The sequence below is a fragment of the Bombina bombina genome, chromosome 4 (genome assembly GCF_027579735.1).
Source record: "Bombina bombina isolate aBomBom1 chromosome 4, aBomBom1.pri, whole genome shotgun sequence".
Classification (NCBI taxonomy): domain Eukaryota; kingdom Metazoa; phylum Chordata; class Amphibia; order Anura; family Bombinatoridae; genus Bombina; species Bombina bombina.
The window spans coordinates 721,435,406-721,507,494 of record NC_069502.1 but is presented as its reverse complement, the minus strand read 5'-3'; positions in this window follow the sequence as shown (position 1 = coordinate 721,507,494).

Below are 72,089 nucleotides of genomic sequence, written 5' to 3'. Positions count from 1 at the left end.
GGCTTCAATTTGTGGATTGCAATCCCTAATTATATGCCAATATTTTCTCACAATCTGATTAATTTTGGGACTAAGTCTATTATACTGAGTAATACAAAATTAGCCTCTCTTGTTCATCAACTTTATTTCTTTTGTTATTTTTTTTATCATGTGTTATAATTTCAGTTTGAATTGCATTTTGTAATTGTTACTCTAATTTGGATGGATATCCTCTTTTTTTTAAATTTATCAGACATTTCTTTTAATCTCAATTTGCATGTAGTCTTGTCAGTCACTATGCTCTTAACCCTCAGAAATTGGCTTTTAGGTATAGCTTTTAAGGTGTTAATGGGATGAAAGCTGCCAAACTCTAATAGGTTGTTTTTATCTGTGGGTTTAACATATAGGTCTAAATGTAAAAAAACATTCTCCATGTATACATGAGTATCTAAAAAAATAATTCCTGTTGCACTCATTTCCAGAGTGAATGTAAGGCCTTGTACTGTGTTATTCAGATCCTCAACAAACTCTACCAGGGTTCCAACGTCTCCCAAACATACACCAAAAATATAATCTATTTACCTCCACCAGGAGGCGCCATAGAGCAAGAACAACCTATTGGAGTAAACAAAGTGCTCCTCAAAGTTGCCCATGAAAATATTGGCGTATGTGGGGGCGACGTTGAAACCCATGGCAGTTCCCTGTTTCTGCAAATAAAAAGTATCCATAAAAAGAAAATAATTGCAGTGTAATATAATAGTTAACAAATCTACCAAAAGTTGGATCTCTCCCGATGTATACTCACCTTCTGATTTTAAAAGATTCTCTACTGAAGAGATACCACTTGTGTGTTTTATTGAGGTATAAAGGCTACATACATCAAGAGAGAATAATATGCATTTATTACTATTGACTGCAATCCACAAATAGAAGCCTTTAAAAATATGCCTATGACAGCATTTAAGAGAAACAAGAGTCTCAAAGACCAATTGGTCTATTCAGATATTGGAAGTAATAAAAAAATTACACAAAAAACAATAGGGAGTACCAAAACTGGTTGTTACCTATGCCTGAATTGTAGCCACTGTGGATCAATGATCAGAGGATAATTATTTTACCATCCAACCAATGGTAACAAATTCAAGATTAGAGAGTATCTCACTTGCAGATCAAAATTTGTTATCTATCTAATCAAATGTCCATGTGGTTTTATTTATATTGGCGGGACCTGTAGAGAGGCCAGAGATAGACTTACAGAACATAATTCAACATTAGACGGACGCAAAAATAAAGAAGCACCTGTTTCCTCTCACTTCATCTCCAGGGGACATAACATCAGCCAACTTTGGTTTCAGGTTATTGAACAAGAGGCTGTCCCCAGGAGAGGAGATGATAAGGAACACCTTCTTAAAATAAGGGAGATGTATTGGATAAATAAATTGAGCACTATGATACCTAAAGGTCTTAATAAAGACTTTGATTGGAATCTATCTTTGTAAAATTACATATATTTGTTATTTTCTGTTTTTTTATTTTTTTTTTGTATATAATGGTTTTACTTTACCTATGTTTTAACTTTTGGAGTTTGGTACATTAAGGGTTAAAATTTGAGTTGAAAGATGTAATATCAATATGTTACCAGTAGATTTCACTATAATGTTACCTATAACTTTGTATTATCCAGGTCAGGGTATAAAAGGAACAAACCTGTATGCAATCAGTGTACATGACTAAGAGCCTATTGTAGATTTGAAATGTTGTTCCTGTAAATTTTTGGACCTAACTAAATGAGAATAAAGGGCTTTTAGACAAAGATTTCTTCTGGTGGCTGAAGTGCTTGGATGTATGATCACTTGGATTGAAAAGATTTGGCCAATCTTATTTAATGCCCCACAAACAGGTGTGCTGTTCTCCTTCCTCCTTGATCCTCTGCATAAATGCAAAAGCAGATTTTGAGCAGTGTTTTGGGTCGTTGTCTTGTTGAAGTATCCAGCCCCGGCGTACCTTCAACTTTGTGACTGATTCCTCAACATTATTCTCAAGTGGAATCTATGCAACCCTCAACTTTAACATGATTTCCAGTATCGGGACAGACCACACAGCCCCACAGCATGATGGAACATCCACCAAATTTTACTGTGGGTAGCACGTGTTTGTCTTGGAACGCTGTGTTCTTTTGCTGCAATGCATAACGTCCATTGTTATGACCAAATAACTCAATCTTTGTTTCATTAGTCCACAGCACTTCTTCCAAAATGAAGCTGGCTTCTCCAAATGTGCGGTTGCATACCTCAAGTGACTCTGTTTGTGGCGTGTGTGCAGAAAAGGCTTCTTCTGCATCACTCTCCCATGCAGCTTCTTCTTGTGCAAAGTGCGCTGAATTGTTGAACGATGCACAGTGACACCATGTGCAGCAAGATGATGTTGTAGGTCTTTGGAGTTGGTCTGTGGGCTGTCTTTGACTGCTCTTACCATCCTTTGCCTTTGCCTCTCCAATATTTTACTTGGCCTGCCACTTCTGTCCTTAACAAGAACTGTGCCTGTGGTCTACCATTTCCTCACTATGTTCCTCACAGTGGACACTGACAGCTTAAATCTTTGTGATAGCTTTTTGTAGCCTTCCCCTAAACCATAATGTTGAACAATCTTTGTTTTCAAGTTATTTAAAAGTTGTTTTGAGGCCCCCATGTTGCCACTCTTCAGAGGAGAGTCAATGAGAACAACAACTTGCAGTTGGCCACCTTACATACCTTTTCTCATGATTGGATGCACCTATCTATTAAGTTCTGGGCTCACCAAACTAATTGTGTGTTCCAATTAATCAGTGCTGGGTAGTTACAGGTATTCAAATCAACAAAATGACAAGGGTGCCCAAATTTATGCACCTGTCTAATTTAGTTTTGATGCATATTGCAAATTTTCTGTTAATCCAATAAACCTCATTTCACTACTGAAATAATACTGTGTCCTTCAGTTATTTAAAAGATAAAAATGAAATTGCTGATCCAAACACCCAATAATCTATAAATGAAAATCATGGAAATTGTCAGTGGTGCCTAAACTTTAACATACAAATGTGTTTATATATATATACATATATATATAAACATACAAATGTGTGTATATATATATATACATATATATATATATATATATATATATATATATATATACATATATATATATATATATATATATACATATATATATATATATATATACATATATATATATATATATACATATATATATATATATATATATATATATATATATATATATATATATACACATACACAAACATATATTTAGGCACAATGGTTTTCATTCAGTCTCCAACCTAGTTACTGCTACCACAAAATAAATTAGGTAATACTGAGATGAATGAAAATCACAAAATATATCATATTAATGGAAAAATAAATAAATTACACGTTTACAACAACAGTGTAAACACATATGTAAAAAAATAATACCTCGCTTTAAAGCGCTTCACTAATACAGCGCTAATATGGAGCTGAAGTTCAACCTCCAACGATTTTGTACTGTACTCACGTGAGATTACAAGAAAAGCAACTGGCACCATTTTGTTATGCTCAGTTTGGTGCGTTTACAGCTTTGTAGTGCACTCTGTGGGGCCGAATTATAAGATTGGATTGGAGCTTGATGCCCCTGTTTCCGCGCGAGCCTTTAGGCTCTCCAGAAACAGCAGTTATGAAGTAGTGGTCTTAAAACCGCTGCTCCATAACTGGTCCACCTGCTCTGAGGCTGTGGTCATCAATCCGCCCGATCCTATATGATCGGGCTGATTGACACCCCCTGCTAGCGGGTGATTGGCCATGAATCTGCAGGGGGTGGAATTGCACAAGCAGTTCACAAGAACTTTGTATTATCCAGGTGAGGGTATAAAAGGCACAAACCTGTATGCAATCAGTGTACATGACTAAGAGCCTATTGTAGATTTGAAACGTTCCTGTAAATTTTTGGACCCAACTAAATGAGAATAAAGGTCTTTTAGACAAAGATTTCTTCTGGTGGCTGAAGTGCTTGGATGTATGATCACTTGGACTGAAAAGATTTGGCCAATCTTACTTAGTGCCCCACAAACAGGTGTGCTGTTCTCCTTCCTCCTTGATCATCTTCATAAATGCAAGAGCAGATTTTGAGCAGTTACTGCTACCACAAAACAAATTAGGTAATACTGAGATGAATGAAAATCACAAAATATATCATATTAATTGAAAAATAAATAAATTACAGTATGGCACTAGATTGAATTAAGGTATTAATTGTATGGGCGATACACTGTATGTTCACTACGATGCACCGGAAATGGTTGTCTAACTTCCGGAGTTTGATTTAACATTGTGAGGATGAATATTTATACGGGTGCATATGTTGGATTATAATTATAAGTGTGGAGGACACAATGTATTAACAGTCAGTATGTACACAATCTGATAATGTGTGGGTTTTCAAATAAAGAGTATTATTGGCACTGAAATGTAAACACATACCGGAAGTACTTGGTTTAAGCACTTCCTGGTCATGCACTTTGAACCAGAAGTAGTGAGAGGTTGGTGCTTTTTCTGAACAGGAAGTGGGAGGTGTTTGTGTATTTGTTTGCTTATTTAAGGTGCAGTGTGTTTGTACACTTTATGTTCTGAGGAAGGGGAGGTTTACTCCACGAAACGTCAATAAATTTTACCCCTGTTTTTGAAGAAATCCTGTCTGGTTCCTGTTTTTGCTGATATACACACACACAAACATATATTTAGGAACAATGGTTTTCATTCAGTCTCCAATCTAGTTACTGCTACCACAAAACAAATTAGGTAATACTGAGACGAATGAAAATCGCAAAATATATCATATTAATGGAAAAATAAATAAATTGCACGTTTACAACAACAGTGTAAACACATATGTAAAAAAATAATACCTTGCTTTAAAGCGCTAATATGGAGCTGAAGTTCAACCTCCAAGGATTTTGTACTGTACTCATCGTGAGATTACGAAAAAAGCAACTGGCACCATTTTGTTATGCTCAGTTTGGTGCGTTTACAGCGTTGTAGTGCACTCTGTGGGGCTGAATTATAAAGCTCTGAATGGAGCTTGATGCCCCTGTTTCCACACGAGCCTTTAGGCTCGCCAGAAACAGCAGTTATGAAGCAGTGGTCTTAAAACCGCTGCTCCATAACTGGTCTGCCTGCTCTGAGGCTGTGGTCATCAATCCGCCTGATCCTATGTGATCGGGCTGATTGACACCCCCTGCTAGCGGGCGATTGGACGCGAATCTTCAGGGGCGGAATTGCACAAGCAGTTCACAAGAACTGTTTGTGCAATGATAAATGCCGACAGCTTATGTTGTCTGCATTCATTGATGTCTGTCTGACATGATCCTCTGAACGGATCATGTCGGACAGACCGATGATTAATTGGCATTTGTGTCTCAGTGTTGCAGTAATTGTCACTATTTAACAGGTACTGTACAGTTTTTATTGAATACTTATTGAATACTGTCATGTGCGAGTATTAAACTAAACTTAGCACTAATGCACACCTAATATATGTTAGTTCAAACAAGTTTTCAAGTTTTTAAACATACTTGCAAGTAAAAATAAAGCTAAAACCGCCTTGTTTCACTTTCAGGCAGTTATCACTTTACAGCCGGGCACGGTCCCGAACCCACTGTATGAGCGAGTTATGTCTGTAACAGTAATTTTTCCATCCGGATGTATACATACACATATATATATATATATATATATATATATATATATATATGTATTTATATATGTATTTATATACATATATTTATATATATAGACCGAAGAAGACAATCTCCTTACAGGTAAATGTTTAAACCATTAAAGGTACTCCTTGGTAGTAGAGGAGGATACACTATGCACAAGCCTTGTATAAAACAAATGAACATTTTTATTCGGTATATATTAAAATGTTGAAGATTGAAACAAAAGACTCACAGACTCACAAAGTGCAGAGATACGTCATGCGACGCGTTTCATGCCCCACTGGTGCTATATATATTTTTTATTTTTTATATATATATATACAGGGAGTGCAGAATTATTAGGCAAATGAGTATTTTGACCATATCATCCTCTTTATGCATGTTGTCTTACTCCAAGCTGTATAGGCTCGAAAGCCTACTACCAATTAAGCATATTAGGTGATGTGCATCTCTGTAATGAGAAGGGGTGTGGTCTAATGACATCAACACCCTATATCAGGTGTGCATAATTATTAGGCAACTTCCTTTCCTTTGGCAAAATGGGTCAAAAGAAGGACTTGACAGGCTCAGAAAAGTAAAAAAATAGTGAGATATCTTGCAGAGGGATGCAACACTCTTAAAATTGCAAAGCTTCTGAAGCGTGATCATCGAACAATCAAGCGTTTCATTCAAAATAGTCAACAGGGTCGCAAGAAGCGTGTGGAAAAACCAAGGCGCAAAATAACTGCCCATGAACTGAGAAAAGTCAAGCGTGCAGCTGCCAAGTTGCCACTTGCCACCAGTTTGGCCATATTTCAGAGCTGCAACATCACTGGAGTGCCCAAAAGCACAAGGTGTGCAATACTCAGAGACATGGCCAAGGTAAGAAAGGCTGAAAGACGACCACCACTGAACAAGACACACAAGCTGAAACGTCAAGACTGGGCCAAGAAATATCTCAAGACTGATTTTTCTAAGGTTTTATCGACTGATGAAATGAGAGTGAGTCTTGATGGGCCAGATGGATGGGCCCGTGGCTGGATTGGTAAAGGGCAGAAAGCTCCAGTCCGACTCAGACGCCAGCAAGGTGGAGGTGGAGTACTGGTTTGGGCTGGTATCATCAAAGATGAGCTTGTGGGGCCTTTTCGGGTTGAGGATGGAGTCAAGCTCAACTACCAGTCCTACTGCCAGTTTCTGGAAGACACCTTCTTCAAGCAGTGGTACAGGAAGAAGTCTGCATCCTTCAAGAAAAACATGATTTTCATGCAGGACAATGCTCCATCACACGCGTCCAAGTACTCCACAGCGTGGCTGGCAAGAAAGGGTATAAAAGAAGAAAATCTAATGACATGGCCTCCTTGTTCACCTGATCTGAACCCCATTGAGAACCTGTGGTCCATCATCAAATGTGAGATTTACAAGGAGGGAAAACAGTACACCTCTCTGAACAGTGTCTGGGAGGCTGTGGTTGCTGCTGCACGCAATGTTGATGGTGAACAGATCAAAACACTGACAGAATCCATGGATGGCAGGCTTTTGAGTGTCCTTGCAAAGAAAGGTGGCTATATTGGTCACTGATTTGTTTTTGTTTTGTTTTTGAATGTCAGAAATGTATATTTGTGAATGTTGAGATGTTATATTGGTTTCACTGGTAAAAATAAATAATTGAAATGGGTATATATTTGTTTTTTTGTTAAGTTGCCTAATAATTATGCACAGTAATAGTCACCTGCACACACAGATATCGCCCTAAAATAGCTATAACTAAAAACAAACTAAAATCTACTTCCAAAACTATTCAGCTTTGATATTAATGAGTTTTTTGGGTTCATTGAGAACATGGTTGTTGTTCAATAATAAAATTAATCCTCAAAAATACAACTTGCCTAATAATTCTGCACTACCTGTATATATATATATATATATATATATATATATATATATATATATATATATATATATATTTACTAATTATTTTTGTTTATTCATTTATGTAGCAGCCGTCACATAGAAGTCAGTTTATTCCTATGTACTCATTACAGAGAACTAAAAATACCAAAAACATATAACATGCAAATTACTAATGCCTTATAGGCCCTCAAAATCACCTGATCAGTTGTCAGACTCTAAAGATTAAATAGGGCGGGTAAGAAAATAATAATCAACAAATGAAAAGAAAATTATATCTTTGGTAACCCATTTATGGCTTAGGAAAAATAATCTTAGAATATTTTCAGTAATCACTTTAATGCGAGAACCCTTAAGATATAGTTGGAACAAGTGTAAATTAAAGATACACAGCACTCGATGCGCGGTAATCTATATTTTCATTCTTGTTTTTGAGGTAAATATTTCAGAAGATCATTGGGCATTTGCAATTAGTGAAAAACTGGTCTTTAAAATAAGATAGTTACATTTAAAGTGCTTTATTATTGACAAATCAACCCCACCTATCTATCAAAACCATAATACTTTGGGTACTAATATATTTGACTACAACCTTTTATTTTTAGGCTGGATCTCACCTTGTAATACACGTCCCTGTTCTAATTTTTTTTTTATTAAATCTTCTTTTTTTTCTTTACTTCCCTCTTTGACTTTGGTAGAGTAAATATAAGAAAGTAACCGCTAAGCAAACTGAAGGCAGTAGAAACATTTGTGGTAGAAAAATTATTGAGGGTGTTTAGAATTTCCTTGGACCATTACTATTTTTATTCTATTTTTAAAATGAACAGAACCTGTTTAAACATGGTCGGGTCAGCCTGTGAGCGATGTTTCTTTTTAAATATATTTGTGTTCCCATTGAGGTCTATGGGGAGAAGAAGTTAGCGGGGTCGCATATCCAAAGTCCTCGTGGCTTTCACTTGCACACAATCATTTTACTTTCATCTTGTAATAGAAGCGCTAACCCACGCACGTTAAAAGTTAACTTCTGGCGATGTTTGCATGCAAGCAAAAGTGCCAAATAGCGCACCACTTGTGGCTCTGAGATTTCTTTCTGTCATTTCAATCTGATTTTAGAAGAAACAGAGTCAATGTTATGCTATAATGTAAATACCAGATAAACACAAATGGGTAATGCAAAGGGAAAGTCAAATTAAAGGGACAGTAAAGTAAAAAAAAAATCTTTCATTATTTAAATAGGGCATGTTATTTTAAACAACTTTCCAATTTACTTTTATTACCAATTTTCCTTTGTTCTCTTGGTATTCTTAGTTGAAAACTAAATCTAGGAGGTTAATGTGCTAATTTCTTAGACCTTGAAAACTGCCTCTAATCGGAAAGCATTTTGACAGTTTTTCACCACTAGAGGGCGTTAGTTCATGTGTTTCATATAAATAACATTATGTTCAGGCACGTGAAGCTCCTAGGAGTCAGCACTGATTGGCTAAAAATGCAAGTCTGTAAAAAGAAGTGAAATAATGGGGCAGTTTGCAGAGGCATAGATACAAGGTAATCACAGAGGTAAAAAGTGTATTTATATAACTGTGTTCATTATGCAAAATTGGGGAATGGGTAATAAAGGGATTATCTACCTTTTAAAACAACAACAATTCTGGTGTTTACTGTCCCTTTAAGTGTTTAAGGTTCATGCTGTAAAATGTGTAATCTTTCACAATGATTATTTCCACCAGACCTATATGTTTAATTTGATATAATTAATGGCATGAAGTATGTGTTTTATAATTGAATTAATTAACTTTTATGCATATTACAATTTGATTTCACATTTGTAATTTCTACATTAAAATATTTCCTAAGGTTTTAATACCTTAGTTCCCTTCACATACAATTTACAACTTTACCAGTCCTCATAAAAATGAAATATTGCAGCGGTGAGTTAAAGAAATACTGTCATTATTTTTGTTTTCAGGTTCACTGCAAGGACTGCAACGGATACAGACATAGGGCAATCAACCAATAAATGCAAACTATAACCTGCCAATGTTAAATTTCTACATCATATGGCATTAAATACAAAACACTGAGGAAACATAGATGGTTTTAACAATTTACATATTGAGTTCTCTGATCATTAAAAGTAAAAAAAAAAAAAAAAAAATTGAAGCAGTAATTAAAGGGATATGAAACCCAGATTATTTTTTTCTGTGATTTAGAGCATACACTTTTTAAAAAGTATATCTATTACAAAATTAGCTTTGTTCCCATGGTGTTCTTTGAGGAAGCGATACTTAAGTAGGTGTCTGGAGCAATACTTTTCAGGAAATAGAGCTACTACCTAGTGCTCTTGTAAATGGATAACTTTTTTGCGAAACTGCTGCCATAAAGTTTTCCAGATATGTGCACGCTCCTGAGCTTACGTCCTTGCTTTTTAACAAAAGATACCAAGAGGATTAAGAAAATTTGATAATTTTCAAAGCAAATTAGAAAGTTGTTTCAAATTGCATGATCTATTTAAATCCTGTTTACACTCCAGGGGGACATTTAAGTGTGGCAAACGGTCATGTAGATATTGTGACCATGCCAATGTGTCTGCCACCTTTGTTTCAGCTACCACTTCTGAGGTTTTGAGACTAAGGGGTGTGTGAAATGTGGTAATAAGTTTGTGGTCCATTTGATAGAATGCACAGCATGTTAAAAACAATATGTAGGGAGGACCACAAGAGATGTGGGGACCCGCACCAAAAAACAGCTGTCATATATCACTAATGACAGAGCAGTATCAGCCCTGTCTAAGCACTTTTTGGAAATTCATAATGGAAATGTTGGCTCCTTTAGGTGGCAGGCTATCGAGCAGATTGTGAGACCTCCAAGCGTAAGGGATAAACTACAGATACTCTCCAGACAGGAGTTCTACTGGATACATAAGCTCTGTTGCTTTATAGTAAGAGTGAGATTGTATGCCTAGGGTTATTAATCAATATCGGGTTCTAGATTGAGATGATTTATAAGGTATATGAAACTCCTGTTCTTAAAGGGACACTGAACCCAAATTTTTTTCTCTTGTGATTTAGATAGAGCATGAAATTTTAAGCAACTTTCTAATTTACTCCTATTATCAAATTTTCTTCATTATCTTGGTATATTTATTTGAAATGCAAGAATGTAAGTTTAGATGCCGGCCCATTTTTGGTGAACAACCTGGGTTGTTCTTGCTGATTGGTGGATAAATTCATCCACCAATAAAAAAGTGCTGTCCAGAGGTCTGAACTAAAAAAAAAAAGCTTAGATACCTTCTTTTTCAAATAAAGATAGCAAGAGAACAAAGAAAAGTTGATAATAGGAGTAAATTAGAAAGTTGCTTAAAATTGCATGCTCTATCTGAATCACGAGAGAAAAAATTTGGGTTCAGTGTTCCTTTAAGTTTATACCCGTGGTTCTAATGGGATTTTAACCCTCTACCTCTAATTATAATTTTAGGTTTCAGTATAGGAACTAGTTTAGTAACTGTATGTACTTTTTAATTCTGGATTCTGACTCAGTGTTAGTATTATTATCTTAGGTTGGGATAATTCCCCTCTGTAAAGGCGTATATGGTTAATAGTCAACTTCCCAGCGACTAATATTTATTTATTTATAAAATATTTTACCAGGAAGGATACATTGAGATTTCTCTCGTTTTCAAGTATGTCCTGGGACCACAAAACATTGCACTGATACAATAGTGTACAATAAAATACAAAAACAATAATAATACACAATATATGCAAACATTTAACATAGAACAGGAACGAAATATTTAATCAACCATGACAGGAGCATTCTGTTTTGAGATATGTATAGAGGGATCTCTTAAAGGATTTTAAGCTTTGGGAAGTTTTTAAAGTATAAGGGACGTCATTCCATAATTGTGGTGCTCTGTAGGAAAAGGAGGATCAAGCTGCTTTCTTTTTGTATTGAGGCAAGCTAAATAATGTGCTGTTATTGGATCGGAGGTTATAGGAGGTGGGAATAGCAGGGGAGAGCATTCTGCTCAGGTAGGGTGGGAGCTTCCCAGAAAGGCTCTTAAAGACAAGGCAGGAAAGATGGAGGGTGCGTCTGGATTCCAGCGATAGCCAGTTTAGTTCTTTTAGCATGCCACAATGGTGGGTCCTGTAGTTACATTGTAGCACAAAGTGGCAGAATGAGTTATACAATGTATTAAGTTTATTAAGGTGAGTTTGCGGTGCAGGTGCATATACCATGTCCCCATAATCCAAGATAGGCATCAGCATTTGCTGTACAATCTTTTCCTTTACTGTAGGGCTGAGGCAGGATTTGTTTCTGTACAGGGCACCTAGTTTTGGATAAAGTTTAGAGGCAAGTTTTTCTATGTGGCGGCCAAAAGATAGATTGGGGTCTAACAACATACCTAAGTATTTAAAAGAGTGGACTGCGGTCAGCGTGCAATTGGATTTTGTTTTGATGCGAAGATGGGAAATTTGTAATTTTTGTAATTTAGGTCCCGTTCCAAAGATCATTGTGACAGTTTTGTCAGTGTTGAGGAAGAGTTTGTTTTTCGAGATCTACTTTTCTACCTCTGTGAACTGGTCGTGGAGCACTGCTTCAAGCTGCGGCAGATCAGATTTGTTTGCATAGATTACCGTGTCGTCTGCGTACATGTGTACAGTTGAGGATTTGCAGAAATTAGGCAAATCATTTATAAATAATGTGAATAGCAGGGGGCCGAGAATGGAACCTTGGGGAACACCACACGTGACTGGGAGAGGGAGGGAGTCACTGTTAGAAACAGAGACATATTGTGATCGATCCGATACATATGATTTAAACCAGGTTAACGGGCGATCAGCAATACCAGAGTTTTTTAGTTTGAGAAGTAGTATGTCATGGTCCACTGTGTCAAAAGCCTTAGCAAAATCAAGGAAAATAGCTCCAGTTAGGTCTCCTTGTTCCATGACAGTTTGGATGTTGTTGCAAACTTTTAGGAGGGCAGTTGTAGTGGAGTGATTGGGTCAAAAACCTGATTGATCAGGGGTCAGATAGTTAGAAAGTTGATAATACTCGCATAATTGCGTATGGACGCATTTTTCTAAGATTTTTGACAATACTGGGAGCAATGATATAGGGGGATAGTTAGAAACCAAGGTTAACTCCCCACTTTTATGAATAGGCACTACTCTTGCAGTTTCCAGAGTTTGGGTATGTATCCAGTCACCAAGGATTCATTAATTAGGGTTGTGACAGGCTTGGCAATTGCCGGCGCACTGCATTGCTGGGATTTGATCAGGTCCAGACTGGTTTTTCATTTTTAGATTATTGAGGTGTTTCTTAATGACATTGAAGGGTACAGGTCTAAAATTTAACTTCTCTATATTGGGTCTTTGCTGTTTTAGTGGGGCCTGATCCACATTTGTAGCTTCAGGATGCGTGCCATTTATTAGTTTGTCAATCAGGGTGGTGGAGCATCCGACAAAATAATTGTTAAAGGCATTTGCTACTTCTAAGGGGAGTTGCAGGTTTTGGTTATCCACATTGACAGTGGAGGGTTGGGAGTGGATTGGTGGAGTTTGTAAGTTATTTATGAGTTTCCAAAACTTTCTAGGGTTAGATATATTATTGTTCAGATTTTCACAGAAATATTGTGCCTTAGCCGATTTTGTTTGTTTAGTACATATATTTCGCCATTGTCTATATACAAAGTGATCATTCATAGAGCCAGTATGCTTGAACTTTGACCACAATGAATCCTGAAATTGGTACATTTGAATGAGGTCAGCTGTGATCCAATTCAAGTGTGCTCCTTTTACTCTCACCTTACGCAGCGGTGCATGTAAATTCCAAACTTGTAGGAGTTCAGACTGAAAGAAGTCAACTGCAGAGTCTAGATCTGGGATTAGGTTTAATCTGTGCCAGGGGAGGTTCTTGATGTCATTTAGAAATGATTGAAGATTACATTTTTTGAAGGACCTGGTGATTTTAACCTTGGGAGAGGATTTAGTAGCCTTTATTTTGCGCACACAGTACACTAAGCAGTGGTCACTGAAATTGTTAGGGAGAACACCTGCCTCCTGGATTTGGTCGGGAGAAGTGGAGAGAATCCAGTCGAGCAGGGTATGATTAATATGCCTCCATTCATGTTAAAGATTCTGTTTTTCTAATTGTTAACGGTTAGTATATGTTGTTGTTAGTATATATTGTTGTTAGTATATATTGTTGAGACTAATATTTTTCTTTGACATGGGGGGTTCATGACATATTTGGATTTGTATAACTCCAGTTGTACCACTATGTCTATAGAACTAACTATAGTTAGATTGCTTTTGTTTCCTTTTGTTTTGTTTTCTTTTCTTTGCCTTTCTTGTATTGATACATACAATATAACATACAAAAGTTAACTAAAGGGTTAAATGGGAGTGTTTTAGGTACCTCCAATGGGAGGTGATTTGTATCTTTAAATTTCTCACACCTGTTACCTGTTTTTTTATGTCTATGACAACGGTCTGCTAGACCGAAACCAGTCAAATTTTATTTTTATTGCTCCTGTACCCTCGTATGGAGTCTGCCTATTTTTAATGAGTTATAATACAGTTTTGCTGCTTTTAACGTTTTGTATCCAACTTCATTCGTTTTCTAAACAAGAACTTTTGGATTATTTTTTCTACCTATTTAAATCATTTTTGGGTTTCATGTCCTTTTAAGCTATGATGATGAATGTATGCCATTTAATACTATTTTATAGTAAAAATAATATATCTAGTGCCTGTGCTCTATATATATATAAATATATATATATATATATATATATATATATATATATATTATATATATATATTTATATATACTTATGTTGCCCCTAAACAGAGATTACTCAGATACACTGCCTGTTTCCTTCTTGTGCCTAACTCCCAACAATATCAACTTTAAAGGGACATTCTAAAGCAAAAATTACATTAGAGCATGTCATTTTTGCATTAATGACCCTAGATAACTGTGGGCTATGGACTCCATTTAACAAGCTTCTTCAGAGCCCCACTGTTCCTCTTCATCCAATCGCATTGCACAATCAGTGGCCTTTGATAAATGGAGCTCTATATTATAAGTATAACAGAATTGCTTGAATAACTCCACTTCTTAAACCTCATTTGAATATAATGACCTCTTATCATCTGCTTGCTTGAGAACATTATGTCTTTAAATTATAAATTAAAAATGAGATTTGAGCAACATTTTAAAATTGGTATTAAGGCATGAAATGATTGTGTTTATTAATATGAAAACTGAACATTAACATTAATTTTTAACATTAAAGAAATATATACAAAGAGCCAAGATGTGATGTTCAAAACAGGCAAAATTAGTTTTCAAGAGGTCAAGAATAGGAAAGTAACAAAAAATTATGTGAAAAATTGTTTTCTGATATCTTGGAAATTACTGATGAATTCTCTCAAACACAAGAGTATAATCGATGCAAAGACACTTGCTAACAACATACAAAATGGGGTTTCTTTTGTTTTGGAATGTGAATAAAATTATTTACCTCAGTTATCAAAATAGATAAGGAAGGTGAGAAGTAAAATGCTGCCCACTGAACGTAATGCACCCATCAGAATGGCATCTGGACAGACAGCACTACCGATATCTCATTATTCAATTCTAAAATATGTTAGTTTAAGATTATGGATTAATATGAAAGTAAAAATAGAAGCACTATGGATTACACTCAACTGATGCTAGTGCCCCATAGCGCTACAATTTTTATGTTCCACTTGTAACCGAGACCTATGGGCATAATGCTAAAAATCTTCTATTCAAAATTTTAATTATTTATGTGCATTTCAAGTTGTATGTCCCTTTAAGGGATAAATTACAAGTGGAGTGCTATTTATCGCTCCCACTTATGTGCTAACTCCACTAGAAGTAAGCTTTTTGTGCTCGTTGGGTAGTGTGCGTATTACAACTTGAAAGTAAAAAGGTTTTGCTCACTTGCTAACCCAACACATGCAAAAAGACGAACTTTGAATATTGCAACCTTTTTCACATATTCCCCCATAGAAGTCAATGGAGCACAAAAAGTGGGAAAAAACCTAACACCCTACTCAGGCGCAAATACAATCACATTTTCTCAAGTGCGCTAACCAGACATAAAAATGTGAATATTTCACATTCAAATGTTCTTCACATAGAATATGTCATATTTATTCATAAATACATATTTCTACATATATATGATGTTTTTTTGCTACAATATATATCTATCTATATATATATATATATATATATATAAATATGTGAGTGTATGGATAATTATATAGGAATATATACTGTATATACGGTGTATATATACAGTATACTATATATATATATATATATATATATATATATATAAATTCACATATAAATAGGAATAGCTATTTAAAAATACATAGAACATATACCCCTATGTAAAGAACATTGGAATGTGAAATATTTACAGTAAATACACAGTATAATGTTTTAATAAATATGAATATTGCATAAATAGGTTTTTACATGTTTTTAGCTACTAAACTGTGAAGGACTCCAATGTATATATACATGTCTATATGTGTGTACATATGTATTTCTGTGTTTATATGTATATATATATATATATGTCTGTAAAAATAAATACACACAAAAATACATATGTATACATTTATACTGTATATATATATATATATATATATATATATATATACATATACATATTTAGATATGTATATGGATGTATCTATATGTTAAAGCCCTTTGCCTGTCTTTTTTTTTTTTTCCAAAACACCTAAGACCTCATACCTTTGAGCCCTTTTTTTGTTAAATTTTTTAACCCTTTCATGACTGGCCTAATTTGTGTACATTGGAAAAAAAATTAAACTATGCAATCATGGGGGGCGGAGCCAACTGCAGTGCTGGCCGGACGTGTCTTGGTGTAGCTCCCGGGCCCAGGATCCTAATCCAGGGGTCTATTCATGTATTACAACATCCCTTTATTACCTAAACCTATGTAGATAGCCCCAGGAACTGTTATATTGCTCCTATTTCCTTTTTAAGGGCCCGGTGAGACTGCACGGGGCACTATAGCTGGCCTATACCGAGGTGCTATGAGAGGGAGCCGCCATATTGAGAACACTATCCTTTGGCCTTCTGAACATTTATCTAACATGGCGATTGAATCTATATTTCCCACAGTTTCCACCCCAGCTCGCAACACGAGTATCTCGGCCTGCTTTTTAGAGGAGCTGCGGCTCTTACTTGAACACCACCACGCTTCCTTGGCTGACAAGCTATATGCTGCGCATAGTAAAGATGGCGGTTGCCAACTTCGACAGCCTGACTGCACTAAGCCCGTCCTGCCTGAATGCGGAGGGGGTGACGCTAAGGGGCCCCGGCGCTCACCCCCTGCCTGTAACACAGCTATAGTGGATCGAGATGGCGGCAAAGCAAAAGAGCCAGGTCATCTTGGTTTTCCAGAGGCTAGAAGGGAGGTAAATTTTGCTGCGGCTATGGACGCCCCTTCACCTGCTAGTACAATCCCGCCTGAAGCTCTTACACCGGTCTTGACGCCAGGCCATGGCAGCGGGTCCCTGAAGCTACACAGTGCAACTTTGGATATAGTTTTAGCTTCTCCGCATGCTCTCCTCCATGCCTTGGGACAACACTCACCGACTCCATTGCAGGATGGTGCAACACCCTACATAATCTACTCCCTGTTGAGTCATTGGGCTCCTGATGGCAGGCCACAAGCTGTGAGGGTTTACATATATGCCCTGCTGAGACATTGGGACCCTGGTGGTAAGCCACAAGCTGTGAGGGTGTACATATATACTAGCAGATGTCCTTCTGGAGCACTTCAAAGTGTGGCGCTACTGTATATGACTCGCTGCCTACTAACTGCTAATTAACATTCTGGACATACCGCCATATAGATAAGTTTGCCTTTAATCTGCACCTGTCTTCTTGTTAAATGGAGATTCTGTCTTTTACTGAGCAAAGTTTGGTTTTTCATATTGCTGCCCTATTATGTGAAGCATTACTATATATATTGTACACTCATGGTAGCAAATTAAGATGGAAATGCTTTTCTTTTATATTAATCATTTATTGCAATTGAAGTTTTTCTAGCTCATTTTATCTTATATTTTATGATGGCTGGTTGAAGGTGTTTGCTGTCAATTGTATATTTTCTATGTGCATACTACATATGTATTTTCGCTATGAAGACAAATGTAGGTTTAACTGTAGTGGCATTACACTATTCTGCTTAATTATTTGCTGGATATGAAGCTCGGAGACTGTCCACATTTATATATTGACTGACAGGTGAAAGGCTTAAGACTCTGGGTGGCACTCAGCTCTATATGTCTAGATGGACTATATTTGTGCGATGTCATATTATGGTCACTTAAGGCTGTTTAGTATATATGTTATTTGCTATGCGCTATTTACTGCCCTATGCGAAGTTATTATATAGATATAAGACAGCCCATATAGCTTAGCTGTGCACACATAGTCCATTAAATGTTGTTCTGTCCTCTATGGCTGGGGGCTGAACCCCCTTCGCCTACAGTTCGCCAACTCCACAACTCCGCCACACAGATAGGATCAAGGTTACCCCTTCTCACACCTCTGTTACTTTCTTATATTCAGTACACCATCCCCTCCCCCCCCACATAATGTACCTTCCTAATTGGAAGAGCTACTTAAGCGGTTTAGCTTATTTGTACCGCAACCTTCTATTTTGCAAGTATTATTGTGACATTTTTCTGTTTCATTTGCGCTGGCTTTCTTTTTTGCTCTAATAAGAGGTATGTATTGTACATCGCTAAATCTTTCTGAGATCAACTGGTTGAGATTATATTTCTAAGAGTATATCAGATGTGGGAAAAAATATTTGAAAATGTCCTAGTTTCTTAGCAACAAAAAATGGAAAACTTGAGGTTTATTCTCAATGTATGTTTACTACTTTTGATATGCAACAAACTGAACCCTATGTGAAGATATAGCGGTTATTGTAACTTCTTTACTTTTATGTCATTTTTTGTTGTAATGCATTTATACCTCAATAAAAATACTTTAAAAAAAAAAAAACTATGCAATCATGCCTGCGATCGCGAAATTTCAATGATGGGACGGTAGGCACACCCTCCAGCCTGCGATCCCATTCTGGAAGAGCCATTAGCTTCAGTACAGCCAAATGACTAGGGCGCTCCATGCTGTCCTAATGGTGCTAAAGCTTTGAAGTCGTGATTATCCCGATGTGTCAAATTCAATTGTGCTCAAGTGATCATGTTTACTTTCAACTTGTAATACGCGTGCTACTTCCGACATGTGCAAACAGCTGCAATAAACTAGATATATGGCTTGCGCCATTCCTTGTTTGATTCACGTAACAGTTAACCAGAGCTCTGAGATTGCGGTAATCATTGTAGCGTAAATCACTCACATCTTCACATTTACTTTCAACTTGTAATACGAGTGATTCTTCTGACATGCGCAAACAGCCGCAATAAACCCCAATATTTCTCAAGCACAACTGTTACTGTGCCACTCATAATCTAGCCCCATGTGTTTTAAATTTCAATTTCTTAATATAATTTCTATTTCGTATTAAAGGCAATGGGTTCTACTTATCAAGCCGTCAACTTACTTGCATTCGACGGCACCAATACGCTTGCCTAAGATTGCCTAACATCGCTGCCGGAGACATGAATATGCTCTCCAAAGTTACCAAAAAAGCTGTCAAAAAGCCGCGCACCAAGTACGGGGCGATGAGAAGCGGACTGTTGTTAACTAACAGTCATCGATCTCGCTGCTCTTCGGATTTTTCCCAGCTTTATTGGTATACTGTCACTAAACACCCACACTATACTATACTGTTTACCCCCTATACTGTCGCTCCAGGAGCCCACCGCAACTCTAATAAATGTATTAACCCCTAAAACACCGCTCACGGACCCCGCCGCAACTAAATAAAGTGTTTAACCCCTAAACTGCCGCTCCCGGAGCCCACCACCACCTACATTATACTTATTTACCCCTAATCTGCCCCCTCTACACCGCCGCCACCTACATTATACTTATTAACCCCTAATCTGCCCCTCCCTACATCGCTGCCACCTACATTATACTTATTATCCCCTAATCTGCCCCCCCCTACATCGCCGCCACCTACCTACATTTATTAACCCCTAATCTGCTGCCCCCAACGTCACCCCCACTATATTAAATTTATTGACCCCTAAACCTAAGTCTAACCCTAACACCCCCCTAACTTAAATATAATTTAAATAAATCTAAACAAATATTCCTATAATTAACTAAATTAGGGGCGTGGCCTGACCAAGCTAAGAAATGGCTGCATAATTAGTGAGCTCTGCTCGGCTCATCGAACAAAAATTACTTATGTAGTCCCAAGCACCAGCTAACTACCTCAAAAGAAGGAGCATCATCCTAAACCCTAACCTGGTCACTCCGATTACTTTAGGAGAGCTAGCAGCGCATGGAGGAGGGTAAAGAACAAGCTCCTAGCAAAGCTCCACATCACCACGGAAGCAACGACGGCGCCAAATAATTACAGACGGCTAACAATATTCATACCGCAACACCGGAGACCCCTGAAATTGGCAAGCGGCCACAGAGAAGTGGTGAGAGCCATCGGCAGGAAAAAACAGCAGCGGAGGCTGAAGGGAGCTGCGCAACATTGAACCCACGCTACAGCAGGGGGAATCCCCAAGATGGCGCCGACGACTGCAGAGAACTGAAACCGTGAACGGAACTACCCGCCAGGTAAACGCAGCACATTAAAACACAGGGCAGAGACAGGGAAACCGAGGGACACAAAAACTGCAGCAAGCAATGATAGATCCCCTACATATAACATAAAAACCCACGGTCCCCAGGGATTAGTTCCAGGCCTTAGGAAAATTCAAAAGTGAGGGGTGGCGAGAACAGAAGGAAGAGACAGCCTCCAATATACCTAAATAATAGAGATCCCACACAAAGACCAAACTCCCCACTGAATGTGACAAAGCTCAGCAGACCCACCTGAAGGCTTGCAACTGCCTAGTTAGACAGACAGATTAAATATTCTTGCCTGAACCAGTGGCACCAATATTTTAAGCAGAGGAACTGGGGGAGACTTTCAATATCAAAAACAATAGACGGAGTGGCACTAACTGAAGCACTCCCAATACCCCAGCAATAGCTTTCATCGCCCAAAACCACTAAAGACATTAGACCACGACTTTGTGTGGCCCCAGCTACACTACTAGTAGTGAGAGCAACAACTACCTCCACAATAATGTCAGCCAGAAGACTAACAAAGGGCGATAAAACAACTAAGCCATCCACAGTCAACGCCTATTTTAAAACAACTATAAACCCCAAACCAAACATAATAGAGGATATGGAAGAAGGGGATCAAGAAACATCAGATATAGAACAGGCTGAGACAAATGAAGAAACCACCCCAGTGACCAAAGCAGATCTAAAGGGCCTGGTCTCTAAACAAGACATAACGGCCAACTTCGAAAAGCTCTGGAATAAAATTGATAACATGCATACGGCAATGACCAATAGCTTATCTGAAATCAAATCAGAGATTGCCGAACTTGGAGGGAGGATGGACACACTGGAAGAACACACTGACACTCTAGTCGAAGATATCACTAATGTTACCCAATCCGTGGCCTCCCACCATCAGGAATTAACCGAGATCCAAGAAAAACTCGAAGATCTAGAGAATAGGAGTAGGAGGAACAATATTAGGCTGAAAGGAGTTCCAGAAAGCATCCTTAATAACGACCTCCTCTCTTATGTGGCACAACTGTTTCACCAGGTGACTGAAGGAACTGGAGAATTCGACATGGGAATTGAAAGAGCCCACAGAGCCCTCAAACCAAAACCCAAAGAGGGCATGCCCCCTAGAGATATCATTATCAAAATGGCGCTTTTCCAAGACAAAGAGAAAATCCTACAAGGAGCACGCAAGAAACCCACACTGAAATTCCAAGGGAATGTAATACAGTTCTATCAGGATCTTAGTGTTAGAACTCTTCAACGCAGAGGGGCTCTCAGACCGCTGACACAGCTATTAAGGAAACATCAAATAGCATACAAATGGGGTTTCCCCTTTGCCCTGTACATCAACAAAGACTCCAGAACAATTACTCTCAAAGAATCATCAGATATTCCTGAGGTCTGCCAAATCCTAGGCCTGGAAACTCCAAAGCTTGCACCCCCTGCCCCCCTACAACGACTAACGAAACCAGCGGACCAGATCTCAAAACCGCAATGGTCTAACTCGACTAGGAAGAAACAAAAAACCTGAAAACTCCTCTTTGAGACATACCTAGGGACACTAAACCATCCCATGTCAAGCTCTGTAATAACTGTCGCAAGTTGACATGGAGACAGCCAAGGAAAGACAAGCTCTTTAAAGACACTTTCTCCAAAATCAACAATACCTGTGATACCTCAGTCCTACAGGAGGACTGGCTTTCCCTCTTCTGAAACTTCATCTCTGAGAGTACAGGGACATTTGAGGACTCAGAGTGAGACTTTACTTACGACACTTATCCTTAGTGTCTTGGGACTTTTTTTTCTTACTCACCCAAGCTCAACTCGATGTAGCTGAACTGACACCCCCAGTTAACAAAGACTTATTGTTATTGCACTTTAAGCGATTCTCTAATATGTTTTTTCCTCCTCTTCTTGTTCTTTTTCTTTCTCCCCCCCCACTTTCTCTTACAGTTACGATGGTTGGAGGCCCCTACAATTGGGCCCAGAGTTCTGTTGAATTGTATAGTTGTAACTGTTTTTTTCATGTGTTTCAAGATGTCGTATGGGAGAGGTCTGTGCTATTGGGGGCCATCATGAGGGCTGCTTTGGAGCTATCATCAGAATGGTATGAAACTCTGGAGGGTGGGGAGCCTGGAGAGGTCTCATGGAGACCAGGTAAGCTGACAATACACAAACAACACACAAATGGATGGTGAGTTGACTATAGCTACACATAACGTAAGAGGCCTCAACACTGACACCAAGAGAAGATTAGCCTTTAAACAATACACCATGCTCAAGGCCAAGTTACTGTTCCTTCAGGAAACACATTTTGTAACACCCCAACTCCCCTACTACTGGACTAAAAACTTCCCCACACACTTTCACGCAACTAACAAGACGAAAAAGAGAGGAGTCTCGATCCTCATTCACTCCTCTGTTAATTACATACACGAATCTGCTACTGCGGATCCCGAAGGTAGATACTTAATCCTAAAGGGACAGCTAGACAATGTAGACGTTGTTTTGTGTAACGTTTACGCGCCCAATGAACAACAACATTTATTCTTTGCCAAAATATCACAACTTATAACACAGTGGCCACAAATCAGAACAATTTTAGCGGGCGACTTTAATATCCCCATCTCACCACAAGGCACAAGGGACCCAAGATCGACATCAAATAAACAGTTAAGGCGGGACAGCATAATGCGACACATTCAGGCTTCACTCAGTGCACACTCACTGCTAGATTCCTGGCACGTTTTAAATGGCAACACCAATGAAACAACCTTCTATTCGGCGGCTCACAATACATATTCCCGACTTGATTATGTCTTCACCAGTCAAATTATGCAACCGACACTCAGCTCCTCCAGCATTTGCCCCTGTGTGTGGTCGGACCACTCAGTGGTATTACTTAAGATGACTGGACTGGTAGACCCAAATAGATCTAGGTCCTGGACGTATGACCCAATCTTACATAAAAACCCGCATATCCACTCTTCCACTCAGCAACACCTGACTGAATTTTGGGACATTAACACAGACACCACTGACAACCCGACATATGTATGGGCCGCGCACAAATCCGTACTTAGAGGCACTCTCATCAAAGAAAAGACTATACACACTAGACAAATGAGACGAGATTGGTTGCAAACACATGAAGATATAGCGCAATTAGAAAGACAACATAGATTAACGGGGAATCCCACTACACTGAGTAATCTACAAAACAAAAGAGACTCGTTAGCTAAGATGCTGAGCTCCCAAGCCAACAGAGCTATAATGAAACTAAAATCACAGTATTTTATATACGCTAACAAGCCAGACAAATTCTTGGCTCATAAACTTAGAGAAAAATACAAAACAGCTAATATCCCACTCATTGAAAGACAAGATGGTACAAACACTACACACCCCCAAGAAATAGTTGACACCTTTGGAGACTTTTACGCGTAGCTTTACGACGGCCACAAAGTAACACACAGCCCAAAGATAGAGACTCTCACACAGAGCTTTTTAGAAAATCCTTCGTTGGTTAAACTAACAACAGATGACAAAAAGTCGTTAAATGAACCCATCTCAACTTTAGAGGTTGTCTTGGCGATAAAAGCTCTAAAACAAGGAAAAGCAGCAGGTCCAGACGGTTTCCCAGGGGAATACTACAAGTTATTCAGGAGGGAACTTGTCCCCCACTTGACCAAATTTTGTAACCATATTATGCAGGGTCACCCAGTACCAGCTGAGCTGCTGCAAGCAAAAATTATAGTCATACCCAAACCGGGCAAAGACCCAAAAAAGTGCCCTAGCTATCGCCCCATCTCCCTGATTAATCAGGATATTAAAATCTTTACTAAGATCTTGGCCAATAGGTTAGCAAACATTTTACCCAAACTAATACATAAAGACCAAGTAGGATTCATTAGAGACAGAGAAGCCCCGGACAACGTGAGACGAACTATAGACACGGTCCATCACCTCTGCGAAACACGAACGCCTTCTCTGCTCCTCGCGCTGGACGCGGAGAAGGCGTTTGATAGAGTAGATTGGAGGTACATGATTAAAACCCTGACACAATTGAACTTCGACGGCCCCTTCTTTGACGCCATCAAAACTATATACACCAACCCATCGGCCCTTGTGTCCTCTAATGGATATAGATCTAAATCGTTCCCTATTCTAAATGGGACCAGACAGGGGTGTCCATTGTCCCCCCTGTTATTTGCGCTGTGTATAGAACCCCTAGCAGCTAAGATAAGGACGAACCCTGATATAGTAGGAGTTAAAGTGGGAAACGCAGACAACAAAATTAGCCTTTTTGCGGACGATATACTGCTCACCCTGACCAGTCCTATGCTATCACTTCCGAACCTATATGAAACGCTAGGAGAGTTTTCATTAATCTCCGGCTATCGTATTAATTCTGATAAATGTGAAATGTTACCAATAGAGATCCCCGCCCACACAAAGAAACTAATCGAAATAAACTTCGATTTAAAAGAATCTAAGGGTCCCTTGAAATACTTAGGGGTGGGAATAACAGCCCAAACCCAGCAGTTATACAAAGCCAACTACACACCTCTATACAAATCCATCAGAAAAGACCTACAATCATGGAAGAAGCATAACTTCTCTTGGATGGGGAGAATATCAGCGGTAAAGATGACCGTGTTGCCCCGCCTGCTCTATCTCTTTAGGGCTCTGCCCATACGCATTCTATACCCCGACTTAGAGAAGCTTCAAACAGAGGTACTGTCATTTATCCGCAGTAAAAAACATGCTAGAATAGCAAAGAGAACCATGACAGGCCACAGAAGCTTAGGCGGCTTGGGGATCCCTAATTTCATAGAATACTACAAGGCAGCTAGACTAGCCCAGGACGCCTTAATACTTAGGGCCAAGGAGGAAGCTCTTTGGATCCAGTTAGAGTCAGACATGACGGGGGAGGCAGGTCAGACACCATACTATGGGGCCACAGAGATGGCACACGCGAGACAAAGCAGCACCAATCAGTCACAATAGAGACCACCCAAATTCTATGGTCAGAACTAGCACATAAAAGAGGGATGTGCCCAGTGACCTCAACATTGAGACCCATCAGATACCTCCTCCACAAAGATTTGCAGAGCAATCAATAAATGGGAAAATAAGGGTCTGTACCGGGTTGCAGACTTCTTAATTCAGAATAAAGTGATGACCCACGCCCAACTAAAAGATAAGATATATCCTGACCCTTTGCACTGGTACCTATACCTCCAATTATCATCGTCGATACACACGTACAGGCAATCAATACAGACCAGAGGGAAACTTACCCTAGAACATATATGTAACTCTATAAACAGACCAAAACAGTCCATCTCTAGAATATACCTAGACATACAAACGTCAAAGTCCCCAACTAAATCACCTCTCATGCAAAGATGGGAAGCAGACCTAGACATCAGACTGGAACCAGAGCAATGGTTCACGACTTTTGAAACAGCCACTAAAGGCTTGCTGAGCGCAGACCTCAGAGAAAATACTCTGAAGACGATTTTCAAATGGTACTTAACGCCCCTTAGAACAACACATATGACACAAACGGCATCTAGATTGTGCTACAGAGGATGTGGGGAAATGGGCACATACTGTCACATGTTCTGGGACTGCTCGGAAGTTCAAGCCATATGGCAGTCACTATCCAACCTAATTAGCTACTTGTTAGACGAGCAAATTCAGATTAGCAAGACACAGGCATTACTCCACGAGTGACTTCCTAACTTCAATAGTCCAATAAACACTTTCATTAGAATACTATGTACGGTGGTGAGAACCTGCATAGCTAGATACTGGAAAGTAGGCACACCGACATGGCAAGAATTAAAAAACAGAATCCAACATACATATAACATGTACGACTTAGCAGCATGGACACTAGACACCAAAACTCAGAACAACGAAATTTGGTTTTATTGGAATTATAGAAATGGCTTCAACCACCCTCCCTTACCGGCAACAATTCACTCTCAGGCCTCCAACCGCTAGATAGGTACCTCTAAGTAACTATATAGAGTTTAGCTACCGCCCTCAAGTTCAAAAGGTACTGCAATCACTTACTACCCTCCCAGATCTCTCTCTCCCCCCTCTATGTTTCTCCCCTACTTCTTTCCCCCCCAATCACTGGAAGATTTAACCACCCTCAAAAATTATTTTGTTTGATTCCAAGTTATATACAATTGTGAGTAGATGGGTGTGACAAGAACACCTACACTACACCTCCTGTTGTGAGGTACTGTTCATTGAAACTTATAGCCAAAGTAGCACTATGTTTTGTTTTGCAGCTTTGTAATTGGCGGCTAGAAATGATGCTGTATGTTCTTATATGTTTTCTTCTTTACTTTGAACAATAAAAACGATTTAAACATAATTAACTAAATTATTCCTATTTAAAACTAAATACTTACCTATAAAATAAACCGTAAGCTAGCTACAATATAACTAATAGTTACATTGTAGCTATCTAAGGGTTTATTTTTATTTTACAGGCACGTTTGTATTTATTTTAACTAGGTAGAATAGTTACTAAATAGTTATTAACTATTTACTAACTACCTAGTCAAAATAAATACAAATTTAGATGTAAAATAAAACCTAACCTAAGCTACAATTACACCTAACACTACACTATAATTAAATTAATTCACTAAATTAAATACAATTAAAAAAAATAATCTAAAGTACAACCCCCCCCCCACTAAATTACAGAAAATAATAAACAAATTACAAGATTTTTAAGCTAATTACACCTTATCTAATCCCCCTAACAAAATAAAAAAGCCCCCCCCCCAAAAAAATAAAAAAGCCCTAAAAAGACCTACACTAAATTACAAATAACCCTTAAAAGGGCCTTTTGCGGGGCATTGGCCTAAAGTAATCAGCTCTTTTACCTGTAAAGAAAGTACAAATCCCCCCAACATTAAAACCCACCACCCACACAACAAACCCTACTCTAAAACCCACCCCATACCCCCTTAAAAAAACCTAACACTAACCCCTTGAAGATCACCTTACCGGGAGAAGTCTTCACCCAACCGGGCCGAAGTCCTCAACAAAGCCGGCAGAAGTGGTCCTCCAGACGGGCAGAAGTCTTCATCCAGACGGCATCTTCTATCTTCATCCATCCAGCGCGGAGCGACTCCATCTTCTAGACATCCGATGAGGAGCATCGTTTTCATCCAACGTCTTCTTGAACAATGATGGTTCCTTTAAGTGACGTCATCCAAGATGGCGTCCCTTCAATTCCGATTGGCTGAATTCTATAAGTCAATCGGAATTAAGGTAGGAAAAATCCTATTGGCTGATGCAATCAGCCAATAGGATTGAGCTTGCATTCTATTGGCTGTTCCAATCAGCCAATAGAATGCAAACTCAATCCTATTGGCTGATTGCAATAGGATTTTTCCTACCTTAATTCCGATTGGCTGATAGAATTCTATCAGACAATCGGAATTGAAGGGGCGCCATCTTGGATGATGTTACTTAAAGGAACCGTCATTGTTCAAGAAGACGTTGGATGAAGAGGATGCTCTGTGTCGGATGTCGAGAAGATGGAGCCGCTCCGCGCCGGATGGATGAAGATAGAAGATGTCATCTGGATGAAGACTTCTGCCCGTCTGGAGGACCACTTCTGCCGGCTTCGTTGAGGACTTCAGCCCAGTTGGGTGAGGACTTCTCCCGGTAAGGTGATCTTCAAGGGGTTAGTGTTAGGTTTTTTTAAGGGGGTATTGGGTGTGTTTTAGAGTAGGGTTGGTTGTGTGGGTGGTGGGTTTTAATGTTGGGAGGATTTGTACTTTTTTTTACAGGTAAAAGAGCTGATTACTTTGGGGCAATGCCCCGCAAAAGGCCCTTTTAAGGGTTATTTGTAATTTAGTGTAGGGTAGGGCTTTTTTTATTTTGGGGGGGCTTTTTTATTTTGTTAGGGGGATTAGATTAGGTTTAATTTGTTTAAAAATCTTGTAATTTGTTTATTATGTTCTGTAATTTAGTGGGGATTTTTTTGTACTTTAGATAATTTTATTTAATTTAATTTAATTTAGTGAATTAATTTAATTATAGTGTAGGTGCAATTGTAACATAGGTTAGGTTTTATTTTACAGGTAAATTTGTATTTATTTTAACTAGGTAGTTAGTAAATAGTTAATAACAATTTAGTAACTATTGTACCTAGTTAAAATAAATAAAAACTTGCCTGTAAAATAAAAATAAACCCTAAGCTAGCTACAATGTAACTATTAGTTATATTGTAGCTAGCTTAGGGTTTATTTTATAGGTAAGTATTTAGTTTTAAATAGGAATAATTTAATTAATGATAGGGATATTTATTTAGATTTATTTAAATTATATTTAAGTTAGGGGGTGTTAGGGTTAGACTTAGGTTTAGGGGTTAATAAATTTAATATAGTGGGGGCGACGTTGGGGGCGGCAGATTAGGGGTTAATAAATGTAGGTAGTTGGCGGCGATGTAGGGGGGGCAGATTAGGGTTTAATAAGTATAATGTAGGTGGCGGTGGTGTAGGGGGCAGCAGATTAGGGGTTATTAAGTATAATGTAGGTGGCGGTGGTGTAGGGGGAGGCAGATTAGGAGTGTTTAGACTCGGGGTACATGTTAGGGTGTTAGGTGTAAACGTTACCATAGGAATCAATGGGATATTTGGCAGCAGCGAACATAAGCTTTTGCTGCTTTCAGACTCCCATTGATTCCTAAGGCATCTGCCGCCTCCAGGGCAGCGGATTGAAAACCAGGTACGCTGGGCCGGAATCGTGGCGAGCGTACCTGGTAGAAATTTGATAACTAGCAAAAGTAGTTAGATTGTGCCGAATTTGCATTCGGAACATCTGTAATGACTTAAGCATCGATCTGTGTGGGACTGAGTCCGACGGATCGTATGTTACGTCACAAAATTCTACTTTTACCGGTCTGTAGGGTTTGATAACTAAGGGGAATCAGGCTCGCCACAAATACACTGCGGAATTCCAGCGTATTTGCGGTTGACGGCTTGATAAATAGATGCCAATATATTTATTAATTTATGTTTCATACTAGACAATGTCAAAGCTTTATACTGTGAATCTTCAGTATATTTAAGTACAAGTGTGGAATTTTTTAAATTCATTGTGAATAAGAAAAAGGGTCCAAAATGATTTGCAAGTAAATATCAGTAGAATTTCCAGTAGAAAATACATAGGAAGGAAGCATTCACTAGGACAAAAATATGGTACATTTTACATATATAAGAGGGGGAAAAAAGAAAAACGAAAAACAATTTGCCCTCTCTTTTAAAGTAGTATAAGAAATGTTCAGTCTTCAGCAAGGCCAGTTGTGTATTGAGACAACTGGTACACATATCCTTATACTGGTTTATATTACGAGTGGAGCGCTATTAATCACTCTAGCCTGTGCCTTAACTCCGCTAGAAATAAGATTTTTGCGTGCATCGGGTTGCGAGCATATTACAAGTTGAAAGCAAAATGTTTTTGCTCGCATGCTAAGATGCGGGCAAATAAACGACCTTGGCATATCATGACTGCGTTAACATATTCCCCCATAGCCTTTGATACAGCGCCAAAAGTGGAAAAAAAACCTAACACCCAACATTTTCTCAAGTGCGCTAACCCAACATAAAATATTAATGTTTCCCATTACAATGTTCTTCACATTTATTCATAAATATATATATATATATGATGGTATTTTGGTACACTACATATATATCTATACCTATATATATATATATATATATATATATATATATATATATATATATATATATATATATATATATATATATATATATATGAATATCCATTTTAAAATACCTATAACATATTCCCTTATTTAAAAGGACATTGTACACTAGATTTTTCTTTGCATAAATGTTTTGTAGATCGTCTATTTATATAGCCCATCTGGGAGTGTTTTTGTAACAATGTATACTTTTGCTTATTTTAAATAATATTGTGCTGATTTTCAGACTCCTCACCAAGCCCCAAAGTTTTATATGTATACTGATGTCTACAGACTTTTGTTTGTGCAATGGGTCTTTTCATATGCAGGGGAGAGGGGAATGTCTGCCTTTCATGCTTTCCCAGTCCTTTTCAATGGGTGTCCCAGTCTAACCTCATCAACAGTGCTAAACTGGAAGTCTTTAAGGACATTTTTAAAAGGTTTTATATTTGATTTTTAGAAAAGTATATGTGCATATTCTTCTTTATAGTAGTGTCTATAAAATGCAGTTATATGAAAATTGGTGAATACTTGACTACAACTTGACTGAAAAGGGCTCTAATGCACACATATATGTCTAGGATTTAGACATGTTTATGTATGTATCTCTGTTAAAGCCCTTTGCAGCCTTTTTTTCAAAATCATTTTTATTAGATAGTGTTATTATGAGTGTAACTGTACTTTTAAATATAATTTTGATTTTGCAACTTTTTAGTCAAGAGGAACATTTAACCAGAGCTCTGAGGTAGCACAACACACTCACTAAATTCAAGTGTGCTCTTGTGAATGTGTTTACTTTAAACTTGTAATATGTTTGCTACTTCCAACATGTGCAAAAATCTGCTATAAACACCTTATTGCTTGCTTGCACTTTTTAGCACGCCACTCATAATCTAGCCAATAATCAGGAACACAGCTTGCATATCCTGTTCTATAAAAGCCTAATTGTCGTTCACTCCCACCAGATATGAAGAACTCTACACACTGATGCAACACAGTTCTGATCGATTAAAACCCTATACGACTTTTGTGGAATTATATGCCATCTCAGTAACAACTTAAAATAAAGGCCTTAATCGCAATCTTTCTTGATATCAGAAGCGGATATCAAGTTTTCAATTTTTCTTAAATATTTTTACTGTGTTTTATGAGTGAACATAATTCCAAATGATTCTGACAAAAAAAACCGCCACATCCACGATCGAGTTTTTCATCGAAACCTGTGGAAATGTATTTTAAGTTTTTGTTATTAGTTACAAAGCTGGGATCTGAAACAAAGATGACAAATACTGTGGCTATTTGGCACCTCTAAAGATTACATTACGTGTGTAAGGAAAACAATCAAATACATGAGTAAAACAATAGCAATGTGTGGTAATTAATAATAAAGCGATTTCAACAATGGGAAAATGAGTATAGTAGGCATGTGGCTAATTTGTAATGATATAATAACAACTAGTACGTCTAGTGACACCAGCGTCACTAGGGTACTTCTAAGAGGCACCTAGGGTAGATATAACACAATTTAAAACAATTATTTATGATATGTACTATGGATGGTAAGGTGTTATACGAAGATAGATATAGCAACAATATTAAAGAACAATATTAGAGAACTCTAAAAAATGAATGCAAAATGAGAAATAATAATAAATTATATATATATATATATATATATATATATATATATATATATATATATATATATATATATATATATATACAAACTGTGTAGTCCAGAAAAAATAATTTTGTGCAAAGTCCAATTAGTAGTGCCCAAAGGTATATATGATAGGCGGTGTATCCAGGAAAGGTAGGCTGCTCCTCCAAGGTGTTGTGCCAAAAACACAGATGGTAGATCTATATCAATATATATATATATATATATATATATATATATATATATATATATATAGCCTGATGAAACAGTGTGTAACACTGAGAAACGCGTTGCTGTTGTTTTTATTGTTAATACATTTTTAGCATTTTTTAAACTCTCTATCTGCTGCCGACTATCATCTTTGGCTTTGGCCAAACACTTACATTGGCACTCCACAAAGTGTCCTTTGACTTCTAGTTGGATCTTTGGTACATTGATCTGCTCTAACTACATCATTTTGAGTATCCCTGGACTTTCCCTGGCGAGACGAGGACCCTCACTGGCGACATCTTTCTACTATGGTCTACCGGACGATGTGTGGTTCCGGACTGTGAATATTGCACTTTTGTGCTCTACAATTTGTGAGTAAGATTCTTATGTTCCTATTGCTGTTTTGTTCTTATCTCATATGACCTGCACTATGTGGCGCCCCCTATCTATTTCCTCTTAGATCTAATTTGTAATGACAATACTTTAAAAGTGATGGTTTCACATTTTTAAATAATAATTATTTAGTTTCAAGCGTTTTTTTTGTTTTATGAGCTATTGGCCATTTACAACATGACCCTTTCATTCCAAAAAGTCTTAGAACACTATCAAATAAGTCAAAATAATTGGTTCTACCACTATGTTAACTGCCTTAAATACTGATCTCATTTAGAATAATGACAGTAGGTGAAGTACTTGTCTCTGAAGGGGAGAAAATCAAAACCCAGTGAAGAAGGAGTTAAAAAAGGCAATAGTGTATAGATGTAGGCTGAGTAAGTCTCAGAAGTGGTATGAGCAGCAAAAAACTGTTGTAGAACAGATATTTCAGCTATAATTTCTGCATTTATATAATGCAGAAATGAAAAGTGCCAGTTGGTGTATGTCAGGCAAAAAGAAAATCATAATACACTCACAATTTGTTGGAACAAGCCAAGATTACAGGTTTTCCATGCTCACTCTACAAGGACACTCCAATACTTGTCCTGGAGTACTCCAGCGAGGCCTCCAACCTTCCTCTCTTTAGCTCCACTTAGGATGCTGCGTTTTATGGTCCTATGCTTGCCAGATGTAGGATTTCAGGTACATGCACTTGTTATCTGATGAGTGTCTGTAGTATGTACCTCATGGTCCAGGAGAATCCCTGGTGGAGAGGCAACATTGGCACACTCTCAGCTCTCACTCCCCCCATGATCCAGGGTCAAACGATCCTTTGGAAAGTTGTCTCGGGACCAACGCCCGAAACCTAGACATAGATGCAACTCTCTTAGCTGGTAATGTCCAACTATGCTCAGTTTTACAAACTTTAAATTATTTTATGAAAGATTGTCAGCAGAAGTGTGACACATTGCCTCCAATCAGCTCCTTGATTAAAGGTACACTGAACCCAATTTTTTTCTTTTGTGATTCAGATAGAGCATACAATTTTAAGCAACTTTTTAATTTAATCCTATTATCACATTTTCTTCATTCTCTTGGTATCTTTATTTGAAAAGCAAGAATGTAAGTTTAGATGCTGGACCATTTTTGGTGAACAACCTGGGTTGTTCTTGCTCATTGGTGGATAAATTCACACACCAATAAACAAGTGCTGTCCAGAGTACTGAAACAAAAATTGTCTGGCTCCTTATCTTAGATGCCTTCTTTTTCAAATAAAAATTGATAATAGGAGTAAATTAGAAAGTTGCTTAAAATTGCATGCCCATATTCAATATTTTAATTATAGGTGTTTATATAATTATTTTGGGAATAGGAAGGATATATAACTATACACGGTAATATAAGTTTAAACAAACAGTGAATAAATTTAATATGTTAACAAGGAAATTACAAGTTATTATAGGACACTGAATAAGGTATTAGGGTATACAATAAGTAATAAATAATTTGAAATGTTATAGGCTATAGTACTATTACGAATATGCACAACAATATTGTTAGAACAACCATGTTTGTGATAAGGAATATTAGATACAGATATATTGATTATGGTAGTCTATTTATTTTTTCTAGTTAGAGTCTAGATGGTAAAAATCGTTACTTGGAATGTAGGGGGAATTAACTCCCCTATAAAGCGTAAAGCTATATTGAACCATCTAAGAAAACTAAATATTGACATTGCATATATACAAGAAACTCATTTAACAGATAAAGAACATGTGAAACTAAAAACTGATTGGGTGCAGGAAATTATATATTCATCATATAATAGCTCATCACGGGGTGTAGCTATATTATTTCATAAAAGGCTACAATACGAAATAGAGAACATATACAAAGATAAACAGGGTAGATTTATATTCATAAATATAAAAATTAATGGTCAAAAATATACATTGTGTAATATATATGGACCAAACCAGCAAGAAAATAAATTTTGGACTAAATTACAGAAAATACTACAGAACAAAGTCAGCTATGAGATTATAATGATGGGTGACTTTAATGTAACTCCTATTCCAATAATTGATAGAACAGCAGCAAAATCAATTAGAAAGGCTAAATCTAGATATAACTATGAAAAAAGACAATACAAACATTGTGTGAGAATCTAGGGATAGAAGACATTTGGCGTAAAAAAAATCCTGACTTATTCGAATATACTCATATATCCCGATCTAATAACGCAATGTCAAGAATCGATTATTGCCTTATATCCTATAAACTAAATATTTATGTAGAAGAAATTAAAATATTACAGTTTAACGTTTCAGATCATACTCCGGTGTTGATATCCTTAAAAGACCGAAAAAATTATGGTAATGTCAATAATTTTAAATACCCTAAATATCTATATAGATCAGAGCAATGGATAAAATTCCTAGAGGCAAAATGGATTGATTTTGAGATAAATAATAAACAACATTCCTCAAAATCGCAATTATTCTGGGAAACATCAAAAGTAGTCATGAAAGCAGAAATTATCTCACATTTAAAATATATTAAAAGAAAATGTCAAAAGGAAGAGGTAAGAATTAATAATCAGATAGAAAGTGCATATATACAATATAGACTAAATCCAACAATCCAGAATAGAAATATATATTTTAATGCAAAAAAAGAAAGAGACATTAATAGTCTTGAGAAAGCACAGGAAGATTTAAAAAAGAGATTGGCAAGATACTATAGATGGGGCAATAGATTAGGCAAGTTACTTGCAAATATTTTAAAAGAGTCAAAATCCCAAAATTATATATATGCAATAAAAGATCTAGACTATATACACCAAGATACTGAAAAAAATATTGAATGCTTTAAGAAATATTATCAAAGTTTATATAAATCACAAGAAAATAATAACTCTGAACAACAAAAAATATGGAATCAGATTAAGTTACCACAAATTACTGAGGATCAGAATAAGATACTTAATGAAACAATTAAAAAAGAAGAAATAGAAAAGGTTATACAAAAATTATCTTTATCTAAAGCATCTGGATCAGATGGATTACCTGCAGAATATTATAAGGTGTTAACATCAAAAGTTATAGATCCACTACATCAGCTTTTCCAAGCAATATATGAGGGGAAAGAGAGTTTGTCATCTACCTTTAAAATAGTTAATATGGTAGTTATTCCAAAACCTGGGAAAAATCAGCTAGAACCCCAATCATATAGACCAATATCACTAATGAATGTTGATTATAAAATATTGATGAAAATTCTAGCAAATAGGCTAAATAGAAATTTTACCCTCTATTATATCGGAGGAACAGGTTGGATTTATGACAGGGAGAACATCTGTAAAAGAAATAAAAAATATTTTGCATACCATCCAAAAATATTGGCGGAGAGATGAACAAACTGATATATCGGAGGCCTTCTTACTATTACTAGATGCTGAGAAGGCCTTCGATAGAATTGAATGGAGCCATTTATTCTATACTATGGAAAAGGGGAATATTAAAGGTACATTTTTGGAGTTTATTAAAGCAATTTATACACTAACAGATGCATACATATGTATAAATGGATTTACATCCACCCCTATTCAATTATATAGAGGCAAACGTCAGGGGTGTCCACTCTCTCCACTTTTATTCAATCTAGCTCTGGAGCCACTTATACATCTTTTAAAAAAAAAACTCCCCTGGTATATTGATTGAGAAAACATATATACAGATTGCTTTATTTGCAGATGATTTATTACTTTTTGTATCGGACCCAGAAACATGTATAGATCAGATCATAGAAAGTATTTCCTTATTTGGATATAATTCAGGATATAAGATAAATATGATCAAATCCCAGATATTATGGCTATATAAAAAATGAAGGAAAAAAAATATGTCTTTGAGGAAGTAATAGAATCTATGATGTATTTAGGGATAAAAATATCCAATGACCCCAATAGAATATATGACCTTAATTTTCCACCAATAATTAGAAATACTTTAAAAGACCTTAAAACATGGCAGAACTTAAATTTAAATTTGACGGGTAGAGTACAAGTAATTAAAATATCTATATTACATAGATTATTGTACCCTATCCACATGCTCCCACAAAGAATCCCAACTAAAGATCTTAAATTACTTGATACTGCAATAAGGGCATTTGTATGGAATGGCAATAAATCAAGAATTAGTGCCTCTAAGTTACAAATGCCAGTAAAGAAATTAGGATAAGGTATGCCAAATATAAAATTTTATAATTGGGCGACCTTAGAAAGATATAATATGGAATGGATAACAGGAAAAGAGAAATATTTTAATATGAAATTAGAAAAATAACTGATTAAACCTATATCAATTGCATATCTACCACATGCAGAAGCTTCCGAAATCCCTAAAAATATTAAAGATCATATAGTATTCCATGACTCTCTAATAATATGGAAACTTATAAATAGATTTAAAGGGATAAATTATAAGTACTCACGATATATATTCCCATTACAGGCAATCCTAAATTTCAAATGGGTAATAATTACCCATTCTGTAACAGGGGAAATTATGGAATTAATAAAATAGGGGACCTCTATCATGAGAATAATAAAGATATATATTCTATTCAAGAAATTTATGAAAAATATCAAGTTAAAATTAATAACTACTTTTATTATTTTCAGATTGAATCATACTTAAAAAAGATTATACGAGATTCAAAAAGCAATTGTATTAAAAATGAAATAATAGAATTACGTGAAAAATACGAAAAAGGTAACTATAAGCTAACTAATATATATAACAAACTAATAAATATGTTAGTAGAGGCAAATACCTTTAAGATAGTTGAAAAATTCAACCAGTTAATAGACATAGAAAATACTAAGGAACAATTATATCTTAGTGTGAAAATAGTGAAGCAAATTACGTTAGCAAGCGATTTGAAAGAATCACAGTATAGAATTTTACACAACGATTATATAACATCTACTAAAAGACATAAATGGACAAAGGGAAATTCTCCAATCTGCCCAAAATGTTCATACCCCTTCCCTAATATATCACATTATTTTTGGGATTGTCCAAGAATAGATCAATACTGGGCACAGGTCTCATTTTTGCTATCAAAAATAATCAAAGTAGATTATATAGTCGATAAACAAATAATTTTTCTTTTACAAATTTCCGATCCAAAGATTTCTCAATTTAAATTATTTATAGTGATGGTAATAGTATTGGCAAGGAAAACAATTACAAAATTATGGATAGAAAGAAAGTACCCATCCATTATAATCCTTAAGAAAGCATTATGGCAACAATTAATCATTGAGAAATATGATATATTAGGAGATATCAGAGGGAGAAAAACTGCCTTTATGAGTAAATGGGAACAATATATAAAGACTCTGAATGAGAAAACTCAAAATATGGTGTATAAAGGTCTAATATAGTGAGTATAACAACAATGTTAAGATAATAGACTTTTGATTTAAACAACTGAATAAGCGGTATAATAGATCAGAGCATGGGCCTTACTGTTAAATGTTTAACGTATTTCCCTGATTAATGATTGTATATGACTATATAATGGCTGAATTTTTTTTTTTTTTTATTTTTTTTTAAATAATTTTTTATTGAGGTTGAACATGTAACAAAAAAAAAGCGACAAGAATGAAACTTCACATCACTCAAAGAACAATGACAATAGATCATATGTACCCACATGGGAATAGAGCTAACATGTAACAGTAGATAAAAATAGCGGAACATAGAGTGTTGTGTAGGAGTATTTTGAACCTCAGTTTTTTATTTTTTTCCTAATGTTTGCTTCCTCTTTTAAAATGAGGGATCACTCTTGGACCCATGAGGAGTGAAATAATCTAGAGGAGGAAATTAGAGTATGGAATGGCCACTTTTGGGCCTAGTTATGTGGGGAGGGGATCAGCAGTCAAGAGCTGCTCGAATATGAGGGTAGGGAGGGGGACTGAGGCCAGAGTTGCTAGCAAGATATTGCTTCATAAAATAAGCAGGATGGAGTGTCTATCCATTGCGAGTTAAAATATATATATGAACAATAACAAAAGAAAAAGGAATGCCTATTCGTGAGAGTAATGGGTAGCTATAAAGAGGAGACCAATAGGTTAGAACATTAAAGAAAATCTCCTATTTCTTAGAAGAGGGGCGGTCGTTGAGCTGAAATGCATGGTGGATGGAGGGTGTTAGTCCATATTAGGGTATATAAGATTAAAAACAAATGGAGGGTGTTAAATAGTATTAGGCTAAATACTATCAAGGACAGATGGGAGGCATTAAATAATATTAGGGCATATAAGATCAAGGGCAGATAGGGGGTGCTACTTGACATTAGTACATATAAGCGTATGATTTAGACAAATATAAAGTGAGATAAACTAAATTAGGTTCCAAAGACAAGCAACTAGTATATATCCAGAATCCTAAAGTAGGTGCGTGTGGGACATCTTAGGCGGTATTGTATGCTTTTTACAGTAAGAGCCTGGGTATATGGGTAGTGTGAGTGAGCCAGCTAAGGTCAGAACTTTCCATCATCTCATCTCTAAATATGTGGGAAATGCTATGTCTACTGAAGGGCTGTAGGTAGAAAAGGTTAAATCTGAATTATGTGTTAGGGGGCTATGGCTAGCATAACTATATGATTGTGAACAGAAAAAAAGATGAGAAAAAAAAAAAAGGAGAAACTAGTTCAGAGTACCTGGGAAAAAGCAGGGCTATGCAAAGAGGTATAATAATAGGACATGAATATGGCATGTAAAACATATTAAATTCAACTGTTAGCTGGATGCTAAAAGAGAGGAAAGGTATATTCATTAGTAGGGTCTACACATAGTACACAGCAGATTACAGACCCAATATGCATTTCCCTATCAAAAAAGAAAAAAGAAAAACAAAGATAAGAGAAAAATAAAAAAACAGGTTCTTGTGTCTATCCAATACCGGCTCTGCTAAAGTCCACTCTGTTGCGTGAAAGGACCCCCTCTGTGTAGAAATATGTGTCCGAGACCAGTGTTAGGTCATAGAAGCCCCTTGTATAGAGTTGTCTTGAAGGGGCAAATGTCCGGATCGTGACCCATTCATGGAATCGCTCCATTGCAAATTGAGAATGGGAGAGTCCCCAGTGTCCTATCCAGGAGCCGGCCGCATCCCCAGAACAGGTCACAGAGGGTGAAGGGGTAGATTTCTGGTTGTTGTCCGATCTCAAAGTAGGTGGTTGAAAACTCGGCACATGCTCCCCAGTTGCAGATCGCTCGCGGTTATGCCTCAGTGACCATAGTTGCTGCCGTGTCTCCGTCTGAGCATGTGAGGCTCTTAAACAGTATAAATCTGGGCTTCCTTCTGAGCTATCAGCCACTACTGATCTCGGGGTCATCTGAGGCTCTCCGGAGCTATAGTGCAATGTCAAAACTGATGTAGAGCTTATCTCCGGTGTTATGGAGGGAGCAGACCTAGGTAAGAGGGACATCCGGGTGCCATCTTCCATACAGGCCTCTCCAATGCAAGCCCTAAGATCCGCGAACTGTAAGTCCATCTTGCGGTCTAGGTCTCGGAGTAAGGCTAGTGCTGTGAGACTAAACTCCTCCATCCTGCCGTCAAAAGCCAGCAATCAACTAGTCCAGTGGAACCCGGCTTACCGGGGGGGGGGGTTTGATGGTATAGCAGAATGAAAGTTTATAGGCCGTCTACTGATACATGCAGTTATTCCGTAAAGTGTGCTGGGTGCTATAATCCTGTTAGGGCCACAGTCCTCAGGTAAATAACAGCTGTATAGCACGATCCTGGAGCGTAGAGAGAGAGCTATATAGTATAAATGGTCAATGCATGCTGTTGTAGGCTCCAACTAGAGATGACGGCCTAAGATCGTAATAGGCTAGTTCGGCTCCTGGGTGCTAAGTAGTGGGAATAACATATAATTTCAATGCTACAGACTGAGCAGTAATAGATTCCTATAAGAGTAGATTAAAATAAAAGCTATATCCCAAGGTAATTTATAAACCAAAAGAGTATTCCCAGGAGCTTCATGAAATGCGGCTGATCATAGCCGCCTCTTAGCCACTCCCCCCCTGAATTTGATTTTTGATGTGAATATAATATATGAATTACTATATGGAATAATTAAATAGATGCATATGTACGCTCTCTCTCTCTCTCTGTCTCTCTCTCTCTCTCTCTCTATATATATATATATATATATATGTACCTTTTTTAACTTTTGTCTATTGTTAATAAATTTATAAATAAAAAATGTAAAAAAAATTGCATGCTCTAAGAAAAAATTTGGGTTCAGTGTCCCTTTAAGTTCACCTGGGTCAGATAAATCTGTTGCTCATTGGCAACTACGTGAAAAATTGGTATATTCTGCAGAGGAACATCATTGTAAAAAAGCAAAGTCCTGTTATACATTTTAATATTATCTTGTAGGCGGAACAAAAAACAATACTTTTTGAGTATCTTATCTAAACTGTTTTGTTTCTAAAGTGACAGTCATGTTAGCTATATATGTAAAGATTTTGAAGATTTTTGAACGTAGGTGCACATAGAGAAAGTTTTGCATAATTATCCATTCAAATTCTATAATGACTTGGAATCATTAAACCTTTAGGGGCTGAATATCTAACATTCACTGGATGAGATATGAGAAACCTCGTCAGCATTCACAGGGGGTACTCTTGTAATGCTCTAAAAAAAGAGAATGTTCCTGCAAGTTGAGATATGTCTACCATAGAAAGTAATGAATACACTGAAAAGAGAAACTTTGCTGGAGAGAGGTAAGTTAGCAGGGAGTAAGGTTGCACTTTAAAAATTAAATACTTCAGCCAATACAAATCATATTACCCTGTTTTTAGCCTATAGTATCTCACAATCCCTTCTCTTTTTTATACTTCTGTTTTTCTATTAAAGGGACACTAAACGCAATTTTTTTCTTTAATGATTCAAATAGAGCATGCAATTTTAAGCAACTTTCTAACACTCCTAACAAAAGCAGGGATTTGATGCATAGGAGCCGGCCCATTTTTGGTTGAGAACTTTGGTTATGCTTGCTTATTGGTGGGTAAATGTCAGCCTCCAATAAGTAAGCGCTATCCATGGTGCTGAACCTAAAATGGGCTGGCTGCTAATATTTACTTTCCTGCTTTTAAAATAAAGATAGAAAAAGAAAGAAGAAATATTGATAGCAGGAGTAAATTAGAAAGTTTCTTAAAATTGCATGCTCTATCTGAATCATGAAAGAACAAATTTGGGGTCAGTGTCCCTTTAAGGTAATAAGTATTTTGCATAGTTTTACACAACCTTGCCACCTTTCAGTTTGCAAGATAAAACATCAAGGGCTCGATGATTGAAAGCTTTCTGGGCTGGCGAGATTATTAATGAATGCTCGCCAGTCCTTCTATTTCCCTGCTGGAATGATCTAAAGCCATTTTTTACCCTGAAAAGTACAATTTGTATGTAATTTACACATGAATAAATCAAATTAAATATGCACAGCATAAATCATAATTGTAGTACACTGGATGTGCAAAAATCACACAGAAATTTGAACTTATAAATACAAAATGCAAAGTATAAACATGGGCGTTTCATGGGCGTATATGAAAATGTCTCTCTAATCCCAGCGTAATTCTATAAAGATTTTATGTCAAGACAGGAGGCTTCATATTTAGCATAATTCTTTACTGAAAACTAAAACAGCAGCAAAGAAAAAACTGACAGGAAGAAAATAATTCAAATAGCAGCAGAGTATGACCAATCAGCATACAGTATAGCAGTAAAGAGACCAGACTAAACTAAATCCTTCCTCTTTTCTTTGCTGCTACCAAGACAGCAGGTCACGTATTTCTTTAAGTATTTTTTCTATATAACTTGTATAAACTGTTTTTTATTTTCTAGTATAATTTATATTCTATTTATATATAGTAAGTTTTCTATTGCCAATTAAGCCTTCATGACTTAAAGGTTTTCTCTTAGCCCCTTCACTGGGTCATTCCAGGTTCTATTCCCCTCAGTTTTAGCATCCATTTTAATAGATATATTGGTGCTTATTATAGATCTGTCTTGTTATAATTTTCTGTAAAGTAATTTTATTTTCTGTAAAGTAAATTCTTGCTGATAATTTACCTTTTATTGTGTCTTGCTACTGAGCAGCCGTTTTCTGTAAAGACTGCTCCGTTTTTATATTATAGGCATTTTCCCCTAGGATTGTGCATTCTGCCTTCTACGGAGCAGCCGCTTCCTGACTGCTCCGTTGTTCTAGTCACCAGACCGCATATCGGTCTCTCGTGACCTTCTCTGACTCCCTCCTCTCTCTGACACGGTGCCGCTGCGGATCGCGCAGACACACATCTGACCGGTAGCTATTAATAGCTGAGCTGGTCGGGTGTGTGAGCCGCGGCCTGCATCGGCTCCGGTTCGGGGGTGTGGCGGTCAGATTATTATTTTAAGTTGGTGTACAGGAAAAGTAATCCTGTTGGTTTCTTCCTAGAACTTAGGTTATTTTAGCAAATAAAGTTTTAATGGGGCAATAAAATTTTCTAACCATAAGAGATATTTGCAGGTACTTTGAAATGGCTGTTTTTTCCTGCCATTTTCTTTTATTTTAATTTGCTTTACACAGATAGTTTTGCACACATTCAAATACTGCTGAAATATCTCAGTGGTTTAGCAATCAGTTTAGAGACTGAAGGTCCCTGGTTTGAATCCTGACACTGATATAGAAAATGTATTAATAAAAAAAAATAGTGATATTTAAAAACAGAAAGGTCAAGGTTTTTCTATCTACTTGATTTTAATAAAAAAAAAAAAGTTATTACTTTATATGTACTGCTTTTGTGAACTTGCTGTTTAGCTTTGTGGGCTAACACTGTATTCTTGCAGATTGTAGGTCCAGGGTTCAAATCCTGCCTCTTTTATTAAACATACATTTAAAAAAAATATATATATATTTTTCCTATTACTAATATGTTTCTCTGGGGTTTGATTTTTATTTCAATATTTTATTTTTTCATTTAGATCAGAACTCATTGTTACATCATTTAAAGAATGGAGTCTGCCGACCCTGTCATTGACCCCGCCCCTTCTTCCTCTCAGTCCAAAGAGGATCTTTTAGCCTATATTAATTCAGCCATTGCTTCTGCATTAAAACATAATGTTCCCCCTTCTGGAAAAATTTTAGAACAACCCCAATCCCTTCATTTGGAAGAATCCTCATCCTCTGATTCAGACCCTCCAATATCGCGCAAGCGTCATTGGAAGACTCATTCTCGCTCTGCTCCACATAAAGGCAAAGCTCAAAAATTGAAAGCCCCTCCCCCGGGCGTTTCACATAGGGGTGTCAGAACCTCCTCCCCAGAGGTTAAACGGGGTAAACGAACCCTTTCCCCCCTGGGTGTACAAGGGGGGATGCTGAGCTCAGACTGAAAATTTTGATATGGAGGACTACATGGAGTCCTTTCCAGGGTTAGATTGGGAGGAGGATCCTCAGTCTGACCTAGAGCTTGATCCAACTCCAGCTCCTCAGGCTGGGGCTCCTCATCCTCGATCTTCCCAAACTATTGAATTAGAGGACGAAATGGTTGACCCGGCTGGGAATCCAATCTTTAGCCCTAAACACATTAAACATCCCAGATCATCGGACTGGGCATTAGCTCCTAATCTCTCTTTTTTTGCAGAGATCTTTCAGAAAGTCTCTCGATCGTGAAGATCATAATAAGCTACATGCTGAATGCCGTAGACCTTCCCTCCCTTGTAGGGAATCAGTAACACCTGAGTTTGACGCTAAACTCGCTACCTTCCTAACTAGAAGGGGAAGGGATCCAAGAAAGGGTTTAGACAAGGCTCTCATAGGAGTTCAGTATAAACTCCTGGACACTTCGGGTCCTTTGGCCCAGATTTTACATCTTTCCGATGAAGCCCTTTTGTCTGGCTCTCCTTTGGATCCTTTCGCCATTCGAGAATGGGCTTTTCAAGCTTTTTGCTTCCTCGGCAACGCCAACGTAGCCATTTCTACTGAACGCAGAAGATCTGCCCTTTTGAGAATTAATCCTAGATTGGCTGTTCTCGCTGTCGAGGAAGCAGGCTCTTCAGCTAAGGGTCTTCTCTTCGGAGAACCTTTTTTGAATATCATGAGGCATTATGTTTCCACCTTTACCTCTATTGATAGGATTCAAGCCTCTCTGAGAAGAGTTATCAATCCCTCCAATCAGGTTTTTGGCAGGGCCGGCAGATTCAGGGGTCGTCTGCCCGGCCGTCAACAGTTCATGGTTCAGCAACGCCAAGCAGTCGCTTACCAACAGTACCCCTCCTTTCCTCAGAGAACTCTCTTCCCACCAAGATCTTGAGCTGTCAGGACCAGATCAGCCCTGCCTAGACCCACCTTACCTCCAGGCACTCCCGCTACATGGAGTCCTTTCCAGGGTTAGATTGGGAGGAGGATCCTCAGTCTGACCTAGAGCTTGATCCAACTCCAGCTCCTCAGGCTGGGGCTCCTCATCCTCGATCTTCCCAAACTATTGAATTAGAGGACGAAATGGTTGACCCGGCTGGGAATCCAATCTTTAGCCCTAAACACATTAAACATCCCAGATCATCGGACTGGGCATTTGCTCCTCATCTCTCTTTTTTTGCAGAGATCTCTCAGAAAGTCTCTCGATCGTGAAGATCATAATAAGCTACATGCTGAATGCCGTAGACCTTCCCTCCCTTGTAGGGAATCAGTAACACCTGAGTTTGACGCTAAACTCGCTACCTTCCTAACTAGAAGGGGAAGGGATCCAAGAAAGGGTTTAGACAAGGCTCTCATAGGAGTTCAGTATAAACTCCTGGACACTTTGGGTCCTTTGGCCCAGATTTTACATCTTTCCGATGAAGCCCTTTTGTCTGGCTCTCCTTTGGATCCTTTCGCCATTCGAGAATGGGCTTTTCAAGCTTTTTGCTTCCTCGGCAACGCCAACGTAGCCATTTCTACTGAACGCAGAAGATCTGCCCTTTTGAGAATTAATCCTAGATTGGCTGTTCTCGCTGTCGAGGAAGCAGGCTCTTCAGCTAAGGGTCTTCTCTTCGGAGAACCTTTTTTGAATATCATGAGGCATTATGTTTCCACCTTTACCTCTATTGATAGGAATCAAGCCTCTCTGAGAAGAGTTATCAATCCCTCCAATCGGGTTTTTGGCAGGGCCGACAGATTCAGGGGTCGTCTGCCCGGCCGTCAACAGTTCATGGTTCAGCAACGCCAAGCAGTCGCTTACCAACAGTACCCCTCCTTTCCTCAGAGAACTCTCTTCCCACCAAGATCTTGAGCTGTCAGGACCAGATCAGCCCTGCCTAGACCCACCTTACCTCCAGGCCCTCCCGCTACCCAAAGTGAGTACTCTTCCTTTGTTCCTGACTTCTTTCCCCATATCTCCCTTTGCAGGCAGACTGTCCCTTTTTTCCCATACGTGGAATCTAATTTCTCAGGATTCTTGGATTACTCAGACAGTGAGAGGCTTCAAGCTGGAATTCATTTGCCCTCCCTTCCAGAGGGGTCACCCAAGACCCATGAATCGGTTGATGGTAATCCGGTGGGAAGGCATCCCCTAGTTTGCCGGATTTTAAAAGCCATTCGACTGAAGGTTCCCCCTTCTGCTCGATACTCTCACCTTTGGGATGTTTCCATCATGCTTTCCTTTCTTAGGAATTGGCCTACCAATGTAGAACTTTCCCTTAAACAGTTGTCAGCCAAATTGGCTATGTTACTCTGCTTGGTTTCCTTCCGCAGGATTTCAGATATCCGTGCGCTGGACGTAGAAGGCATTTCCTTTTCCCCTGAGGGCGTTACCTTTTCCATCTCTAAACGCACAAAATCCATGTAATCTTCCATCTTCTACCCATATTTCCCTGATGATCCCCAACTCTGTGTGGCTCTCTGTTTGAAATCTTATCTTTCTAGGACGATATCTTCCCGGTCTTCTTCTGGGGGTCAATTGTTAATCTCCTTTGTCCCCCCTTTTCGCCCCGTCTCTTCCCCCACTTTAGCCAGATGGGTGCGTTGGCTCATGTCCTCCGCAGGCATTGATCTTTCGTTTGGAGCTCATTCCGTTCGTGGTGCAGCTGCATCCAAGGCTCTTTTAGCGGGCGATAATCTTCAAGATATCCTCAGAGCCGCAGATTGGTCTTCTTCATCCACCTTTTCTCGTTTTTATTTTAAACCCATTCTTCACGCTGCTGAGTCATTACTTTTATTGCGTTAAAATGGCAAAATATGAAGCCTCCAGATTATTATAACCTTGGTGACTAAATAATCTTGATTATATTAAAGACAGGAGGCGAATATTTTCCCACCCCTTTTTCTTCTGCCTCTCCCGCTGTAGGTTTTTAAAAAAAAAAAAATTCTTGAATAAGGATATTTAATGTTATGTATGTTCATGGTTATGTTTATTCTTTGATTCTGTACCTAAAAGAACAAATATTATTGTCATTTTATTTCTTTTTACAGTTTAATCCTATGGACGAGATTTTTTCTGGCATCTTTCAAAGCTCGACTAGGATCTTCCTCAAGCTTCAAATTCCTTTCTGCACAGGATGTTGTTGATGTTCATTCTTCTGTAGTCTTTCAGGAGATTCACCAAAGAAAAGAGGAAGGACTTAGTTTATTCTGGTCTCTTTACTGCTATACTGTATGCTGATTGGTCATACTCTGTTGCTATGTGAATTATTTTCTTCCTGTCAGTTTTTTCTTTGCTGCTGTTTTGGTTTTCAGTAAAGAATTATGCTAAATATTCGCCTCCTGTCTTTAATAAAATCAAGATTATTTAGTCACCAAGGTTATAATAATCTGAATTTTCCCACTGCAAATCTTACAGTTTTTTCTCGCCAACTAAAAGGTGGCAAGCTTTTCAATACGAACACTTATAACCCCAAGAGAAAAACAAATGCATACTAAAATATAGGCAAATGTAAGATGCTCTATGCAGAAAGCAGCGTAATGTGAGTTATATTGGCTGCAGGATTTAAATTTTAAAGTGCTCCCTTCTAACTTCGCACTAAGGAGCAAAGTTTCACTATGCAGCGAGCTTCATTACTTTTAATAGGAGCCATCTCGCCACTCGCAGGGACTGTCCTTTTTTTACGATCATTGCACCAGGGCAGCCCTGCAAGTGTCAGCGAGAAAAAGAAGGTTTGAGCTGGCGAAGAATATATCATTGAGCTCCAAGACATGTAGGTGCCAAATATATCAAGAATACGCCAGACCTGGCAGAGAACTTTCAGCTACACCCATAGTATGCCCCTGTTCAGCCCACACTAGCAGAGGCAAAAAAAATAATTTTACAATAAAGAAAACAACATTTTTAATTACATTTTCTACTGTGTGCATTAACAAGGCTTTTCCTGCAAATTCAATATGAATTTTAATTATTTCATTTATTAATTGTATGATTGTTTTAATTACAATTTGAATGTATCTATCTCCATCACATACATGAACATGAATAGGGTATTTTTTAAAAAAGTGCTTGTATAGCATTCAGCATATATACTATTTGTATTAGCATTTATTTGTAAAGCAATACCAGATAATGTAGTGCTGTGTACATGCAACATAGATCAGGGTATACAATGACACAAGCCATGGTAAAAAAAAAATACAGATACATAAAGGAGTTGTAACAAATAAACTTTAAGGGACATGAAACTCAAACATTTTCTTTAATGATTTAGGTAGAACATACAATTTTAAACAACTTTTCAATTTATTTGTATTATCAAATTGCTTTATTCTCTTGGTATCTTTTGTTGAAGGAGCAGCAATGCACTACTGGTTTCTAACTGAACACATGGGTGAGCCAATGACGATCGGTATTTATATGCACCAATCAGCAGCTAGAACCTAGTTTCTTTGCTGCTCCCGAGCTTGGGCGCGATCAAATATACTGCGCAGGTTTCGGTGCAAGCATCCCGCGCCGCCCGTAATTTCACCTCGCACATCAGGGTATTACATATACTGTGCCGTTAGATGCTTATCTGGGGTAAGTAGGACAAACTGGCGATCTTCCGAAATGTGCGCAAATACACATTTTAGTCGTCGCAAGTAACTTACGCCAGTATTTTGTCCACGGAAAGTCTCAATAAAGAGTAGTTTTATGCAAATTAGGCTAACACTCGTAAAAATGAACTGCGAGTTCATATAAAAATGTGACACGTAATTACGCTATTCAAAATTCATATATAAACCCATGCGCAGCCGCCATTTTCTTCAGTGTGTTTGGATTGTTCGTTGAACTACAGCACACTACAGTGGAGTGGAGGATTAGTCAGAGTAGAGACAGAGGCGCAAACAGAGGAGTTAGTCACAGTGTGATAGGCTGAGTGTTTGGTTGTGATTGTGTGTGACTGAACTGGGAATGAGTGTGAGTGTGTGTAGTGTGATTTAGTGTGAGGATGGCAGGGAGAGGTAGGGCAGAGGGGAGGAGGGGAGAGGAGTGGCAGGGAGAGGAGTATTGTAGAGGACAGGAGGAGCAGTGGGGTCCCCGTCAGGGAGTAAGTGGAGTGGGGAGTGGAAGAGCTAGAAGGGATGATGGGAGGGGAGATGCCCGAGAGCCCAGGCACATCTAGGAAAGGGACAGAGGGTGCACATGGGGACAGAAGGGGGGAGGAGGGAGAGAATAGGGAGTAACCCACACCAGGGACATCACAGGGAGCAAGCCAGGTGTCCATGGAGGATGAGAGGCTGAGATGTCCCAACTTCTCATTTGATGAAAATGTTGCCCTAGTCCAGGCCATCATGGACAATTACAGAGCCCTCTTTGGGCAGGAGAAGGGCAAAGGCAGTGCCAAAGGGCAAAAAACGACATGGTTGGCGGTAGAGGATGCCGTCAACAGTGTGGCCCTGCAGAGGAGGACTGTTGAGGGCCTTAAAAAGCGGTGGAATGACTGCAAGAGGTGGGTGAAAGAAAAGATGGGGCAGGAAGCTATGCACCAGAGGGGAACAGGCGGTGGTCCATCCCTGGACATAGAGTATAACACCTGACAGCAGATGATACGCAGGTCCCTGAGTATCACAGCAGTCCATGGACTTCCAGGGGCTTGTGACTCAGGGGCTGCAACCACAGCACATCATGCTGTTGAGTAACATCCCACACACCAGTATTATATGTATTTGAGATATAACATCCTTTAATATCATACATTCATGTACACAATGAGTAGCATGGTATTTGGCCTACTAACATGGCCTACTAACAAAAACATCTACAATTATATTTGACATCAATGCTACTTAACACAATGCAATTCATGATATGAGGTGGAATAGTGCAATACTAACATGTCTCAGAGTAACACAGGCCACAAGCCACATGTAGAGTTTTTAGTAAATGGACATTATAGCCATCACAATACTTTTAGCTCAAGAAAGCAGGTTCTGTGCCTACATCAGGCTAAAGTAAATTGTGTGACCATAATGTAACTTAAAGAACACATTTTTTCCATCATTGACATGTACACATAACTATTGTATGAAACACATACCTGTATGCTGCGCATATGCGATGTTCGATCCACCCCCTATTCGTCATCATTGAGTAAACTTTGACCCTGTACCTCACAGTCGGCAGACACATTACGGCCAATCAGCGTCAGACACTCCCTCCCAGACCCTCCCACCTCCTGGACAGCATCCATTTTAGATTCATTTGGAAGCTGCATTCTTAGTGAGAGGAGGGACAGTGTAGCTGCTGCTGATTTAATAGGGAAATTGATAGCTAGGCTAGTGTATTTAGTGTCCACTACAGTCCTGAAGGACTCATCTGATCTCTGCTGTAAGGACAGCACCCCAAAAAGCCCTTTTTAGGGCTATAACATCAGTCTGCTTTTTTTTTCCTGTGTAATCTAATTGCAGTTGCCTGCCTGCCAGCGTGTGTGTCAGACTCACAGCGTATACTGTGCCCACTTGCCCAGTGCCACCACTCATATCTGGTGTAACAGTAGTGTACATTTAAAAAAAACAACACTTTTTTGACTGTGAAATAATAGCAGACAGCTGCCAGTACCCAAGATGGCCGCCAATAAGGCAGATGGGGAGGGTTAGAGAGCTGTTTTGGGGGGGGGATCAGGGAGGTTGGGGGCTAAGGGGGGATGCTACACCCTAGCATATGTAAATATGCTAAAAAATAAAACAAAATTAAAAACCTTTTATTTTAGTACTGGCAGACTTTCTGCCAGTACTTAAGATGGCAGGGACAATTGTGGAGTGGGGGAGGGAAGGGAGCTGTTTGGGAGGGATCAGGGGGTCTGATGTGTCAGGTGGGAGGCTGATCTCTACACTAAAGCTAAAATTAACTCTGCAAGCTCCCTACAAACTACCTAATTAACCCCTTCACTGCTAACCATAATACACGTGTGATGCGCAGCAGCATTTAGCGGCCTTCTAATTACCAGAAAGCAACGCCAAAGTCATATATGTCTGCTATTTATGAACAAAGGGGATCCCAGAGAAGCATTTACAACCATTTGTGCCATAATTGCACAAGCTGTTTGTAAATGATTTCAGTGAGAAACCTAAAATTGTGAAAAATGTAACTTTTTTTTTTAATTTGATCGCATTTGGCGGTGAAATGGTGGCATGAAATATACCAAAATGGGCCTAGATCAGTACTTTGGGTTGTCTACTACACTACACTTAAGCTAATATTAACTCTACAAGCTCCCTACATGCTCCCTAATTAACCCCTTCACTGCTGGGCATAAAACACGTGTGGTGCGCAGTGGCATTTAGCAGCCTTCTAATTACCAAAAAGCAACGCCAAAGCCATATAAGTCTGCTATTTCTGAACAAGGGGGATCCCAGAGAAGCATTTACAACCATTTATGCCATAATTGCATAAGTTGTTTGTAAATAATTTCTGTGAGAATCCTAAAGTTTGTGAAAAAGTGAACAATTTTATTTTATTTGATCGCATTTGGCGGTGAAATGGTGGCATGAAATATACCAAAATGGGCCTAGATCAATACTTTGGGTTGTCTTCTAAAAAAAAATATATACATGTCAAGGGATATTCAGGTATTCCTGACAGATATCAGGGTTCCAATGTAACTAGCGCTCATTTTGAAAAAAAGTGGTTTGAAATAGCAAAGTGCTTCTTGTATTTATTTCCCTATAACTTGCAAAAAAAGCAAAGAACATGTTAACATTGGGTATTTCTAAACTCAGGATAAAATTTAGAAACTATTTAGCATGGTTGTTTTTTGGTGGTTGTAGATGTGTAGCAGATTTTTCAGGGCCTGCCAGGGCACAGTGTCACACCAGTGCAACTCATATCTGGTGTAACAGTAGTGTACATTAAAATAAAATTTTTTTTGACTGTAATAGATTATTTAGCAGTTAGTTGTCTGCAAGCGTGTGTGTCAGGCCTACAGCGTCTACTCTGCCAACTTCTGCCAGTGAACAGTGCCACTCTTATCTGTTGTCACAGTAGCTTGCACGCATAGGGGGGTAGTTATCAACGTGTCTATTTTACCTGTCTTCGCCGGCCCAATACGCCCACCTAAGCTCGCCTCACATCGCCGCCGCGGACCTGCAAAAATTCGCCTAAGTTATCAAAAAAGCTGTCAAAAAGCTGCGCACCAAGTACGCGACGATGAGCAGTGGACTGTGAAAGTTATCACTCATCCGATCTCGCTGCTCTTCGGCTTTTTTACAGCTTTCTTGCTAGCCTGTCACTAAACACCCACACTAAACTACACTGTTCTACCCCCTATACCGGTGCCCCCGGAGCCCCCCGCAACTAAATAAAGTTACTAACCCCTAAACCGCCACTCCTAGACCCCGCTGCAACACTTATAAATGTATTAACCCCTAAACCGCCGCTCCCGGACACCGCTGACACCTACATTATACCTAGTAACCCCTATCCTGCCCCCCCTATACCGTCGCCCTCTATAATAAAGTTATTAACCCCTATCCTGCTGATCCCGCACCTCGCCGCAACTAAATAAATAGTTTTACCCCATAAACTGCTGCTCCCTGACCCCGCCGCAACCTATATTAAATTTATTAACCCCTATCCTGCCCCCCCTACACCGTCGCCACCTATAATAAATTTATTAACCCCTATCCTGCCCCCCACTACACCGCCGCCACTGTAATAAAATTATTAACCCCTAAACCTAAGTCTAACACTAACCCTAACACCCCCCTAACTTAAATATTAATTAAATAAATCTAAATAATATTTCTATTATGACCTAAATTAATCCTATTTAAAACTAAATACTTACCTTTAAAATAAACCCTAATATAGCTACAATATAAATAATAATTATATTGTAGCTATTTTAGGATTTATTTTTATTTTACAGGCAAATTTCAATTTATTTTAACTAGGTACAATAGCTATTAAATAGTTATTAACTATTTAATAGCTTACCTAGCTAAAATAAAGAGAAATTAACCTGTAAAATAAAAACTAACCTAAGTTACAATTACACCTAACACTACACTATACTTAAATAAATTATTCCTATTTAAAACTAAATACTTTCCTGTAAATTAAACCCTAAGATAGCTACAATGTAATTAATAATTACATTGTAGCTATTTTAGGATTTATATTTATTTTACAGGTAACTTTGTATTTATTTTAGCTAGTTAGAATAGTTATTAAATAGTTATTAACTATTTAATAACTACCTAGCTAAAAGAAATACAAAATTACCTGTAAAATAAATCCTAACCTAAGTTACAATTAAACCTAACACTACACTATCATTAAATTAATTAAATAAATTAACTACAAATAACTACAATTAAATACAATTACATAAACTAACTAAAGTACAAAAAATAAAAAAAGCTAAGTTACAAAAAATAAAAAAAATAAGTTACAAACATTTTAAAAATATTACAACAATTTTAAGCTACTTACACCTAATCTAAGCCCCCTAATAAAATAACAAACCCCCAAAAATAAAAAAATGCCCTACCCTATTCTAAATTAAAAAGTTCAAAGCTCTTTTACCTTACCAGCCCTTAAAAGGGCTTTTTGTGGGGCATGCCCCAAAGAATTCAGCTCTTTTGCCTGTAAAAGAAAAATACAACCCCCCCCAATGCCCGGATAGAAGACTTCTTCAGCGCCTCTTGGAAGATGACATCGCCCGGATGGAAGACTTCTTCAGCGCCGCTTGGAGGATCACTTCATCGGATGGAAGATTTCTTCAGCGCCGCTTGGAGGATAACTTCTGCCGCTCCGGGTCTCCTCTTCGGTTCCATCGCTGCTCGGCTGAGTGAAGACGACTCAAGGTAGGATGATCTTCAGGGGATTAGTGTTAGGTTATTTTAAGGGGGGTTTGGGTTAGATTAGGGGTATGTGGGTGGTGGGTTTTAATGTTGGGGGGGTTGTATTTTTCTTTTACAGGCAAAAGAGCTGAATTCTTTGGGGCATGCCCCACAAAAAGCCTTTTTAAGGGCTGGTAAGGTAAAAGAGCTTTGAACTTTTTTAATTTAGAATAGGGTAGGGCATTTTTTTTATTTTGGGGGGGGTTGTTATTTTATTAGGGGGCTTAGATTAGGTGTAAGTAAAATTGTTGTAATATTTTTAAAATGTTTGTAACTTATTTTTTTTTATTTTTTGTAACTTAGCTTTTTTTATTTTTTGTACTTTAGTTAGTTTATGTAATTGTATTTAATTGTAGTTATTTGTAGTTAATTTATTTAATTAATTTAATGATAGTGTAGTGTTAGGTTTAATTGTAACTTAGGTTAGGATTTATTTTAAAGGTAATTTTGTATTTATTTTAGCTAGGTAGTTATTAAATAGTTAATAACTATTTAATAACTATTCTAACTAGCTAAACTAAATACAAAGTTACCTGTAAAATAAATATAAATCCTAAGATAGCTACAATGTAATTATTAATTACATTGTAGCTATCTTAGGGTTTATTTTACAGGTAAGTATTTAGTTTTAAATAGGAATAATTTATTTAAGTATAGTGTAGTGTTAGGTGTAATTGTAACTTAGGTTAGTTTTTATTTTACAGGTTAATTTCTCTTTATTTTAGCTAGGTACGCTATTAAATAGTTAATAACTATTTAATAGCTATTGTACCTAGTTAAAATAAATTCAAATTTGCCTGTAAAATAAAAATAAATCCTAAGATAGCTACAATATAATTATTATTTATATTGTAGCTATATTAGGGTTTATTTTAAAGGTAAGTATTTAGTTTTAAATAGGATTAATTTAGTTCATAATAGAAATATTATTTAGATTTATTTAATTAATATTTAAGTTAGGGGGGTGTTAGGGTTAGTGTTAGACTTAGGTTTAGGGGTTAATAATTTTATTACAGTGGCGGCGGTGTAGAGGGGGGCAGGATAGGGGTTAATAAATTTATTATAGGTGGCGACGGTGTAAGGGGGGCAGGATAGGGGTTAATAAATTTAATATAGGTTGCGGCGGGGTCAGGGAGTAGCGGCTTAGGGGTTAAACTATTTATTTAGTTGCGGAGAGGTGCGGGATCAGCAGTATAGGGGTTAATAACTTTATTATAGAGGGCGACGGTATAGGGGGGGCAGGATAGGGGTTACTAGGTATAATGTAGGTGGCGGTGGGCTCCTGGAGCGGCGGTTTAGGGGGTAATAACTTTATTTAGTTGCGGCGGTGTAGGGGGGGCAGATTAGGGGTGTTTAGACTCGGGGTACATGTTAGGGTGTTAGGTGCAGACATCTCCCATAGGAATCAATGGGATGTCTGGCAGCAGCGAACTTGTACTTTCGCTATGGTCAGACTCCCATTGATTCCTATGGGATCCGCCGCCTCCAGGGTGGCGGTTTGAAAACCAGGTACGCTGGGCCGGAAAAGTGCCGAGCGTACCTGCTAGTTTTTTGATAACTAGCAAAAGTAGTCAGATTGTGCCGTACTTGTGTGCGGAACATCTGGAGTGACGTAAGAATCGATCTGTGTTGGACTGAGTCCGGCGGATCGAAGTTTACGTCACAAAATTCTACTTTTGCCGGTCTTTAGCCTTTGATAACTAAGGCGAATCAGCCTCGCCACAAATACGCTGCGGAATTCCAGCATATTTGAGGTTGACGGCTTGATAACTAGGCCCCATAGTACCACTAATCGAAAAAAAATGACAGGCAGAGGCAGGCCACCCCGCAGGGGCCGTCGTGGTGCTGTGATTCCCTTTGGCCCTAGAATAATGCCCAGTGTTCAGAGGCCACGTACCCTGAACTCGAAAAGTTCTGATCACATAGTTGACTGGCTAACACAGGACACCCAATCTTCTACAGCTTCCGCTCGGAACCTTGACGCACTATCCTCCTCCAGCTTAGCTTCCGGCACCTCTCAAGTTACCACTCGCCAGCATGCCATCACCACCAACACTAGCACCACAGCCGCTTCACTTGATCTGTCAGAGGAGTTATTTACACATCAGTTAGAAGAAATGAGTGATGCACAACCATTATTGCCAGAGGATGTGGATAACAGGAATATGTCTCAGTCAGGCAGCATTACACACATGGACGTACGGTGTGATGATGATGATGTTGTACCCGCTGCGGGAGTTTGGTCTGTCACTGTGAAGCGGGCGTAACCCTTACACTACCTGATCAATACAACATCATACCTGATGTTTTAAAGCACGTTATTCCAAACAATTTAGGAATGTTAGGTGATTTATGCCCTTTATGGATTAAAACCAGACTCTGCATCAACTATGTAATTTTCCATGGGAGTTTTGCCATGGATCCCCCTCCGGCATGCCACAGTCCAGGTGTTAGTCCCCTTGAAACAACTTCCCATCACTATTGTGGCCAGAAAGAGTCCCTGTGGGTTTTAAAATTCGCCTGCCCATTGAAGTCAATGGCGGTTCGCCCGGTTCGCCAACTTTTTATGTTCGCGACATCACTAATCACAATGTGCACATGCATGTTATAGAGTTTGACATGAGAATCAGTATAGGCCCTTGCATGTATCAATGTACATTGTAAGCCCACATGGACATATATCTGACTGTACTAATCCCTCTCATCATTTGACTCCTCCACAGAACCTCCTGTCACGAGGATACAAACAGGCATGCCGCCACCACCAGTCACAGGCATGCAGCCACCACCACCACCACCACCACCAGTCCAGGCAACCACATGAACAGTATGCTCCCAGGCATGAGCAGGGTTGGGTGGCTTCAGGTGAGTATCCGGGAGTGATGCCACCACCATTGCCATATGACCCCTGGCAAGATTCCTGGCCAGAGGAATATTCTTCTTTTGGGGGAGCCAAGACAGCCACAAAGGGTCCATGTATTTACCCCCCCCAACACAATCTCAGGGCAGTCATGGCTTTTACCCACAGACTATGTCACAAGAAGTGCCAACTGGACAGGCTGAGTGGTCACACACTGGTCGTCAGTGGGACTATCAATCAACCCTGAGAACTCCACCATCCTCATCACTTGGGTGAGTTCCACCATCCTCATCACTTGGGAGAGCTCCACCATCTGCAGATGAAAATACAGCTGAAAGTACTCAAGCACCAGCAGATGCAGATGAACCTGTCCCACCAGAACCATCAGATGCAGCTGAACCTGTCCCACAAGAACCAGCAGATGCAGCTGAACCTGTCCCACCAGAACCAGCAGATGCAACTGAACCTGCACCTCAAGCAACTAGAAGCCCTGCTGCTCAAGAGCCTGTGGATGCATTGCATTCTCCCCTGGGTGAGGAATAGATTGCACTCCAGAGGAGGCTCATAAAAAGCTCAGAGAGCAGACAAAGAGGCCAAGAGAGGTTCCACAGGAGCCAAGAGAGGTTCTTCAGGAGCCAAGGGAGGTTACACAAACGTAGCATAGAGCTGCAGAGGGACATGGCAGCATCATTAAGTGGAAGTGTTCAAAACCAATCTCAGATGATGCAAATTCTGTCTGATATGCAGATGCAGATGGACAATAGATGGCGAGAACAAAATCAACTCTTGGGTATGTTGGTTGAGCACTTTACACACCAGCAGGACACTGCCTCTAGCCTATCATCTGTGGCCAGCACACCAGCAGAAACATCAGAATCTTCTCAAACTAGGAGAACAAGGCAATCCACTACAGTCACCTCTGCTCCCTCATCTAAGAAGGCAAAAAAGAAATAAATATTCTAATAGTTCAACATAAATCTTGTACTCTGTTATTTACAATATAATTGTCATCCACATCCATGTGAGGTGTGTTTTAGTACACTAATATTGTTAAAACATATAATAAGACCTGTGTGGAAACGGCAAAAAAGGTAATATTATCATGTTTATGACATATTCATGTTCTATAAACCACATCACATAGTTGTGTATGAAGGGTACATATGGTAATATTCACTTCTAAGATGTAAATCAAGGTTTCTCACATCCAATATAAATTGACACATGGGTATATATATAAATAATAATGTATTTACAGAAGGTGTGAACATAAGGTATAATCATCCATTTCCAGTCTTATTAATGATAGTCAATAAATCATAGTGACCTAAACATGAATTAAACAAATGAGACATTTTCAGTAATTAGGGTGGTTAAGGGAAGTGAGGTGGGATGTAGTAGTTTCACTTATATACAGTGGAAATCTGCAGTATGTAAACATGGTGGCTAATGAGGGTGTGCATTGCCAGGTGTTTTAAGGCTGCAGGTGAGAGGTTGTGCTGTTTGTGATTGGTGTGAGAAAGGGATATTTCAAAAACTTTTCTGCGCTGCCAAATTTTGGTAAGCCTTTTTCTCCTAGGATATTTTCCCCAGAAAATATCTTGTATGGGCGTGAGAGAGCGAAGGGTTTTAGGAGTGTTGGGCGCAAATCAATGCTTAAACCTATGGGAAAATTTATATATAGTCAGAAGGAACCTTGATGAAATATATATATAGTAAAAATAAACCTTAAAAAAACTAGTTGCAATTATTTCAACTGGACTCAGAAATTTCTAAAAATATTTTTTTTTTTTTTTTATAATCAAAGTTTTTTTATTAAGGCAATACTTCAATACAAAAATTGACATCCACATATCACGATAAAATGTATTTAACAAAATTGAAAAGCAAGTAAAAAACAAACAAAAGCGGTCTCAAAGTTAGCATGACACCTCTCAGAACCATGACTCCTGGATATTTAATTGTTAAACTCATGCAGACAGGTCTGAATAAGTACAAACCACCTCAAGAAACCACTTCTCAGGTCATATATAATATACCAAAATTCTAGTATATCAGACATGTGCGTAATTCAAAACTTATATTGATACCTTAAAGTTTTTGTGTTTATTTGCTAATATTGTAGTACCTCGTTAGCAAATAGCACTGTCTAATAGAATGATAATGTAAGCTATACATTTTAGTGCACAAACTAATATTATGAAAGGTAAAATTCTCAAAAAAGTAGATATAGTATTTAGCTAATCAGCATAGTTTAAGGGTGAAATTAACTTAACAACACACAATTTAATACAGAGTCTTTATAATCGAGTCTCTAAGAACCTATATTGTGTGCAAGGGAACTTTAAAAAGATGTCAAAATTATAGGTGAAACTAGCAAGGAGACTTTTGAAGTGTAACTATCTGAACTTTTTTCAAGGTAAATGCTCAGTATCTAAACGTCACCTGGGGCCTGAAAATAACAGTTTACATGAACCGGCTTCCTCCTCCTAACAAAATGCATATTTCCCCAGAAAGATAAATATTAATATGATAATTCATGTTCCTCCCTCTAAAACCCAGGTCTTGAAAAATATACATGCAACTTCTAAAGTTTCTTAAAACCTAACCCAGCTTGGGTTAATGGCACACATTTAAAAGGTATTTTAATTATTTTAAATGTTCAGGAAAGGGTAAACTTTCTAAACTCACAGAGGGATTTAAGTAATGGTAACGGAGCTCTCATATATAGTAGTGTATATGTATACAGTCCCCACCTATCTTTCCTCTGTAGCTCTTTATCAATAGGTTCTGGGGTATTACTCTTCTGTCCCACTGCCCCGGCCGCCAGCAGTAGCACCAGATCTAAGAAGCTGAGCCCCCACAACCCCCTCTAACTTACTAAGGACACTGTAGCTAGATAAGAAAAAAAAAATAAAAGAAAAAGCCCTCTACCTACCTGATGTTATATTTAGTCTATTAATTGACCCCAATAGGCGATCTATTACTGGGAACTGCTGTGAACGAGGAAAAATGACAACTAAACCTGCTAAGTAAAGTCTAACACTCAATTGGAGTTGTACTAAAAAAGCTCCCAAGAGCTTACTTTATTTTGGCGTAGGGTTGGCGTAGGAGGATTAGCCTTGAATGTACTCTGCATGGAGTTCAGGGAAAAATCTTTTAGCTAAAGAGAGCTGAACTAGACATGCCTTTAATAATCTAACATGCCGCAGTGCTGCTATGTAACCCTTTAGTGTATGGCTCTGATCCTCCCCAAATTGACATACTAAAGTATAAAAGGTGTGCAAAGTTTCTGGAGAGTATATCAACATACATAAGAATATCATTGTGTTTATATACAATTAAAGGAACAAGACTGTTTCACAACTATCATCTAATGCAAAATTAAGGGCAACGTCCCTCTTCATTGAATCAAAAGTCATAAAGGTATAACATATCTGTTAAGTCCTATGTTAAGCAGGAGCTAGATAGTAAATATAGTTTAAGATAATAAGCTTGTCATAGCAGACCTGATCAGGGCCTGTCCCCAACATTGAAGGTACAATAACACTGCTGGACCGATATTTTGAACATAACTCAGCCAATCTTCATGTCTATCCTGCACAACTTAGAAAGAGGACACCACATCTAAATATACAATGCTTAGTTAGTTTAATATGATCATGTCCAAATGAAAAATCTGTGTAACTTCCATGCTGCCGTTCTATTAATCTCCAGAACCCCGAACAGAAGAAAAAATATGCTATTACAGACATGCTATTACAGTTCCAGGCAAGCATCTGATTCTAATTTACCAGGCTTAATTTGGTGGTACACAAAAGATCTCCACCCGGGTCCCATACCCAACCTCCAGCAATCCGTGAGAGTCTCGGCCACCAACAACTGTAAACGGCCCGCCATACCAATGCTAGGGAGCGACCACTATATTGCTTTGTTCTAATAGACCGCTTTATAAGTCCATGTGAGAGAGGACCCAAAGGGGTCACCCTGCAGGGGTAAGCTTGCAATTTGTGAGGCTTGGCGGGTAAGTAGGAATCCACCTCCGGCTCCAGACATGCGGCTGAATTAGCGCCATTCTCCATCTTAAAAGTATATAAGGTCTGAGTCGGCAGTGATGTGGGCGGCTTTGTAACGGCCTTACTTGTCACTTGAGAACATGCATGGTCCCCTCTCTCACTCTCCTTCATGTCAAACTTCCCCCACCAAGTCTGGGATACAAGCATGGGCTCCCCCGTAGCAGCGGTTAGGGACACAAATCTAATCTCTGAGGTGAGGAGAGCAGTGTGGGCATCTACCCGGCTGATGAGCTCGGCAATTAAGTCTCCAAGGGCAGTCGACATGATGATTGCAAGCAGCTCGACTAGGTCTCCTTACTTGAATTTGAGCGCTGTTAATAGCTATTAAATATTGAATGTTGAGAATGATGGCAGGTTAATACTGCATTACTCGGTTACTTAAGGAACCGAGGGGGTATATGTATGCGTGATGAAATTGCGGTCCTCAGCTTCAGCTAGTCTTATATGTCTCCTGTGTGCACAAACATAATAATGAGGATATCTTTCTGATCCGTATCTTCTCCCCCTTAGTTTTCATAAGTTATAAGGCATGATGGCTGGTTAGTGAGGAGATAGGCAATGAAATATTAGAAGAACTTAAGGAGCTTCTCCATTATGCTGCTGATCATGGCCGCGGTCCAGACACGCCCCCGAAAATTGTATTTTTAATACAAATAGGACCTCCTGATATTACTGTGAGACCGTCAAGCAACCTCATCAACAACGTCACATGAATCACCTCACATCTTTTCCATAGGACTCTTTTGTTGGCCTAAAATAATTTATTTTTTATAGCTACACGAGTTGCAATTTTTTTTTTTATAATGTTGTGTATCTATAAAAAATAAATTATTTTTAGAAATTTCTGAGTCCAGTTGAAATAATTGCAACTAGTTTTTTTAAGGTTTATTTTTACTATATATATATATTTCATCAAGGTTCATTCTGACTATATATAAATTTTCCCATAGGTTTAAGCATTGATTTGCGCCCAACACTCCTTGTGATTGGTTTGACACACTTGCAGGGGCAGGAATAATAAATGCTTAGAAGAGGTTTAACTGTTTGAGATTTGTGGCTTATATGTATGTGATTGCGCATGCGTTTGTTAGGCCTTCAGGGAGTTACGTTGCTTTTGTTAGTCAGTGCAAGGGTTGCTGCGCCTGCAATATGTGGCGAGATAAGAATGGAGTGGATTTTCTGAATTCTGCTCGCGTAAGTCCTTACGCTTTATATTGGATACCAAATTGCGCGTCTGTTCTATGTTAGTCTATGGGTAAAAAAAATACGTCCGAAGGGTGAAATATATGCGCGTAACTTGTATGCTACGCCGTATATGTAATACCAAAATTATTGCGGCGGAGGATTTTGCGGGCGACGCTGCATATGTAATCTAGGCCCTTACATAGATAAACCTTTCAGCAAAGGATAACAAGAGAAGTAAGCAAATTAAATAATATAAGTAAATTGGAAAGTAGTTTAAACTTGTATGATCTGTCTAAATCATGAATGTTTAATTATGATTTTACTGTCCCTTTAATACAGGAGAATGAATAACTTACTCTGAAGAGCTTACAATCTATAGGTAGAGGGTTTGAGCAGACATAACATGTTATACCTACATATTATACCATACAGGCTCATGTCTGTATTTAACCACTTAGTTTAGTTGTTTTTTTAAGGGGACTTTAGTTTTAGGATGGGTATTACTGGTTGGGTTTTTTATTATTTGTAATGATTTTTTATTTTTTATTTTGTGTATTGCTATTGATTTTTACTTTTGTAATGGTAAGTTTTTTTATTTTTGTAACTTAGGGGGTATTTTGCTATGCGGGGTTGTGGCAGTTAGGCGGTTAATATATTAGGGGTGTTTTGTGATGTGGGTTGTGGCGGTTTAGGTGTTAATAGTGTACCACTGTAAATTAGGTGTTAATAGTGAAGTGGGCTTTGAGTTCACATAAAAAGTTTGAAATGCAATTGCGTTTAAGCAATCCCAATTTGTAATCTGAGAGCACATTGATACTCAATGACGCCCATTGAAAATATGGGGAGCGTAAATTACAGCAAGTTTGCAAAAACGAATTTGCGGTAATTTAAACACCATGCCACTTGTAATGTGAATTTGAGTGGAATCTCACAACCGTGTTTGTTCTCCTCTCACTAAAGCTAGCGCATCACTTGTAATCTAGCCCTATTGTTATCTGTCTATTTAATATTGAACATAAGTGAATATAATAGCAGAAGCATATTCAAGGAAAATGCACAAAAAGAAGCTTATTACATAATGTACCACACAAAGAAAGAGCTAAATAAACTGCGTATTAAGCATTATAGTGAGGCTCATTATGCATAGCATAAAGCACTTATTTAAAAAGTAGTTATCTAAATTCAAATTCCTAAATGTCCTTCTATACTAAATATACACAATGAAAAGTAGAAAACTAATCCAACTCTCATTTTATTGAGAACAATACAGTAGCTTCTCAGAAATCTACATCTGACCTTTTTATTCATTGCTATATGAAATGTAAAATACAAAGCATAAATGATTTTTGAGTAATACACCATATTACACTTGTCATGTCTTGATATCCAGAATTATAATGAACACCAGTAAGTGAGCTGCAGGGTGCTCTGTGGAAGTTTTACTATTATATCTTATACAAGGAACCTCTCAGACCTGACAGCTTGATATGTAGTCACATAGTTTGAAAAATAATCTTTAATGCACCTGGCTTAATATGTCAAGTAAATTCAACCATGTACTGTTTAAATCATTTATGTATTCCTTTAAAAAAAATAACTCTAAACTCAAGTAAGGTAATTGTAGTATTATATGTCAAAGGGTATATCTGTAATGGGTATTGTCAAAGCTATGGAAGCAGCAGCAGCTATTCAAAATCATGCAAAACACCAAAGCTAACAGGCACTTCTAGAAATAATACAGGCATTTTTCACATCACCATCAGGTGTCTCATTGGAAATGGCTATTTAAAAAACAAGCAAACCTGCTTAAGCCGCACAAATTTACGCTGTATCACGCGTCAAACGTTCTTCATCTGTTTACTGATAAACTTCATTGTAAGCAATGGGTCAAAATGAACCAAGACAACAGCACGCACAGAAAAAAGTATTTACACGTGTTTTATGGCGCAAGGTTTTTGTGAGAGCACCCTGTAACGACAATTACATAAGGGAGCAATATCACATTTTTAGAGCATATTTTTTATCAAACCTAAATAAATCACAAAATTGTTACAAAATACAAACGTTTGTATGGTTTTACACAAATATACATGGCTTACTTAGTTTTCACCTGCAGCTCTGAGCTTCCTATAAAAGTCCAATATGCCTCCTTTCATGTAAATTATGGGCCTCTGTTTCTTTTGCATTTCATTTCAAATAAATATGAAAATTTGTGCATGGCTTGAAACATATGAATGAAAATTATAGGAAATATGCTTGCAATTATGCGACCTATGTTTTAGAATATAGCTGTATATAGAGTTCTACTCTTTAGTGTTTGTCCAGCTGATTTGGACAATATTGGCAGACAACAAAAAAAATTATCCTGATATTGGCCGGCATTTGTCAACAGTGTCCATCCGAGATTGAAAAACGCGGGCAACATATTGCAGCAATACACTGCCCGTATTCAACATCGCACAAGCGTTGTCAATCACCCTGGGGAAAATGTACCTGGGGTGAGTTAATGCGCCAGCTAATAGCTAGAGTACTGGTGGTTAGGAAGCTGCGGTCTAATGACCGCTGCTTCCTAACTTTCGGCTGCAGGCTCACTCATGCAAGCCTGGAGAAATGGGCCCCCAGAGCTGCATATGCAACTTAATAAATGGGGGCCATAAACTAAAAATTTGCTAAAGTTAAAATTGTGCAGATCCATATAGTAATCTGCTTTGGCAAGCATGTTCGCCTATGATCCCAGCTGTTTTCAGATTACTTTCATAAGAGTTGACTACAACAGTGCATGTCTCGGACCCTCTACCCACTTCATCCCTATAAATGTTACCTTGCATATCATACCTATGTTTATAGCACTACGGAATCTGTTGGCACTCTACAAATAACTGATAATAAGAATAATGTTGGTTCTTATTTTGCCATGGCATCTTCTCATTTGTTTATCTCTCATCACTCAAAATGTCCCTCTGTAGATTCAATAACAATGAACAATGATTGCCTGGTATTTCGGGGCTGGACTGTACTGTGAAGTCAGGATAAGACTGATATGCTTCAGGAAAGTTTTTCTCTGTGAAAGGCACATGTTGAGCAAAAAGAGGCTGCTTCTTGGTTGATAACCAGCCATAGAACAAGCTATTATGCTTTTGTTTGTTTCCAGGTTGAGCGCTTCTCTCATTTTATTTATGCGAATTATGACATTTTGGGAAGTCTCCCTAAGTGTGATGCGGGAATCCAGACGTGGACCTGTTGCTCAGTGTGCTTAGAGGGATATGGCTGCACCTCACTGACGAGGCCCACAATAGGCCGAAACGTACGTCTGGGGTTTTGCTGTTTCTCTCGTTCAGAGAAGGATTGCCTGGTATTTCGGGGCTGGACTGTACTGTGAAGTCAGGATCAGACTGATATGCTTCAGGAAAGTTTTTCTCTGTGAAAGGCACATGTTGAGCAAAAAGAGGCTGCTTCTTGGGTGGTAACCAGCCATAGAACAAGCTATTATGCTATTGTTCATTTCCAGGTTGAGCGCTTCTCTCATTTTATTTATGCAAATTATGACATTTTGGGAAGTCTCCCTACGTGTGATGCGGGAATCCAGACGTGGACCCGTTGCTCAGTGTGCTTAGAGGGATATGGCTGCACCTCACTGACGAGGCCCACAATAGGCCGAAATGTACATCTGGGGTTTTGCTGTTTCTCTCGTTCAGAGAAGGATTGCCTGGTATTTCGGGGCTAGACTGTACTGTGAAGTCAGGATCAGACTGATATGCTTCAGGAAAGTTTTTCTCTGTGAAAGGCACATGTTGAGCAAAAAGAGGCTGCTTCTTGGGTGGTAACCAGCCATAGAACAAGCTATTACGCTATTGTTCATTTCCAGGTTGAGCGCTTCTCTCATTTTATTTATGCAAATTATGACATTTTGGGAAGTCTCCCTACGTGTGATGTGGGAATCCAGACGTGGACCTGTTGCTCAGTGTGCTTAGAGGGATATGGCTGCACCTCACTGACGAGGCCCACAATAGGCTGAAATGTACATCTGGGGTTTTGCTGTTTCTCTCGTTCAGAGAAGGATTGCCTGGTATTTCGGGGCTGGACTGTACTGTGAAGTCAGGATCAGACTGATATGCTTCAGGAAAGTTTTTCTCTGTGAAAGGCACATGTTGAGCAAAAAGAGGCTGCTTCTTGGGTGGTAACCAGCCATAGAACAAGCTATTATGCTATTGTTCGTTTCCAGGTTGAGCGCTTCTCTCATTTTATTTATCTTCTCATTTGTTTATCTCTCAACACTCAAAATGTCCCTCTGTAGATTCAATAACAATGAGCTTCTGCCAGACCCGTTAGATTAGCAAGGTTATTTGTAGGATTTACAAAATGAAAAATGACTTTTATAAACACAATTGGGGGTGCTCTTTATGTTTCAGGGTGAGAAGATAACACAAAAGCTGTGCATTTGAGAATAAGAATTATAAAACATTTATGTTTTGTTTGCTTTGTAAAATGGATCTTTACAGTGTCAGAGAGAGGACTAAATCAGCTGAGTTTATTTCAGTGTTTGGAGTTTGTTTGCAGCTCAGTGTGGTATGCAAAGAGTCCTTTATCTTTACAGATGTGCGTAGACAAGCAAAACTTACAAGGTTGTCTAAAAATGCAAGAAAAATTATCTAAAGTGCCCGGCATAGTAATGTACAGGAAATAATGTAAATACAGATTTAATCATTCTGGAAACATTGTCATTTGATTCATTTTGGTTTCAAGCTGAGAAATTTTTAGAGTGCTGGATGTCTCAGTTCCCTGTGAGTAACTAGTATTTAGAAAGCCTATTTCTATAGGTATCCGGCAATAAGCAAGAAACTTGCATTTTGTAGTGATTGCCTGTATGAGTTTATTGAGCTGCCCTTATATCCAGCTGGTTTTATTTTCCCGCTGATTTTCTAGACCAGTGCTTCTTAATCTTGGGTTTAGACTTCTTTCAAATTTTGTTATGGTCCTTACAAGATCTAGCAATGTACTGCACACAGGAAGATAGGATAGTAGGAGGGGGTCCCTGAGAGAATGGTAGATTAAGTTGCAAACGCTAACCATACAACAGCAGTAAGCAACTGGGCAGAAAAAAAAAGTAAGTTGCTGCTGCTCTTCAAATGTATGCTTTGTTTGGATAAATATTGTAAACTCTTTTTAATAAAGGAAAATTAATGCAGATACATTTAATTTGTAATAATGTCATGGGACACCTGGTTTGTGTGTATGTATATGTATGTATGTATATGTATGTATGTTTGTATGTATGAGTATGTTTTTTCTGATTTTTCTTAATTTAATGTAATGTAATGTAAGCATATAACTAATTTTACGAGTAAGTTTAGATTACTAGTGGTGCGATAACTGTTGCATGCGTTGTAATGATAGTGCACATTGATCATTCAATGCCGCCAATAGAAAATACGTGGAACATAAATTACTGTGAGTTTAAGCAAACAAATTTGCAGTAATTTAAACACAGTGTCTCTTGCAATACAGAGTTGAGCATGAGAAACAATTGTGCTCCATCTGTAATCTTGCCCTATATTGGGAACCAAATATACATCACAGTTAGGTAAAACCAGCATACATTATAAGCCAATAAGCATTACCCTATGCTTATACATTCTTTAATACCATATGAGGACAGGATAGTATAGCTTAGTCATGTTAAAAGCCATACAGCTTTACTCAATATAATATATGACACCCTTTCTCCAGTTGTACATTAAGACCCTACTGTACATTCTCACATCTCCATATTAACCCTATACTCACTCACAAGACAAGACAACTCATTAGTAATGTCTGTCACAAGCCCGCTGTTCAGTCATGTATAGGTATTTAGTATTGTTAATGGACTTTCAGACAGAAGGTTTAGGAATTAGAAACAAACCAATAAATCTCTCCTGCCAGAAGAACTAGATTTGAAAACCAAGTTCTATTGGGTCAGATAGTAACAAGAAAAATAGTCTTTCATTTTTTCTGTTTGATCTTTTGAATCACTGACAGGAATGAGTTTATTAGGGGAAAAACATATTCCCAGTGTCCCAGAAGAAGCCATACTTGCTGGTGACTCTCTTCCCAGAAAGCTGAGCTGTCTCATTCCTTCTATGGGCATTTCCACCTCTCGTGTCCACTTGCAGCTTGGTGTGCTGCCATGAATTGTGGTGTTTCAATTGAAGGTTTCTAACAATGTTTAGAAACAGAAAAATTGTCAGACTCTTGGTTGTTTGGGGTACTTGGTGGTAGCTTCTGGACCTGACCTCTTGCACTATGTTATGTTGACCATTAGCTACTAGTGATGTTGTGAACCTAAAAATTTGGGTTCGCGAACGGTCGAATGCGAACTTCCGCAAAAGTTCGCGAAAGGGCGATCCAGGCGAACCGCCATAGACCTCAATAGGCAGGCGAATTTTAAAACCCACAGGGACTCTTTCTGGCCACAATAGTGATGGAAAGTTGTTACAAGGGGACTAACACCTGGACTGTGGCATGCTGGAGGGGGATCCATGGCAAAACTCCCATGGAAAATTACATTGATGCAGAGTCTGGTTTTAATCCATAAAGGGCATAAATCACCTAACATTCCTAAATTGTTTGGAATAACGTGCTTTAAAACATCAGGTATGATGTTGTATCGATCAGGTAGTGTAAGGGTTACGCCCGCTTCACAGTGCGCAGTGTAGGTGATATACCTTCCCTGACCATGCTTTGCAGACCAGGTATCAGTGGTCAGATGGACCCTTGCCCCAACACTGTGTGCCAGACATGCCATTATAGCAGACTTATATGGCTTTGGCGTTGGTTTTTGGTAATTAGAACGCTGCTAAATGCCACTGCGCACCACACATGTTTTATGCCCAGCAGTGAAGGGGTTAATTAGGGAGCATGTAGGCAGCTTGTAGAGTTAATTTTAGCTTAAGTGTAGTGTAGTAGACAACCCAAAGTATTGATCTAGGCCCATTTTGGTATATTTCATGCCACCATTTCACCGCCAAAAGCGATCAAATAAAAAAAAATTGTTCACTTTTTCACAAACTTTAGGTTTCTCACAGAAATTATTTACAAACAACTTATGCAATTATGGCATAAATGTTTGTAAATGCTTCTCTGGGATCCCCTTTGTTCAGAAATAGCAGACTTATATGGCTTTGGCGTTGCTTTTTGGTTATTAGAAGGCTGCTAAATGCCACTGTGCACCACACGTGTTTTATGCCCAGCAGTTAAGGGGTTAATTAGGGAGCATGTAGGCAGCTTGTAGAGTTAAATTTGGCTTAAGTGTAGTGTAGTAGACAACTCAAAGTATTGATCTAGGCCCATTTTGGTATATTTCATGCCACCATTTCACCGCCAAATGCGATCAAATTTAAAAAAAACTTAAATTTTTTCGCAATTTTAGGTTTCTCACTGAAATTATTTACAAACAGCTTGTGCAATTATGGCACAAATGGTTGTAAATGCTTCTTTGGGATCCCCTTTGTTCAGAAATAGCAGACATATATGACTTTGGCGTTGCTTTCTGGTAATTAGAAGGCCGCTAAATGTTGCTGCGCATCACACGTGTATTATGGCTTGCAGGGTTAATTTTAGCTTTAGTGTAGAGCTCAGCCTCCCACCTGACACATCAGACCCCCTGATCCCTCCCAAACAGCTCCCTTCCCTCCCCCCACCCCACAATTGTCCCTGCCATCTTAAGTACTGGCAGAAAGTCTGCCAGTACTAAAATAAAAGGTTTTTAATTTTTTTTATTTTGTTTAGCATATTTACATATGCTGTGGTGTAGCATCCCCCCTTAGTCCCCAACCTCCCTGATCCCCCCAAAACAGCTCTCTAACCCTCCCCATCTGCCTTATTGGCGGCCATCTTGGGTACTGGCAGCTGTCTGCTATTATTTCACAGTCAAAAAAGTGTCGTTTTTTTTAAATGTACACTACTGTTACACCAGATATGAGTGGTGGCACTGGGCAAGTGGGCACAGTATACGCTATGAGCCTGACACACACGCTGGCAGGCAGGCAACTGCAATTAGATTACACAGGGAAAAAAAAAGAAAAGCAGACTGATGTTCTAGCCCTAAAAAGAGCTTTTTGGGGTGCTGTCCTTACAACAGAGATCAGATGAGTCCTTCAGGACTGTAATGGACACTGAATACACTAGCCTAGCTATCGATTTCCCTATTAAATCAGCAGCAGCTACACTGTCCCTCCTCTCACTAAGAATGCAGCTTCCAAATTAATCTAAAATGGATGCTGTCCAGGAGGTGGGAGGGTCTAGGAGGGTCTGCTGCTGATTGGCTGTAATGTGTCTTTTGACTGTGAGGTACAGGGTCAAAGTTTACTCAATGATGATGAATAGGGGGTGGATCGAACATCGCATATGTTCGCCCGCCGCGGCGAACATGCTATGTTCGCCGGGAACTATTCGCAGGCGAACTATTCGCGACATCACTATTAGCTACTTTAATTTTGTTCCCTGAGCATTATCAGAAGTTTTGTCCTGCTGCTCAGTACTTACTAATGTGTCCAGCTGGGCACTGCCTGTTACTCTGACCTACTGGCCAGAGTTCTGGGTGTAAAGAACAAATAAAACAAATATAGATCACTCTGAGACCAAAAACATCTTAAAGGGACATAATACTCATATGCTAAATCACTTGAAACTGATGCAGTATAACTGTAAAAAGATGACAGGAAAATATCACCTGAGCATCTCTATGTAAAAAAGGAAGATATTTTACCTCACAATCTCCTCAGCTCACCAGAGTAAGTTCTGTGTAAAAAGTTATACTCAGCTGCAGCCCAGCTACAGGTAAAAAAAATTAAAAAATGAAGAAATGAACAGCAGCCAATCAGCATCAGCAGTGCTGAGGTCATGAACTATTTTACTGTGATCTTATGAGATTTCACTTAACTCTCATTAGATTTAATTGTAAACTTCCTTTAAACTGAATAGGGAAATAACATGAGAGTGGACGAGGCTCATCCCTTCGGCTGTCCCGGGACAGACATACTGATATGCTACTTAGAAATCCTTTACAATGGGATGTGGCTACTGAGAAACTTTTGAGGTAAAATATCTTTCTTTTTTACATAGAGATGTTTAAACATTTGGGTATTATGGCTCTTTAACCCCTTAAGGACCAAGGCCATTTTTCAATTTCTTTCCCTTAAGGACCAGGGCTATTTTTACATTTCTGTGGTGTTTGTGTTTAGCTGTAATTTTCTTCTTACTCATTTATTGTACCCACACATATTATATACCGTTTTTCTCGCCATTAAATGGACTTTCTAAAGATACCATTATTTTCATCATATCTTACAATTTACTATAAATTATTTTATAAAATATGAGGAAAAAATGGAAAAAAACACACTTTTTCTAACTTTGGCCCCCAAAATCTGTTACACATCTACAACCACCAAAAAACACCCATGGTAAATAGTTTCTAAATTTTGTCCTGAGTTTAGAAATACCCAATGTTTACATGATCTTTGCTTTTTTTGCAAGTTATAGGGCAATAAGTACAAGTAGCACTTGGCTATTTCCAAACCAATTTTTTTCAAAATTAGCGCTAGTTATATTGGAACACTGATATCTTTCAGGAATTCTTGAATATCCCTTGACGTGTATATATTTTTTTTTAGAAGACATCCCAAAGTATTGATCTAGGCCCATTTTGGTATATTTCAAGCCACCATTTCACTGCCAAATGCGATCAAATAAAAAAAATTGTTCACTTTTTCACAAATTTTTTCACAAACTTTAGGTTTGTCACTGAAATTATTTACAAACAACTTGTGCAATTATGGCATATATGGTTGTAAATGCTTCTCTGGGATCCTCTTTGTTCAGAAATAACAGACATATATGGCTTTGGCGTTGCTTTTTGGTAATTAGAAGGCCGCTAAATACCACTGCGCATTACACGTGTATTATGCCCAGCAGTGAAGGGGTTAATTAGGGAGCATGTAGGGAACTTCTAGGGTTAATTTTAGCTTTAGTGTAGTGTAGTAGACAACCTCAAGTATTGATCAAGGCCCATCTTGGTATATTTCATGCCACCATTTCACCGCCAAATGCCATCAAATTAAAAAAAATCGTAACATTTTTCACAATTTTAGGTTTCTCACTGAAATTATTTACTAACAGCTTGTGCAATTATGGCACACATGGTTGTAAATGCT